Consider the following 58,057-nt stretch of genomic DNA (forward strand, 5'->3'; position numbering starts at 1 on the left):
TCACAGAGACGTGGTAGGACGGCTCCTATGACTGTAGTGTTGGAATGGAAGGATACAGGCTCTTTAGGAAGGACAGGCAGGGGAGACGAGGAGGGGGTGTCACTCTCTATGTCAGTGACCAGCTGGAGTGCAGGGAGCTCTGCCTGGAGATGGGTGAGGAGCCGACCGAGAGTTGATGGGTCAGGATTAAAGGGAGGGAAGGGACGGGTGACATATAGTGAATAGAACAAGGAGTAACGGTTTTAAAATGAAAGAGGATAAATTTAGATTAGATATAAAGAAGAAGTTCTTCACTGTGAGTGTGGTGACGGACTGGAACAGGTTGCCCAGAGAAGCTGTGGATGCCCCCTCCCTGGAAGTGTTCAAGGCCAGGTTGGACGGGCCTTTGGGCAACCTGGTCTAGGTGGGCTGGAACTAGGTGATCTTTAAGGTCTCTTCCAACCCAAACCATTCTATGATTCTATGATTTGGGGGAGTTTTTCTCATGCCAAGTTTTTCAATGCTGTTTCTGTCAGGGTTACTGGCTCTCTCCTAGTGCTGCTGCATGTCTGAGCATGCAGAAATGTACTCAGCTGCTGGTTCACTCTGGAGTCAGTAAGGCATTTGTCTAATGAGACCCCCTTCCCCATTCCAGGATCCCTAGAAAAAAGCTATATAACCTTTCCAGCTATACTGTGTATTTCTGCTGATGTTTTAGCTCTTTTTGGCTTCAACAGTGAAGCCCCAAATCCCAACTTCTTCCTCAAGCTAGTTTTCAGGGAGGAAAAAAACACTAGAAGGCAGAAACATGAGCATGCTATAGATGTACAGGGCTGATTGTAAAATTATTGCTTTATCATGGGTTCTTACAGTTCCTGACTACTAGTCAGGTTTCTGCTCTGTTTGAATCCACTGTGATTGCTACAGATACTAGTATTAAAAAACTGGAGACATGCTAGAATCACAGCCCTCTGTGTCTCATGGTTAGATATTGTACATCATCTTTACTTAGTCATGTGCAGGTAGTCTTGTGTCTGGTGCTACATGAGTACATAGCAGGAGTTCTTACATATTTGTAGATCATTAATGAACTCTTAAATGCAATTAGTACTTACGAAAATGTATTTATTCAGCTGGAGGGCAACAAGTTTTTAAATAATTGGCTAACCTCAGAGACAATGTTGTGTTTTAATGTTCAAATGCTCATCAATCTATATTATATAGGTAGTGTCCTAAATGGCCTTTGTCCCAATCACTCAAATTATTACTTTAATTTGAACTAAGAATGTGGTCTGCAGTGTAGTTTTATATAAACAATTCCTTGCATATCCCCTATGAAGAAATTTCTGTTTGAATAACAGCTCTTTTGCATCAAATGTATTAATAAATGTTTGTATGGATCGTAAAGTGTTAGCTAGTGAAATCTCTTCAAAAGCCATCACATAGAAATGATGTAGTGATAATATCATTTTACAATAACAAAGATAGATGTTGTCACACAGATATAATCTAGAACAGAATTAACCCCCCAAAAAACAATCCATGTTTAGCTTGTTTTAACTGTATGGGAAAATGTTCACAGGACAATATTCTTAAGCTTTCTGTCTTGCAGTCAATGGAGGCACCTGGAATACAAGTCAAAAGAGAAAAATGTCCATGCCGGTGAAGTGCTGTGCTGCTGAAGCAGTCTTGTTTCTGAACTTCTCCCCCAGTTAAGAGCAAGTGCATCCCCTCCTCCAAAAAAGGTCTTCTGGAATTTTCTCCCTCTGTCATAATCAAATACCTATTTGGTGTTTAGCAGGTTGTGATGGCAACAACTGTGAAAAGAAGTTCATAGAAAGATAGTGAGACATAGAATCACAGAATGGTTTGGGTTGGAAGGGACCTTAAAGATCATCCAGTTCCAACCCCCCTGCCATGGACAGGGACACGTTCCACTAGCCCAGGTTGCTCAAAGCCCCATCCAACCTGGCCTTGAACACTGCCAGGGAGGGGGCAGCCACAGCTTCTCTGGGCAACCTGTGCCAGTGTCTCACCACCCTCACACAGTAAAGAATTTCTTATATCTAATGTAAACCTACCCTCTTTCAGTTTAAAACTGTTACCCCTTGTCCTATCCCTACACTCCCTGATAAAGAGTCCCTCCCCATCTTTCCTGTAGCCCCTTTAAGTACTGGAAGGTCGCTATAAGGTCTCCCCGGAGCCTTCTCTTCTCCAGGCTGAACAGCCCCAACTCTCTCAGCCTGTCCTCATAGGGGAGGTGCTCCAGCCCCCTGATCATCTTTGTGGCCTCCCCTGGATCCACTCAAGCAGGTTTCATGTCCTTCATGTTGGGAGCACCAGAGTACTCCAGATGGGGTCTCATGAGAGCAGAGTGGAGGGGGAGAATCCCTTCCCTCGACCTGCTGGCCACGCTTCTCTTGATGCAGCCCAGGACACAGTTGTCTTTCTGCACTGTGAGCACACATAGCTGGGTCATAGTCAGTTTTTCATCCACCAACACCCCCAAGTCCCTCTCCGCAGGGCTGCTCTCAATCCACTCATTGCCCAGCCTGTATTTGTGCTTGGGATTGCCCTGACCCATGTGCAGGACCTTGCACTTGGCCTCGTTGAACTTCATGAGGTTTGCACGGTCCCACCTCTCCAGCCTCTCCAGGTCCCTCTGGATGGCCCATCCCTTCCTTCCAGCGAGTCAACTGCACCACACAGCTTGGTGTGGTCAGCAAACTTGCTGAGGGTGCGCTTGATCCCACTGTGCATGTTGGTGACAAAGGTGTTAAACAGTACCAGTCCCAACTCCGACCCCTGAGGAACACCACTCGTCACTGCTCTCCACTCGGACGTTGAGCTGTTGACTGCAACTCTTTGAGTGTGACCATCCAGCCAATTTCTTACCCACTGAGTGGTCCATCCATCAAATCCACGTCTCTCCAATTTAGAGACAAGAATGTTGTGTGGGACAGTGTCATATGCTTTGCACAAGTCCAGGTAGATGACATCAGTTGCTCTTTCCTTATCCATCAGCACTGTAATCCCATAGTAGAAGGCCACCAAATTCATCAGGCACGATTTGCCCTTAGTGAAGCCATGTTGGCTGTCACCAATCACCTCCTTATTTTCCATGGGCACTAGCAGAGTTTCCAGGAGAATCTGATCCATGATCTTGCCAGGCACAGAGATGAGACTGACTGGCCTGTTGTTCCCCAGCTCTTCCTTTTTTTCCCTTTTTAAAAATGGGGGTTATGTTTCCTTTAGCAGTCAGTGGGAACTTCACCAGGCTGCCACAACTTCTCAAATATGATGGATAGTGGCTTAGACACTTCATCTGCCAGTTCCCTCAGGACCCACGGATGCCTCTCATTAGGTCCCATGGATTTGTGCACCTTCAGGTCCCTTAGATGGTCTCAGACCTGATCTTCTCCTACAGTGGGCGGTTCTTTATTCTCTGTCTCCATTTTTACCTTCTGCAATCTGGGCAGTGTGGATGGAGCACTTGCCACTGAAGACTAAGGGAAAAAAAAGTTGTTGAGTACCTCAGCCTTCTCTATATTCGAGGTGACCATGTCTCCCTTTTCCCTCCAGAGAGGGCTTGTATTTTCCCTAGTCTTCCTTTTATCACCAATGTGCCCGTAAAAGCTTTTTTTGTTGCCCTTCACATCCCTGGCCAGATTTAATTCTGTCAGGGCTTGGGCCTTCCTAACCTGATCCCTGGCTACCCAGACACTTTCTCTGTATTCCTCCCAGGCTACCTGTCCTTGCTTCCACTCTCTGTAGGCTTCCTTTTTGTGTTTGAGCCTGTCCAGGAGGTCCTTGTCCATCCATGCAGACCTCCTGGCTGTCTTACCTGACTTTCTCTTTGTTAGCATGCATCACTCCTGAGCTTGGAGGAGGTGATCCTTGAATATAGTGCTCTCTAAGACTTGACTTGCACAAGATTTTATTCTTCCATATTTTCAAAGCCATCTTTAAATGTAACAAACTAATTAGACATGCTTCCATCCTGGTTTGACTCTTGAATGAAACAGGGAGAAGCATAACCCAGAGATGTCTGCATGTTTAAGCTACAAATGTTTGTCAGTTTTTCGCTGCCTGGATAGAAGGTATTATCATCTGTGACAAACTTTAAAACCTTCTGGTGTTCACCGTGATCACAACCTCCTGGCTACCATCAGAAGTACAAACCATCCAGCACAACCGGGGTAGGCATCCTCTGCCAAGAGCAGGACAGACACTGCAATGCACTTGGCTGATTTCTCAGGAACAAGGTAACTCATAATTGTAGCTTTATCTTCTTTACAACCGTTGTTACAGAGGCTTAGAGATGGCTGTTGCCAAATATTTCTAGATTTTTCTTCCATATCCCCTGTCCCAGCTGCTCACACAGCTTTGCTGAGTTGATAGAACCTTCCAGTTCCTGGAATCCTTATTCTTCTCCCTGACTGACCCCATGGCTCTGTTTAGTTCACATTTACTGTTCTGAAATTACCACTCATTATTTGATTCTCTTTGCATGGGTCTTCAGTCATAACGAGAGGGTGCAAACCTACCAAAAGTAATTGACATTTATTCTACACGCACTTCTGGATGAACACAAGTACTCTCTAAATAGACAACAAGAATACTGTTCTAATCACTATTTATCTTGTAAATTACAACTCCATGGAAACATTTTCTTTGCACCATCTGGCTTTACGTATTTTTTTAATGAGCTGATGAGTATTTATATACTTTACAAGGAACAGATAGTAAAGCATTTGTTACATTAGGAAGTGAAATAAAGATTTTTTTGAAACTGAGTTTGTATAAAATTCACTGCGTTAAATGTTTTAAATTTTGCCAGAATACCAATGACAGTTTTGGTGGAGGCTTTAGGAGACTCATTTTACTCCATGAACATCTGTTAAGAAAGCTGCGCATTTTTCCTAGTGATGCTGGTTGAACTGGACCCCTGTGTAGAAATGAAAGCACATCTTCATTACAAACAGCACCTTGACTGGTATTTCTGTCCTTCCGATTTCACTACTATAATTGTAACACTAAAATAACCAGTACAGATTCTTGCTACTGAACAATATGACTCAGATACGAGGAGGAAAACGCTATTACAATACAAAGATTTCAGGAACTAGCAATCTTTTGAACACTGCAGGAGATGAGAAAATGAGAGGATCGGGAAATACCTGAAATAAAGAAAACTGTTTTGAAATGAGCAAATGTGAATAACACATTTGCATGTCTGCTTTTGGTCTTCCTAAAATGCTTGTCACTCTGTCTTTAAAAAACCCCAAAATTTATTGGTTTTGTATATATAAAAATTAAAAGGAGCGTCAAATTTTTAACCCAAAGCCCCCTGAAGTTAAAGCTTATTACTAACTTAGTGGCTGCATCTGATTTTATATGAGCTAGGTGTTATCAGCTTGTGCTATGCCACTGAAAGTAGTAATTCTTTGTATTTTCGAGAAGCTTAAAACATCATACTTAAAACATCCTAAGGGAGAAGTTTAAAAAGAGGCTTATTGGAAAAGATATATTGGCAAATTTTGTTTTTTGTAAACTGATAATTTAAACAATGTTTAACTATTGGGCATTAAAAGCTGTCAAAGCAAGAGTTTGTTGTGTGGACAGAAAGACCCATATCAGTTTACTTAGAAAAATTTGCTGCTAGTGTTGGAAAGTTCATTCCTAAAATGAACAAGAAAATCCCAGCTGGGCTGCACTGGCTAGTGAAGGATTTATTTAGTAACCAGAACAACAGTGTGAGTAAAACAGGTGCAGCTGAAACTGAGAGTATTACGCAACCACTGTGTACTAGACACGATTTCTACAGTTGGTTGATCATTGACTCTAGTTTCTTCTCAGTTGCAGTATCACACATTAGTACACTCAGTTCTCTTGTCTCCTATCTCTGAGCTCCTCCCTCTCTCATCACTCTGTACCTTTGAGCATCTGGATTCTCACTGGAAGTGAAAATCCTGTTCTTAGAGATCATGCTGATAATACTGGATAGAACAAATCTCAACATAGTTTGTTCCTTTCAGTTGCTTTCTGGCATTAATGTATACTCTACACTCAAGCAACGTGTTTGTGATCAGCATGGTTTTAAAGATGATTTGGCGTGATGAAATTCCTGTCTCCCTTTGCTCCTGGCCATTGGGTTTCCATATTTTGTACTCTAGCTTAGTGCTCCTTCAGTAATGATACGGTGCCTATTTGTGAGGCTGCCCTGTCAATCGATCCCTGAAATGATAAACATGATAATGATAAACATGTAAACATGACCTTTTTTTTGACTGTTGTTTTTAAGTCAGATCCTTACAGGGATTCAGGCCACAGCTTCACCTGACACTTGTTTTTAGTGGCATCACTGGGAGTGGCAAACTTTCACTGGGAGGGAATGGAAGACACAGGCAGGAATGTAAACAAGCTTGACTGGTGAAATCACGGGATGGTGAAGACGTACCAGAGTCAGCAGCCTTCTTCCAGAAAACAACTCCTGTATTCTTGCTGTCAACCTCAAAACATGCTCATGCTATTGTGGTGGTTTGACCTTGGCTAAATGCCAGGTACCCACCAAGTCGCTCTATCACTTCCCCCCCTTTCCCCCTTTTTTTCTCAATAGGGCAAAGAAGGAAAAGAAAGTAAGATAGGAAAACAAAACAACCCTTGTGGGTAAAACAACAGCAGTTTTAATATAAGCAAAGCGAAGCAAAGGTCCGCGCGCGGAAGCAAAGAAAAAGAAAAGAGATTCATTCTCTACTTCCCATGAACAGGCGATGTCGGGCCTTCTCAGGAAGCAGGGCTCCAATACGCGTAGTGGTTGCCTCGGAGGACCAAGGGTGACCCCACCCCCTTCTTCCTTTCTCCCAGCTTTATACTGAGCAGACGTCATATGGTCTGGAATATCCCTTTGGTCAGTTCGGGTCAGCTGTCCTGGTTGTGACCCCTCCCAAGATCTTGCCCACCCCGTCCCACTGTGGGGGGGAAATGTCAGAAAGAGCCTTGGTGCTGTGTAAGCACCACTCAGCAGTAGCCACAACACCAGTGTGCTATCAACACCCTGCCAGCTCCCAACATAAAACACAGCACCATGAGGGCTGCTACAGGGGCAAACCAATTCTGGCTCAGCCAGACCCGGTACAGCTATTAATCTAATCATCCTTCAAGAGAAAAATCTCCCCAGCAGTTATGGTTATGGTTCTGTGACAGTAGCGCTAGGATTTGCCCACTACGTCTTAGGTTTCAGACCCTGGTTGAGACTTCTACAACTTCTTGCTTTAACCAGCTGTATGTCATGCTCGTGACATTCGTTACAATACATTTGTTGACAGTTAACAGCATGTGACCTCCTGCTTCAGGTGTTAAATAAAGTTACTCTTTGCTTGACCTGCTCTCCCAACAGACATTTGCACTTGGTTTGTCAATCACTTTTTCTGCTGACATTACTGAGGTAAGCCCTGCTCCCATGGTGAAGTAAATCATGTCAACTGCCAGTCAGAGAGGGACCTGGGGGTGTTGATCGATAGCCGTCTGAACATGAGCCAGGAGTGTGCCCAGGTGGCCAAGAAGGCCAATGCCATCCTGGCTTGTATCAGAAATAGTGTGGCCAGCAGGGACAGGGAAGTGATCTTACCCTTGTACTCGGCACTGGTGAGGCCGCACCTCAATTCCTGTGTTCAGTTTTGGGCCCCTCACTACAAAAAGGCCATTGAATTACTCGAGCGTGTCCAGAGAAGGGCAACGAAGCTGGTGCAGGGTCTGGAGGACAGGTCTTATGAGGAGCAGCTGAGGGAACTGGGGGGGTTTAGTCTGGAGGAGGCTGAGGGGAGACCTCATCGCCCTCTACAACTACCTGAAAGGAGGCTGCAGAGAGCTGGGGATGAGTCTCTTTAACCAAGTAATAAGCGACAGGACAAGAGGTAATGGCCTCAAGTTGTGCCAGGGAAGGTTTAGACTAGATATTAGGAAGCATTTCTTTACAGAACGGGTTGTTAGGCGTTGGAATGGGCTGCCCAGGGAGGTGGTGGAGTCCCCATCCCTGGAGGTGTTTAAGAGTTGGGTCAACATAGCGCTGAGGGATATGGTGGAGTTGGAAACTGTTAATGTTGGGTTGATGGTTGGACTAGGTAATCTTCAAGGTCTTTTCCAACCTTGATGATTCTGTGATTCTGTGAACTGCAATCAGCACAAAAGAAGAGTCTAACATTCATGCCTTTGCTCTTTTCCCTTTTACTTCAACTTTCCAGTGGGGTACCAGCTGTTCAAAAAATCTAGCTACTTTTGAAGTCTACAGCATTTAGTAAAGATAACTTAGACTCATCAGCAACTGTTAATAGAAATTCTGCCAGATATGGGCTTAATAATAAACAAGGATGCATTACAAGGTCAATTTACTGCAAGTCAGATGAGATTATTTATAGACTACAGCCTGTGCTTTTGTATTATTACTTCTTAGCAGAAGGTTTCAAAGATGTAGGGCCTCAGCTCTCAGGCTGGATGCCACTGGTATTGGGATGGGGGGAGGAAGGGGAGTCTGTATGTGATGCCCAGTGACAACCCAAATGACACAAAGCACATGTTGCACCAGCCAGTGCCAAACACAGTGTCGGGGGTTACAGTCTTCTGAACTCCTGATAAAGTCACGTATGACTCAGAAATCTTTTTCAAATACAGCTTGGTACCATAAAATAAATTGCAGGTAAGAAAGTCGTGAAATTAGGATCTCCTAGGTGGAAATCCAACAAGCTGAGCGGTCCCTGCTAACACACCAGCTCTCAGTCATGTCGAAAGGATCAACATCAACGAAATCACATGCTGAAATATGTCTTGTTTGCTATCCTTTTCATTCAAATTTTTGTTTTGTCTATCAGCATTGCACTGGTGTAAGAAAAAAAGTTAATTGGCTCAAAATTCAATTACATGCATTCTTAATTTGATTCACACTGAGCTTATTAGTTTAGGTTCATTAGACAAAGAATCAGAAATGAAATTAGTAATGAAAAAATATATTTGTTTGAGATTACACCATTCATGTTGTACAAATGAGTTTCTAAGTCAGAAAAGTGACTGTCACATATAAGGAACTTCATAGTACACCTCATCCTAATAAAATTGAAATCAGTCAACAAAATTAAAGTTCTTATTAACCTACAAGTGATCCTAATTTGATCACTTTTGTAATAGAAACAGAAAAGTGGGCAAATCAATAATATAATTAGCTACTACTTTTAAAAAGTCATTTTCACAAAAATGAAAAAGATGATGAGTCCTCTGAGGCCATTGAAGAAAGGACCCAAACAAACAAACAAAAAATTAGGAGTTGCTAACAAACATTCAGTTAACCCTTAAAAGACAGTCAGGACAAAACCCAAACATAGTTAAAATGCCACACTAGTGTAGTGGGAAAGTGATTTAATAACTGTAACAGCCCAAATAGTGCTTTCTATTGGCAAGAAACAAGAAGATAGTATTGCTCTGCTACTTAAATCTAGGAATTAAAGAAAATGTAAGTGATGTTGAGAAATTTCTGCCAACAGAAACAGGGAATTGAATGTAGGTGCAAGCTGATTTCTAACAATGATATTACTAAAGAGAAGTGTAAGAATTGTTAACAGTTCTTTAAAAAAATGGGTTCAATAAATAGCTTTGTATTCTGGGGAAATAGGTAAATTATCATATTGGACAAAGATGAAATACTTTCCACTAACAGTGTACTTTAAGAAAAATTAAACAACATTAGTAAAGCTAGGTAATTTGTATCACTAAATCAGGAGAATTTGCATACAGGTTTTTAAAAGAGCTTATTGGAACCTCTTTTTGATCTCTATTTATGATTCTCAATAAGTCTTGGAAGTTCCAAATAACAGGAAGAAAGCTTAATATAGTGACTATGTTAAAAGAAGGTGAAAGGGATGACCAGGTTAATCTTGCCTGTCATCTTGATTGTAATCCTCAGTGTAAAATCCAAGTGGCTCATATAGGACTGAATTAAAAAATATTTGAGTATAATTACTACTCAGAAAAGACATTTCCAGGAAACAGATCTTGTAATGCTATTGTGGTATCTCTTATTTATGTGAATGTTTATTTGATAAACAGTGATGTTATATCCTTAAGCTTTGGTTTGGCATTTGACCTGGTACAGCAAAACATTTTCATTAAAGAAAACAGAAAGATAAAAAAATCAGAATGTCACACAGTACGTGGACTGTGAATAACTAGCAGGCCTCAAAACATAGAAGAGGAATGATCAGCAAACACTTGCGTGAGTGATACAGATCCTCTGGGGATCAGTTTTGTCCATCTGCTATTCTTTCTCATCAGTGATCTGGAAGAAGTCACACTGAATTATCACCAAGTCACAACAGCATATGATGCAAGAACTGGGGGTGTGGGAAAGAATGGAGGCTAAAGTGTCTCACAAAGTGACTCGGAGCTCTTGGTGAACAGGGTGCACCCAAAAAACCCACTAAAACATATTCTATATATACATATATGTATTTTGTTTATATCTTAGATATATATTCTATGTATGTTTATATATCTCAATAGGGCGAAATGCACTATCCTCATTGTGGACTAAAAAGCATAGGCCATCCTTGCATCATAAGCACCTTTATTCTGCAATAAAATATGCTACCTAAAAAAACATATATGGGATTTAGCCTTGACAAGTATTTTTTTGAGTTTTTGGTGTGTCACGTTCACAAGGGCTAAAGGTTTGTAAAGATGCTCAATCGACAGCAGAGCCGAGGGATTGCCACCTCCTCAGTTTGAAGCCAAGACTGATGACAGCTCACCTGAGCTTAGCTGACGGGCGCATACATACATATGTATATATACACACGGAGATATATTCCCGGGGGACTGCGCTAGCAACGGGACACGGTCTTGTGGCTAAAAATGAAATCCAGCGGACTCAAGGTTGTCAACAAGGCTCTTTTTAAGGAAAAAGACACCATTTATCTAAGAGAGCGCAGTACCCCGCCCCTGGGTTACGGCACGGCGGGCACCGGCCGGCCCCCTCCCGGCGCTCCTCACCGCCCCGGGTAACGGTCACTCGCCGCCACCAGCTGCCGCCGCGCCCCCGCCCCCCGGCGGGCGCCTCCCGCCCGCCTCCCGCCGGCCGCCCGCGGCCCTTTCCGGCGCCCCCCCCGCCCGGCGCTGCCACATCCTCCGCTGACATCAGCCCGCGCCGCCATATTGGAGGAGAACTGCCTCCGCCAGCGCGGCCGCCGCAGGGGGGGACGCCGGCCCCCGCTACCCCCGCCTCCCCCGCCACAGCCGAGCCCCGCTCCCCATGACGCCTCTCGGCCGGCCGCTGCCCTGGTGCGGATAGGGCGGAAGCGGCTCCCGTCCCTTCTCCTCCCCCCGCCGCTGCCCGAGCTGTCGCCGAGCCCCTGTCCCCGCGGCGGGCCTCTGCCCTCCCGCCGCCTCCAGCCATGACTTCCCTGACCCAGCGCAGCTCCGGCCTGGTGCAGCGCCGGACCGAGGCCTCCCGCAGCGCCGCCGCCGACAAGGAGCGGGGAGCGGGGGGCGGCCCGGAGGATGAAGGCCGCCGGGACGAGTCCGGCGACGACGAGAAGGGCGACTCCAAGGAAACGCGGCTCACCCTCATGGAGGAGGTGCTGCTCCTGGGCCTCAAGGACCGTGAGGTGCGGCCGGGGCCGGGGCGGTGGGGCTGGGGCGGGCCGAGGTGAGGGGGCGCTGGGCGGGGGGTGGCTGAGGAGGCCCGGTGGTGCTGGGGGAGGGCCGCGGGAGCGGGGTGCCGGAGGGGACAGCGGCTGTTCGGGGGCTCGTGGAGGGCGTCGATGGGAAAGGGGGACTTAAGTGGTGCGAGGTTGTGGGTGGGATGGGGGCAAGGGCGCTGCTGGGTGGGTGGTGCTGGGGCTTCGGGGCAGAGGCGTTGCTGGGGTCGGGGGACTGTGATGTTGCTGGGGGTAGGGGCGCATGCTGGAACAGGCTCGGTGTTTCGGGGGAGGTGGGGAAGGTGCTTGGACTTTGGCGGGGGGGAAACGCGAGCCTGGCAGGGAGTGGGGATCGTCCTTTGGATGCGGAGTTCGCAGAGGGGCTGTCGTGTTTCTAGTAAGGAAGGCAGTGTAGGGCTTGGGGCAGGATGGGGACCTGGAGATGAGGGCCAGGGCCTCTAGTCAGCGTTGGTGGTTGACTTGGAGGCCTGGGTAAGTCTGTGATATTTATAGTCCCATGGCTCTAATGTGGGAGACTCATCTACTCCTATGTATTTTGCCAGACACAACTCTGTAGTACTTACGGGGTTCTCAGGTGCTTTAGAATGCTCAGCATGCCTTTCTACTAAGACTTTGTGGACTATTGCATGTGAAAAATGTCTTAAAACTGGGGGTGATACATATGACAAAAATGGGTCTGGATGAATAAGTGTTTCAAAATGAGGAAATGGCATTATTATGTAATTCCTTGTGTTTACTGAATTTATACCTTAAGTCTGTTTGTCATGATACTGTGAATAACAGTCATTGAGGAAGGTGTCCTTCTACCAGTGTGTTAGATTTTTTTTCATTTGAAAGAGGCAATCAGTGTAAAAAGCATGCATACTGCAGAAGGCCAGTCCTACCGGGAAGACTGTTTGATGTGGTGTATGGTGACACGTAATACACCTTTGTTTTAGATATGAGTTATAATATGAATTAGATTAAGCAACCTGCTTTTTTTTCTAGTGGCAAGTAAATTAATGAAGTCAGTTCACTGATTTGGGTGGAAGTCTCTTAAAACTGTGTGTGTTCATGAGCACAGAATAATGGGGGAGAGAGGCTGATAAGTTATATGTTCTTTAACAGTGCATTGCATCTGAAAAATTTGCTGGTTGATAATGAATAGATTAAAGAGTAGTTTTCCTGGTTAACATAATTTTTTTAATGCATGTGGGTATATCTGTGTATATACCTGCTACAATAACATGTTTTATTTCTCTCTAGGATTGTGTATTTTAGGCCATATTCTTCTACTCCCATTTTTTCAGATGGACCTTGCCATGGTATCCTGATAAGCTCAATAAATATTCACGGTGATGTGCGCGTCCACCTGTTGAATTGAAGACTCACACATATGCGCGTTTCTCTTTCTATACACCTGAATAGTTGCTGGAAAGTAAGTTAGGTGTGTCAAGGCAGATACCTGACAGGATTGCCTAGAAGGTCTTCTCTTGAAGGAGGTGGGATAAACTGGGTGATCTTTAAGCTCTTTTTTCCCCAATATTGTGTGCAAAATCCTTAGGCTGTAAAGATTTCAAGGTAGGAAGCGTTCTGTCTTCCTAGAAAGAATATATGGTGCAAATCTTCCTGGTATATCAAAAGTTAATAGTTGACATTGGGTCTGAAAATCCAGCTTTGCACTGGTGTGCATCAGAATTATAAATCATCCAACTTTGCTGGGTGCAGCAGTGGCTTACACTGCAGACAGTCTAATATTCCTTTGTATGGAAAAAGGAACTGAGTGATTACAGTGGCACGGATATCCATAACTCCCTTGGGATTTTGCAGTTGAGACATCAGACAAAAAGAGTGATAATGTCATCTCTAGGGTAGGGGGCAGAAATTGTAGCATACACTGTGAGCTTTGATAGATGTGTTTTTGGGTCTGTTTTTACCCTCTGTACAAGCTACACTATGTAAAATGCTTTGTCACAATTTTTTCCTTTTAAAACTGGAAATAAAACTATAGACTTATTTTTGAAGATGATTTTTTTGTTGTTGTTCTAATGATAAGTAAGCAAAACTTACCTACTTCATGCGTCTGGAAATGCTTTTTTACAAAGTTTTAACTTCCAGTAGAATTGATTTACCATTACATTTGTGTGAGACCTTCTCATGACAGCAGGCAGAGAAAAGCAATATAGGGGCTTAAAGTGTAATTGTGAAACTACACTAAATCTAAGGGAAAGGCAGAGGCAGGTGAGTGAGCTATAAGCGCAACTGAAAGCCAGTGAACTTAAAGCTGATAACATCCTTCCTGTTTATTCCAACAGGATAAAATAATTTAATGTTGAGTTTAAAATAAATAAAAAAACATATTAAAAAAGGAGTCTGAATTGGCTGAAGAACATGTTTCCCTAAAAACAGCTTCTCTCTCAGAAAAGTATATGATACGATATATGAATTGATAACTTAGCTGTCAGCTTTCCGGATAATTATTTTTCTAAAGTTAAACACTGTTGAATATGGCTTAACACCATGTAAATTATATATAAAATGCCCCACATGTATGGACCTACCATTTATATTTTGTAAGTGTAGGTGACAGAGTCTTTACTCTTAGGAGAAGATTCTTCAGGATGATCCAGGCAGTGATGGATTGATGAATTCAATATTTCTAGGAGTCTGTTAGATATTTATGTGAATCCTGCTTTCAGGATAGTGTGATGATTGTTAATAACCACAGCAAAACTTCTGAGTTGTTGCCTGGTTGTTGCTGCAGTTTGATTTCAGTGAGGGGAATGTCTGGCTGCCCTAAAACAAACACAGCATGCCTCAATCCCTTTCTTGATGCTTGAACAATTAACTGCATTCCCACGTGCTTCTAGGACATGGCCTTTTTTTTTTTTTTCCCGTTGAATTGTACTTGATGTATGTGTACTGGTTGCTCTTTTCCACCAATGGTTTGTCTTCCATTTGTCTCTTCTGTGTATACATAACTATTTCTGTATTTCAAGGTCAAGATAGGTTATAAGGGATATGTGCTGAAATATGTGCATACTTGCATAACATGACAGATGCGGTGTCCCTAGAGGTGCAGATAATATACTGGAACAGAATATGTTACTAGAACTCTTCAGGGAGTATCACAAGAACACCCACACTTATTTGGAAACCCTTCAGAAACATGGCTGGGAAAGGGACTTGTGTTCATCCATTTAGACTGGAGCAATAGGCCATTGCTGCAGGAATTAAAAAATACTCACTGAAATAACATACTTTGCTGTATTAGGTTAAAAATAGTATTGCAGTAGAATGGGTCAGAGCCACAGCAATAGTCAGGTTATTCTGTAGAACTACTGAAGCATCTGAGGATATCACTCCCCAAAGAAGGGAGTGGTAAATATTAAAAGTTAGTTTATTTAAAAACGGCAGCTAAAAGATGAGTACAGGCCAGTTTGTTCATTACAGCTCTTCCAGACATTTCGTAACTCAGTCCCATAGAAAACTGAGAGGTTGCTAGATGGCTGTGCTCTATAACTTTATTTTATTTAAGTTCAAGTTTTTTGTGCATGTAGGGGTGCTTTTATTTTTGGGGTTTTTTAGAGTTCTCTCTGAGTACACGTTGGGAACCTATTCAAGTACAGAAATACACACAGCTGCCCCTAACTATACATTGTGCCACAACTAAACAGATTGAAGCAGCTATAGAGACATGGCACCTACTAAGATTAAAATATTTATTTGATCTGTAACCAATTCCTTGTTTGCTGAAAGAAAACATAAAGCAAGCTGAAATAATTGTCATGTGCTGTGGTGTACTGCAAAGTAAATACTTCTGGTTTTATTTACTCTTTCTTTGGTGAAGACTAAAATGTCATTTGTGCTAGTGAAGTAATGTTAAATCACTTTCTTAGTTACAGAAATTATCTTGGATCTTTCCTACTCATGTTTGGCCCTCAGAAACTTCATTTATGGCTGAAGACTTAGTGTTGCAGCATAGCTTTTGTCCAAATAGTTCTTGCGAAGGTCTCCAACTTATGATACTTTTTGTGGTATTGAAATAAGTTGTTAGGGAGCCAGTTTGCCTGCTTCAGATATGCTGTTTTGTGTTGATCAGATTAGTGCTAAAATGTAGTTCCTTTATTCTTCTTACAAATACGAGTGTCGGGATTTGTTACTGACTTTTATATTTTAATCCTAAAGAGATTTTTCTGAAAAGTGAAATAGGAATTTTGTAAACATTCAATATGTGAGTGGCATTTTCCCTGATGTTAAGATTTGGTTTTGTGAAATTCATATTATGATGCCAAAGTCATGGTTTTTTTGCCTGTGTAACAAATGAAAAGTCTTCTTCATATCTTTTTAGTCTTTTTTTTTTTTTTTTTTTTTCCCCCACTCATAAAAAAAGTTTCAACAACAGCCTGAATGTCAACTCAAAAGCTCCCAAGTTTTGCTGGAAAATTTCTGAGACAAATGAGTGAAACATGAAGAGGCGTCTACTGGGAATTCGCATTTCAGTTGAAGAATGATGTATGAATGTGTTGAAACCTTGACAAAGACGTGCTTCTTCTCAAATGTTCTGGGCCTAATAACAACAAAGTGTGTAATGTCTGTGGTGAAAAATCCTTTCTTTCATAGTTGCATACCTTTTTAGTTCTTTTTTTACTTCATGTCCATACATAACTTACAGGCTAGGAGAAGACAGGAGGTGTGGGAGGAGGAGTACCCCAATTCTGTGTGCTACAAGATGCAGTGAAGTGCCTCTTTGCTGTGCTGCTGTGAGTAAATCCTGCTTCTGACCTCTTCAGAGGACACACTGATTTGGAAGTAGCATTTTGGACACAAGTTGACTTTATGTGTTGAAATGGTGTCTATATTTCATGGTTCTGCATGCAGATAGTGTGGTTGTCCCTGCTCTTACAGCATAGCTAATCTGTAATCTACATTATTTATTCATGGATAACTTCAAGTGTAGTGTAGTCCTTTCTTTTATGTCAAGCTGCTAGTGTACGGGAAAGACAAAAACATTGTCAAAGCTTTTCTAGTGATACTTCTCAGTTTTTCCAAGTGCTCTTAAACAAATCTGTAATTCTAAAGTGCTCTTAAAAAACCAAAGATTTAACTCTTCTTCCTCTCCCTATAGCAGGCTGTTTTTATTTAAAAATTTGCATACATTATACATAAGAAAGTATTGCTGTTAATTGCTAGAAGGGAGATAATCATGGAACTGAAAACTTATATTTGATATTAAAGAAAAAGTGGTATTGTTTCAGGTGTTTATTGATCCTAAAGTAGTTCAAGTACTGCAGCATTTATCTTAATTAGTTAATTAATTTATCTCAATTAAACTTCATGTAACGGGCCTTCTCTGCAAGGGTAAATTGACCAGGCTAAGTGTTGCAGACACTTCACATTCAGGAATTACTTTCTTACTCACAGAGCAAATAATTACTATAGCACATAGTCACTTCTGTGTTGCATTACTGGGGGAACGGGGAAGCTAGTCTGGAGTAAATGTGTGGCTTGGTTTCCTCTGCATAGACAGCACTCTCAATCTGTTTTCTCATAACTTTTAGTAAAGAAAGAAAAAATACTGCTAAATGTATAGTGTGCCACTTTTAACTGGGTTTTTTTTGCCAGCTTGCAAACAGGTCTTAGATCAATTTCAATAATTTCTTTTCTTTCAGAAATATTAATAAAATGTTACTGCAGAATGAATTCACATACACTTTTCAGGCATAAAAATTACAAGCTTACATGTAAAAAATAGTGCATGACTGTTCTTTTCCTCTAAGTGCGCTGTAGGTAAGCCTGGATGAGTGGGAGCACAAAGGTGTGTGGTACTATGACTAAGCTGTTAGTCTGAGTGCAAACCAGTATTATGCATGCCAAATCTTCCCCACCTCACCCAGTTATCTTACACTAGACTATTGCATTTCAAGCCGGTTTTTAGTATTTTTGTTGGACCGTTAATAAAATTGTATGCCTTGTAGGCTAGATCTTTATAATTGGAGAGGTGTTACACTTTTGGCTCTTTATTATTTATGTATGTTACAGAATTTATTCATCACACTGGGAAATCAGTCTGTTGGGCTTGTCTTTCAGTTGCAGATATTCTTTTAAGCACTTGTAAACTGCTTATCGCTGTACGCTTTCTAGTCATCTGTCTTTATGGTCTTAATAGATAGCATTATGTGGCTGTATTATTTACAGAGTCCTTAACTGCCAGGCTAGGTGTCTTTTGTACATGGGCTGTACCATGAGGTTTCTATTTAGGCAGTCATTCTTGTAGAGCACAGCGTATTGCACTTCCATATTTTACTTCAGTAGAAACTTGATTTTACTTTGGCATTTCCACTTTCGTCAGCCTCTACCACAAGAGAAGCATTCCGTACATATTAGGTTGCCATTTCAGTATGTCTTCTGCATTGCACAGTGGAGGAGGCAGATATAATATTTATTGGCTAGATTGAGGTAAATGCTAGATAGATGTTCAATCCATACTAATCATTTAGGAAGCGCTAATTTCAACTACTTTGCCGGTGCTGGATATTTAAACGTGACTTCTGCTTTAGCAGTATCTGCAGCCTGTGGCTGAGATTCAGTTTACAGTTAGTACATGTTAAGTACTAATGGAAGAACTTGTTCCTTCTGATGCAAGAACAGTGCAATGAGTGGAATTCTTTTATGTCATAATGAAAATGTTGACATGGCATTATTATGTTTCTTGAAAATTGTTTGCACCTGGATAAGTGAAACAAGTGAGAGACCTGTTCTGAAAAGAACAAACTGATAAGAAAACTAGGGGAAGTTTAGTAAAAGAAGAGAGGAATATCTATCCCTTATGTACATTTGTTTTAAACACACAAGACATGACTGGAAATCCATCCACATTAATGATTGGATGCAAATCCCTCCAAATGAAACATAGTACAGCTCCCCAGTTTGAAATAACACAGTGCTTTACATAGTGATTTAAATTGTGACCACTGTAGGAGAAAAGGTAAAAGAGAGGGATAGCTGTTGTATTTGGGGGCAGATACAGTATATTTATAAACCTCGAGGAGGGAATTGTAGTTTTAATGTAGCCTAGTTTGTCAGAGTTAGTGAAACTTCCACCTGTTACTTAGCCAGTATTAGTCCTGTTTTGTCTGTATTAGAAGGACATACCAGATTTAGGTTTTTCTTACTGTTTTTAAGAGAAGTGTACTGGACCTGACTGGGGTAGAGTTAATTTTCTTCGTAGCAGCCAGTATGGTGCTATGTTTTCAATTTTTGACCAAAACAGTGTTGATGACACAAAAGAGTGTTGGTAACACACTCATGTTTTATCTGTTGCTGAACAGTGTGTGCACACCATCAAGGCCACCTCCATTTCTCACACTGCTCACCCCACAGTGAGTAGGTTGGGGTGTGCAAGAGGCAGGAAGAGGGGGACGGCCGGGACAGCTGACCCTAGCTGACCAGAGGGATATCCCATGCTGTATAGTGTCATGGTCAGCAATAAAAAAGAAGGGGAGGGAGGGGGTGTGTGGGTGGTCATTGCTTGGGACTGGCTGGGCATCAATCTGATTATGGGAGGTGATGAGTGAGTGTTTTGTATCACTTTGTTTTTTCACTTTTGCTTATTTTCTCCCCCCATCCTGCTTGGGGGGATTTGGGGAGTGGTTATGTGGGATTTAGCTGCCAGTCATGGTCAGCCCACAACTAGCAGACACTAAATGTGTGCAAGGTTTATGTTGTAAGCTTCTGGTTGTTAGATCTAGGCAGGATACGAGCTGTTTTTCTGATCCTGCTGTATTTACTGTGGGAAGACTTGTTTTTTTGAGTGAAATATCTGATGTAGAGGATTTCAGCACCAGTTCTTACTAAACATTTCTTTCAAATAAATGTCAGATTTTATGCTCAGTGACAATAGCTGGTAATGTAGAAATCAATTTGCAGGTTATGGAATAAATTAATTACATCTTTATTTTGCACCAAGTATGGAGAATAGAGATTGGACCCCGATGAAAGGTGGCTTTGCAAGAGCCGTGCAAATATTTGCAGTCATTATCTTCATGTGGCTACACTTAATGATGCTGAAAGTTAGGCTTTTAAGTTTGCCTTTTCATTCCTAAATGAACAGTCAGACTCCTAAGTGTTGATTTGTTCAGGGGTCTTGTAGGGTTCGACAGTGTGCTTGTGTTAGTTGCTTCCTCTTCAGCAAAATTGTTTTTTTATTACCTTGATTTTAATGAAGAGATGTGTCTACGTAATGTATAGCTGTGTACTTGCTTGAAAAGCCGGGCAATAGCATTTGGCTTTAGCGCTTTCAGTAGTCAACAGCGGTTGCTCTTTGTTATTTATTCTTAAATACAGCAGCAGGTTAATCAAATACCTGATAAGTTTCTTGTCAGTGATACTATGCTTTGTAGAATATGTGTGCGTGCTTTTCTAAAGTGTTTCTAGTGTTTGGCTGTCAGAACACGTCAGAGATTTTCCTCACTAACTTATCTTCTGTTTATAACTAGACTACAATTTACGTTCAAGTAAAATGGCTAATGATTTCAGTTGAATCAAAAGAAGAAATAATCAAGAGGGACTGCAGTCAGACATCAAAGTCCTCACATGGTAGTATTCCAATAATAAACACTTCCGTGCTTTTGAAAAGTTCCGTAGGTCAGGATGTAGCATTAGACGTTCCTGCAACCTTCTGGATTGAGAAGGTTATGGCTTGCTTGAAAGGTAAGATTGGCAGCAAAGAGCTAGCTAGGTATAGGTTGGCATAGACCCTTAGTCTAGTGTGAAGAGGAGGAAGAGGAATCCAGTTTATTTTAATTGCAAATGATTTGAAGTTTGACTATTTTCCCTTTGACACATGAGAAAATCCAGAGTATTCCTCTAGCAGGTATTTTACTTGAGTATCTTGAATATTCACAAGTTCTGGGCATGTTGTTTCATCTTTTTATTACTATTTTTGAGGGATGACTAGTAAAAGGGATGAATGTCTCATAACATTATTTTGTCTTTAGAAGTGCTTTTTTTTTCCCCAGTTATGTAGATAGAAAGAACTATAGTTCTTTTACTGGATCTGAAATTCCTTTGTACCCGTTTAAGAGCTACCTGAAAAATTATCTCAGTTTTGGTTATTACATATACTGTATAATATATAAAGCAGCCTTCTCTGAATGCATTCCTGTCAGGTGAAGCTGGGTCATGTCTTTAACCAAATATGTCTTAAACCAGATTGTACCAAATCTGTAGAAGCAGTGAAAATCAAAATCTGACAGACAGTAGATGTGAAAACAATTTTATAAGTAAAATGGAGGGTTTGTCTTTTTATAATTTTTTAGATAATCATAAATTTTATTGAATCTTGCTGCTGTCAGAACCAAAAATCAGTTTTGCATTTCAGAGTTGCTTGTTCTCTTAAAACCTAAACATGAGAAAAAAATTTTGAGCATATTCTCAGCTTACCATCATTCTTGTATTCCAGAACTGTTTGTCTTACAGGTCTATAAAGGAAGGAAGAGCTTGAAACTATTATTCAAGAGTTATTTAAGCAAGACCCTAACCCTGAACATTGTATTTTCAGCTCAGTGTGAATAAGTTGGGGTAAAAGCACGTAGTTCCTTGCCAAAGGAAATTGATTTGGGTCTTGCCAGAGAACGCTGACACACAAGCTGAATTTGGTTTTGTGTTTTAATCTGGCATTGTGCAGTACTGTAGTGTCATGGAGTATAAGATTTTCTTAGAGGTAATAAATTGATAGCTGTTAGACTTAATAAATTGATACATCTGTATTGAATGTATATGAGAAAGTAACAGAGAATATCTAGGTCATTAAAGCACATGCTTGATCTGACCATGTCAACTTTTCTTGTTTGGGACTTACTCACTGTCAGCCAGAGTTTATGTGCTGTGGTTACGCTCATCTTTGGGTAGATTAAATTGCAATAACCTGCAATGGAAGGAAAAGAATAGATATTTTTGATCCCCTGAAAGTGAAAATGGATGAATTAATAAGATACTTGTGGTGAGAGCAGCCTGATTTTTACCTTGAGGATTCAAATAATTTTGGACATTCCAGCCTTTGATGCATGTTGCAATGAAGCTTTTCCTTTTTTCTCCTTTTCCATCATTGTTTCCTACTGTTTGCATTTTCCCCCAGCTTCTTACAAGTATGTTTAGTTAGGCTGGTAAAAAGACTTTTAATTGGCTCTTGATGGAGTTTAAGGTGCTTTACATGTTTACAGTCTGTCTAAGGTTACTGAAGCTGAATCAGAGCTTTACAGAAATCTGTATAAGGACCTAGTTGAGGAGGAACAAATGCTGGCTGGCTGCACAAGAGGATCTAGAGCTTCAAATTATCAGAATAAAAATACAGTTCTAGTATTGACGAGCTTTTCTATTTGTTATTGAGAACTTGGAAGAGTTTGTGGATTTTTTTTTTTTTTAATTTTGTGTTTGTTTTTACAGGACATTTGCTTATTTTTATGTTGCGAAGCTTCTTGGAACAGTATGCTGGAAGAAAAAACTTAATAAATGTTTTATATTAGAAATAAGGTACACTTTTAAAGAGTTTCCTGCTCTGAAAAAGGATGTTGAAGTTTTAGGTTTGACTCAAGAAGTCAGGTATCAGATTTGTTGGAAAAATATTTTATAAAATAGGCTCAATATTAAATTAGCATATATAGCATCAATCTTGCTGACTTCTACGCCCTTCAAGAGATTCAGAAATTGTATTAGTTGTTCCTTATAGAGTGATGATATTCCTAGACAAAATACTAACTTTTAAGGGTTTTTCATATTACTGACTTTCCTCTGCCTGAGACTTCTGCTTATAGTTACATTATTACAAAGAAGAGATTTAGTTTCCTGCAACAATAGCAGGCAATTTTTCTTTTTTTCTAATCAGCAATTTTACTTTCAGCTAAAAGGATAAGAACCACAGAATCATGTGCAGGTGTCAGAAGCTGATGTTCACTTATTCTTCTTTGTCCTCTCCTGCTGCTGTCTGCTGGTATCTCCATTTAATTATATGACTTTACGTGAATATCCAAGAGGAAGTAGTGTTTCTGTTGTAAAAGAATACTGATCATAGATGCATTTGAAATTCATAAAAAGAAGCTTTTGGGTCAACAGAAAGGATTGAAATTCTATGTGAAAACATAATTTATAATAAACCAGGTACTTTCATTATCCTTTCTATACACATACTGCTTATATTTTGTGTTTTACTTATTTGGATTGGGAGCAGCTTTAAGGAGATGTGTTGCAGAATTTCTTCAGGTGATTCCAACTGCTTTCAAAAATTCAATGTAATATTAGTAATTGTAGAGAGACTACGTAAAGGAAACAGTTTATTAAGATGGTTCTTGTCTTCTGGGGGAATATGATAGCCCTATGCTTCTCAAGCTGATACTACTCTTCATTAAAGTCAAAGTACTTAAAAACAGTGTTTGTCATCAACAGTCATAGCTGTGAGGCAGATTAAAGTTGTAAAGTTACTTGCAACAGATTGTTATGTTGGAGATAGGATGCAAGAGGAAGGAAGCAGCCATCTTTGCGTGAGAACTGTGGCAGATCAAAGTTCCTACTAACTTTTAACCTGCTGCAGTGCACCTGGACAGTGTATGCTGTTATTCCTTTCTGCTCTGCCCTCCCCTGCTGTCTTTCTGTAGATCCCAAAATTACTACTTCAGAGAGGAACTCCTTGACTAAAAAAGTGAAAGTTCTGTCACAATTGTGATTAAGTCCATTATTAAATACAACTCACCAAAGCCCATATTTCGACATAAATTGTCTCTGCCTGTCTTTTGCAGTAGGTTTCAAATGGGTGATAGATGATGATGTTGGATTATTATGTTCTGTCTGTGCTTTGTGCTGGCTAATAATAGGCTAGTAGGCACCTCTGAAAGAACTTGCTATTGCTTCAGAGAATAGGAAAGAGATGCTATTGCTGTCCTGTCAGGTTTAAATAATATAATTTCAAATTTATGATGATCGGGTAATCATTGCTGAGGTGCAAAACGGGGACCTGAAGGTAGTGATGAATATACTGCATGATACCTTAAGCTTTAAGCATTTTAGATTTTTCTGAGCAGATTGTGCTCATGAATGGCTTCAGTACAGGTAGCCCAATAATGTATGGCTTTTCATTTTTTCTTTTTTCTTTTTTTTTCCCCCAGCTCTTTATCCTAAAGACTAACTGAGTAGTTCTAGCCGTTACTATTCAGGTTGTGAAAACTATTCAGGTTTTGAAAGCAGTTTGTCCACTGAAGTGTGGGTTGTCCCTGAAGGGGATGCTCTTGCCTTTTGCTGTCTGTCCCAGCCGTGTTCCTTCCCTTTCCCGTGCTGTCTCTGAAATTTGTTCACCTGCTTGGTGAATCAGTATAGAGACCGACCATTAGCTTTCAGACAGATCAGTTTCACATCTAACTCATTACACAATGCTACTTTAGGCTCCAGGGAGAGAACAGCTCAAGGGAGAGAACAGCAACATGCTTCAATGGGGTGAAAAAACAGATACTTCGTCTTTAGCAGCAGTTCAGGCTTCGGACTGCATTCTTGGGTTTAGTCCTCAAATGGCTAAAAATGGAGACGTGGGGGAGGATGTACCTTCTCCAGTTACATGGTTTTGTGTTAGGTTAAAATAAGATGCTGTGACATTGATTTGAAAGGTCAGTAAAACCGAAATTAATTTCTTGAAGGAAAAATAATTGAAATGGTGTGCAGAAAGTAGTGGTTCAAAAGAGATGCTTGTGCTGGGAAAGTAATTAAACACTGGGATGTCATTTTTTCCTTGGTTTCTTTTCCTGCTTTTTTCCCCCCGGTGTTTCGCTCTGCCACTTTCAGGTATCTTAAAGTTATGTACATACAAAACATGATTCTCGTTCTCAGTATTGAGATAACTACTCAAAGTGAGCATGCAGGTGTATCCTCCTTTCATGACAACGCTGTGTAAATGTTAGAAGTAGGCTTTTTTCAAATTGTGCAATGCAGCATGAAAAGCAGCCCCACACATACAACTCGTACTAGCAGACTACTCAGTTTGCTTTGCCCAATCCTATAAATGACCTAAAGTGACTTTCAAAGTGTTCTTTTTTCCAAGCTCCACACTTGCTTTATTTAGTCCATCTCAGGCTATACATCTTTTGACAACTGTTTCTTCTTAGTCTCATGTTAATAGTAGAACTGAACCTTGTATGTTTTACAGGTCTCCAAGCTGTATTTTTATTGTGTTGGCACATAATTTGGTGAGGGTGACTAATTGGACCTGCATATAATCATCCTCAGTAACTTCCTATGATGCCAGCAAGCACCGAATATTTTCCAGTATGTTTGTCATCTGTGATTTCTGAGAACATACCATAAAAATAGTCTGCTGCGTATTGGAAAGAATAGATGGCAAGGAAAAAACCCTTGTTTGGGAAAGTTAGACACTTGTTTGTATATAAACAAAACAATAGTTTTATGTCTCAGAGCTTTTATATTTCTACCACCAGTATTTGAATGCCATCCATGTAGAAGTAATAAAAGTAATGGCAAACTCTAGCAGAGTTTAGGAAGTCTTAATTTTTCTATCTTTCAGCATCAGCGTTGAGCTGGTAGAAATATTTCCTCTGAAATATCTTCTAATGGAAAGCCGGCTACCTGTAAATTCAGAATTTACTGTTTGCTGAAATGAGAGATTTCTTTAACCTAGATTGTGTCTGCTAGCTGAGAAACTCTTAAGTTACATGTTTCATGTCTTCTGGATATGCTGTCATATATTTCCTCAGAGGCTAGGACTTCCAAACTCCTCAGGAGCTGAAATTGTTGTTTATCTTGGCTTTCTGTTACTTTCCAAGTTGGCCAGCTGCTGTTCTGATGGGGCTAATGGCTGGAAAGGATTAAAACAATTTTATTCCTGATGTGTCTTCATGAATTTTCAGAAATTGCATTCTTTACTAAATTTTGAAGTCTCTTTGTGTCTTTCATAAAAGAAGAATTTGGAATTTCCTGAGAACAGGAATTCAGGGCTTTGGGTAGCTCTAGTGAGAACGTCTCTCTTTCAGAAAGTTCCCCTTTAATTGTTTGGTTACCATAGATCTGTTTTGCTTTTAAGTAGAGGGTGCTAGGTGAGGGTTTAAGGAGTACTGTTACATCTGAATGTAAAATTAAAAGGCTTTTAGTAAGAGAAGTATAGACAGGGCAGAGTTACATGCATTATTCCAGGGAAGCTCTGCTGTTGTGGTTCTTCATAAATGTGAATTGAGTCTGAGTCAGGGCCAAAACTTTGACCTAACACTGACCTCTAATACTGAATATGAGTCTTTGTGGATCTGAGGATGGGATTGAGGGGCCTGTTGTTGCTAAAATTAAGAAAGATCTTATTTTTTTGGTGAACAAGCTGTTGTAACCCTCAGTTATCTTCACAGACTATTGCATGGCTTTATGATGCTTTTTTAAAAGATTTATAAAGCTGATTTCCATTTGCCGTGGCTATGTGGTCTGCAGTAGCTGCAATATGTGGTCTGTAATCAGTAATAGCTTGAGACTCACTGCGTTAGACCAGGAAATGCATTGGCAGCTACAGTCTATGTTGTGCTGTACAACATTCTGTAAACAGGTGACCTTAACCGAGTACGTTAAACACATAATTCTTTTTTTCTTGCCATGTGTGTATCTTGAAGCTGCAGGCTTGGAACTCTGCAAACACTTTTATATTTTCCTTTCTTTTGAATCTGAGAGATTTTCATGGACTTTTCACTTTTCCTCACTCTTTTCTGGTCAGTGCTAGGTATAATGGAATTGCTGCTCTCCATGTTCTGAGTTAACTGAAGAGTTGGAGAGAGAATGTGTATTTCTGTAGTAGGAAGAGATTTTTAATAGCTCTTACGCATTAAACAAAGTATTCTAAGTAAAGGATTACCTGGTCTTGCGTGAGTCTTTTGTACTCAATTTTATGATGGAAGTATTTTTTTTTTAAACTTCACTCTCTAATCCATTAAAGATTACTTTCTGTCAATATTTTGAGGTAATGTCTATAAGTGTAAAATGTTATCTGCAATTTAATTGCAGTTTTTGCACTGTTACTGCTGGGTGGCTTTAATTTGCACTTGGGAAACAGAAGATATTGAAGTATGTTTGGGTGGGGTCTTTGGTGGCTTTGTTGTTGTTTGGGGGGGCTTTTTTTGTTTTAAATAGAGATAGTTTTAACAGTTGCCTGGAAGCCAAGTAGAGCAGTGTAATAGGTAACTGAATGACTGCTCCATGAAGGTTGGCCATTTTGTGTTTAACTGAAATGTTTTTGAAGTTCCATGCAAGTTCTTAAAGCAGGATCAATTATGTAGAGATTACTAATGTACTTGGCACAGATCTGTGCCAGATACCTTCAGACACATTTGGTGACATTAGTCTTCTCATTCTGATTTTTCACATACTTAGTAAATCATAGTGGTCATTACTGCAGTGCCTTTTTGGATCAGAGATGGAGAAAGCGTTGTCTTATCTGTCATTTGTAAAAATGTTTTTTAAAATATAATCTTTGAATTACAAAATCTCTCGAGTAATTTATGGATTTTAAATATCCAGAAATTTAAATTTTGAGTGTCTTAAAAAATTGGAAATCAATGTGTTTTGTAGAATTGTACTTTAATACTTCTGCAACAGCTCCTATTCTGTAATACTTAGTACTGAGTGCTTCAACAAAATATTTGGGTAGCCACCAAATTCAGAATGCTATAGTATTGTCAGAGCTAATGTGTACATGTTTTGTGTATAGTTTGTCCATCAAGCCATGCTTTATCATAGCATAAACAGATGATTCTGTTAGGTTTTTCACAGTTGGGGTGATAATTTTTGAGCTGCTGAATGGCATTATTTCTTTGTCTGTGCAGGTGTTCTCATAATTTCTAGCAATCCTTAGAAACACTTTTTTGCAAGTCGTAGGACCCTGTTCCATTTTAAGCATAGCTTTATGAAGTTTGAGAGTCGAGGATCTTGGAGGCAAACTAGGAAAGGATGTAGGAAATGATGTAAGTTAAAGTTTTAAGGGATATTGGTAGAATGTTTCCTCCCAGGGTCTCTTCCCTGATCCTTCTTTCCCTGTGGCATACGCTATGAACCGTGCCTTCTGTTGCACTCTGCGTGTCAGCATCTGTAGGAGACTGGGTACTGGTGTATGTTTACACTTTGTATGTGGATCTGAGCTGGCGTATTCCTACAGTAAGTGGGCAGAACCTGCAAGAGCTTGTGCTTTGCTCTTTGCTCAGCAGAGCTAGACCCGGCATATCAGTAGGGATTACTTGTTTGTATGTCTGCTAATTATCATGTGACTTTGTCCCTCTCTTGGAGCAGAGACAAGAATAAGATGGCTGCTCACCATATATAGTGTAAGTACTTTGCTGTCTTGTCTGCACCGTCTGTGTGAACATATGTAAGGAAATCCGTGAGGTCACAGAAATTCAGATCTTTATAAACCTGGAATTCATAAGTTAATGTATTACATGTCACAGTAAGATGAGATGGGGAGGGAGCCCAGTGTAAGTGAGAGGGTGTCACAGTTCAGTGATGGGGAAGTGCAGCTAAAGAGGCAGGTAAGAGCACAGACTGGAAGATAAGGTAGGTTGGGTAACAGCAAGGCACAGGGCCGTCGTTAGGAGGTGGACTGTTTAATAAGTGAGAGTTTCAAGTGGATAATGGCTAACTGAACAGGAGGACCTGTGTGAGCTGGAAATTGTGTAAGGGGGATGAGAAGAGGAGAAAGCAAATAAACATAAACACTGCAGGAGGTGGTGGGAGAGAAATGGCCTAATGAACATGGATTTTGGATAACTTACTCTTTAAGCAGAAGGAATAGCTCTGTGCTTTACCATACCTGGGTGGAAAGTCTGAGCTTCAAAGTTAATATGGTAACAAGTTTCTGTTATAAACTTTATTCTAATTTCCCTTTATGCTTGTCTAGCAAAACGAATTTTTTACCTGAAAATTTCTAGGTCAGCTCTGACAAAAAATGCTTTTGCACTGTGTTGTGTAAATAAACATGACCATTGTAAGCATTCTTTTGATCTTTGAATCGACATAGATTTAAAATTGTCTTGCAAGCTATTCATAGCTTAAAGTGCTATTCTATTGTGATTGCTGTCAGATAAAAATAATTCCCTGTCTTGTAAGACATTTTTTTTTTTTCTTCCCCCTGCTGCTTAGCAACTTTAATGAAATAAGTATTTCATTGAGTTAGGATGTTTATAAAACTATGAAAGACTTGTAGGAAGACAGATAGAGTAAAAATACTTGATGTTGTATTTGTGAGAATACTAGTGCTGTTTAAGAGCATTAAATAGTGGAATGACTTACATCTATAAATAGTGGTCTTTGATCTTCAATCCAAGGACTTTGAGACTGTTAGGTATTTGGAATAACAGTGAGAACAGTGCTAAAAGGTCAAACCAAATCCCTATCTTGTTCCATAACCTGTAATGAGCAATGGCCAGGCAACATTCAGGGAATGGGTGTGCACAGAATGATGAAGACTCCTCCAGCATACACCAACTTCAACTGGATGCGAGCTTGGTTTATAGATCCCTTGCTGTCTGTCAAACTTCATTATCAATCTCCTATGAATTTAACTCATTTTTTAAAGAAATTTTTAAAAACTTTTGCCTTCCTGTAAAAACAGCTGAATAGAAACATAAAAAAGAAGTTGGCCTTTGACTCTTCCAACCTGTGAGCTAGCTTCATTTACCACCTTTTAGTCATTTTCTCTGGAAAATGAAAAAACAATTGTTTCCTGTGCAAGTCGTACGTCACTCTATATTGCTATTTTCCCTCTCCGTATATTATTATTCTCTCTACCCCTTTCACTTCTCTTTTCTTCACTGTCCATCTATAGCCTCTTTAAAATAGGCAGTAGTTCTGTAATGCTGAGCATTATTGTTTCTCTTTTGTGCACCTGTTTCTAGTTATGCTGTATGCCATTTAAAGTAGGTGTCAAGAAGCTGTTTGCAATGTCAGAGACAAAATGTCTGCTTCTACTCATTTTCAGTTACACCAGGAAGTTTGAGTTAATTTAAAGGATGATTAAGTTAAACTGTTGTGTGCTAAACTGACCTTCAGTGAAGGTTCCTCCAGTTGTCTGAGGTCTTTGCAGTAAGTGCCAAAAACAATCAGTCTGTCTGCCTGAACTGTCTGGAAGGATCAGTTTAATGGATTGAAAAATGTACAGGATGACACTGACTCTTTTAAAATATCTCCTTCCTCACTTTGTTAATAGCAGTATAATCTCTGTATTGAAATATGATGTTCCTTCTCTAGTGGATCACCTGCAAACTCTGAACCTTGGGGGGGGTTGGGGGGGGGAAGGTGGTGATGCAGTATACATTCTCGTGACTTTGATGGCATCTAAGAGCAAGCAGTTCCATTTATGAAGAATATACTCTTTTTGAGCTGCCTTTCAGGATCACTTGATTAAAAAATGTTGGATGGTTGTGCAGTCTCCATCCTTGGCAGTTTTCAAGACTTGCCTGAATAGAACTCTGACCAACTTAATCTGACTTCATAGCTGAACCTGCTTTCAGCAGGAGGTTGGACTTAAAGAACTGCTGTGGTCCCTTCCAACCTGAATTATTCTACAATTCTGTATTTCTCTGCAACCCACAGCCTGTGATCATATATGTTGAAGAACTGCTGGAGCAGAGGAGTTTACATCTGGTAATTGTTGCCAGGAGCAGTGTAGTTAACATCACTTCACTGAAAAATAGTAATTTTAAAAAATAAATGCAATTTTCATTACTAAACAAAAGGGGGAAGAAAAATTAGTGCTTTAATTGTTTGCATGATAATATGAAACTTCTTGTGAGTAGAAAGAAGTGTGCATTTATTGTGCCACAGCTGTAAGTTTGTGCAGTAGATTTTTACTTTGCATATGTGTTGTCTGATTTCGAAAATTACTATGTAAAGAGACTATTTGATTGAAAATGGTAGAATGTCGGAGTCATCTCTTTTATGGATTTTTCTTTTTCTGTCAAGCAAATACGGCACCTTATCTTGCATGTTTTTTTGGCAAAGAAATGTCTGGTGTCAACCAGAATCTTAATTTACAGAATGGCTGACTTATGAGAGGAGCTCATACTTTGTGAGTAGAAGGCTGATTAGATAACTTCTCAAATGCCTTTCCAAGCTTGTATTCACGGCCTTTTAAATAAATATCTGTGACATATTTCAGTAATTACTTTCTAGAGATTCAGAGCTTTTGTCAGCTTTTCAAAAGTATTGGTCATCTATAAACTACATAATACAGCTCTTGAAAATAGCTGAGAGGTAAATGGAAACAAATATTATCACGTTACTGGAAATCTGTGTTTAATGGCATACATTAGTTAGGGACCGGTTTGTAAGTTTAGTGGACTTCAGATATGTGCATCTTGTATCTCTATACATTGTCAGCTTTCATCTGTGAATAGAATAAAATTGAATTGCTCTTGATTTAAGCTAGTCTTTGTTGTTGGTTAAGATAAATTTTATGAAAGGGAATGCTATCCTTTTTTTTTCTTGTTTGCAGCACTTTTCTCTGAAGTATCCCAAAGTGGATATTTTCAGAGGTGCATCACTAGAGGAGTTTTGGAAGATCCTTCTGGATCATACCAAGTGTTTCTGCAGTCATTTCTCAAAATAGAAGACATTTCTCAGGATGACTTTGGTTTGTCTTAGATAATTAAATATTAAAAAATATGGAAGAATTGTGTTGGCTACTCGTAGGTAGAATAGAATCCTTTTCATAAGATATTTTTGGTCATAATTTTTGAGCAGTGAAGTACAAAAGTGTAGATATCTAGTAAATGTATTGGGTCAAATGCTCTGTTCTGCCCTTTAAGCAGACAGCTATCAATGCAGAAATACAGATGAAAAAGTGTGGTAGATGTAGTGTGGTTCATAGAATAAATGTGGTGTGCAGTTTTGCAGTCTGTGTAAGAACAATATGCATTAAACTTTAAAAATACATGTTTTCAAAGGACTTAAATGACAAAATAGTAGCTGTTCCAAATATTTGCTTGAAAACTTTTGGTTTACTGTACTCAAGCTAAAAAAAAAAATCTGTCTTGTGGTTTGTGCTGATTGTCACGTTTGTGTTTCCAATATACCCCATATTTTACTTAATATCGATTTTCAGGTTGTTACCTCTTTATCAGTGCCATATTGTTTCAGGATGTAAAATCATGTTACTATTTCTCAGGAAACTGATAAACCTGTGTGGTGTCAATAATGCCAAACGCTTGATGTCTTAAAAATGTATTAAGTTTATTTTGACTATATAAAGTACACTTTTATATCTCACAGTTCTTGATAATTCGCTGTTTCTTTTTGTATCACTTTCCTGAGGTTTCCCAGTTCTTCAAAGAGCAGGGACTAAGTGTCAAAACTAATAGGGGATGAGTCTGCCTTTCATGTTTTCAGTACAGGAATGATAGTTGACTAGTGATGCTACTTCAAAAGTATATGAAGGCAGGAGAATGGCTTAGAGAACGCAGTAAACCTCTTTTTGCTTTCAGGTGAAGATGGAGATATCTTACTGTCTTTCATTTTTCCCAGGGTTACACATCATTCTGGAATGATTGCATCTCGTCAGGATTGCGTGGCTGTATGTTAATTGAATTGGCATTGCGAGGTCGACTTCAGCTAGAGGCTTGCGGAATGAGGCGCAAAAGTCTATTAACAAGAAAGGTAAGTGGAGGAAAATGATCACATTTACTTTTGTGTCATGCTTCAGGCAATAGAGTAGCTATAAATTACAACTGGTTGTAAGGAAAAGACTTTTTTTTCTTTATGTGGTGTTGTGGTTTAAACCCAGCCAGCAGCTAAGCACCACGCAGCTGCTTGCTCCCCCCTTCCTCCCACCCTAAGTGGGACAGAGAGGAGAATGGAAAAAAAAGTAAAACTAATGGGTTGAATAAGACCAGTTTAACAACTAAACTAAAATATAATAACAATAATAATTAAATATAATAGTAATGAAAAGAAATATAACAAAAAGAAATAAAAACGCAAGAAAAAACAAGTGATGCCTGATACAGTTGCTCAGCACCCACTGGCTGATGCCTCAGCAGTGATCTGCCCCTCCTGGCCAACCCCCCCAGTTTATGTACTGAGCATGACACTCTATGGTACGGAATATCTCTTTGGCTAGTTCGGGTCAGCTGTCCTGGCCATGCTCCCTCCCAGCTTCTTGTATACCTCCTTGCTGGCAGAGCATGGGAGACTGAAAAATCCTTAACTTGTTGCTAAGTAGCACTTAACCTAACTAAACGATCAGCGTGTTACCAACATTATTCTCACATTGAATCCAAAACACAGCACTGTACCAGCTACTAGGAAGAAAACTAACTCTATGCCAGCTGAAACCAGGACACGTGGGGATAGGTATTCTGAGTACTGACCTAAGTTAAATGCATGGAGTCAAGGTGCTTAAATGAGGGGGCCGAAGTGCCTTGGAAAATCTTCTGTACTTGTTCTCTGCTCCTGTTTGTTCTTCTGACGTGTTCCTGCTGCTGTTGGGAACCTTGCACAAACAGTTGGCAGTGGCTCTGGGCAGGGTGCGGTGGCAGCAGTAGCTGCTGAGAGCCAGTAATCTGCTGAAGGAACGGGCTTTTGCAATGTTGGTGAGATGTGAGCTGAGGCCACAGGAACGGCTGACAGCCCGCCAGATGTATCCTGCAAGCCACAAGTTTAATTCTGGTGTACACAGTGTTGCATTTTGTGCTTGAGGTGCACGGGAAGGAAGGAAACTTTGTCCCTTGGTTGGGCCTCTGAGAACACAAAACTGTATCTAGTTTAAGCATGTGACACTGAGCTCTTCAAGACGGGTAAGTTTTTAAGGTACTTTATTGAATTAGGCTGAAGATTTGAGGACTTAATTTACTCCTTTTGCCCTGGATTTTTCCTTTGTACAAAATGTGCAGAGTCACACTGTTTGAAGAATTTTTACTTCATCAGCATTAGAGGATACTTGTAAAATAAACTTATTTGAAAACATGGTCAAATGTTGTCTATCCACCACAGATAAATTCTCTTTTATGGCACAGTTCCCTGTCAATATTATCTTTCACTAAATTTTTTAAAGGAAAGCTTACAACTTTCCCAACCTTCTCCCAGCATCCTCCTCTTCTGAAGAATCAAACCTCTGTTCAGACAAACAGCTACTACTTCTTTTAGCTTCATTTAAGCATACTCAGCATTGATTAATTTGCACAGGTTTGTTTTTTTTTTTTTCCTCTGAAGCTTTTGGCTCCTTAGGCATTCAGGAATGTTCTTTAGCAATTATTTTCATTCTGTGCAAACTTTGTCAGCTTGCCCTACCTGAAATTTTAACTGTGGGTTGGGTTTTTTTTCGGAAAATGGAAGAATAACCTGTGCATATCTTCAGTAAAGAATACAGACAAAATTATTGTCCTCTTTTGTGGTGGTATGTTTTCAGGTGTTGGATGGTTGGTGTTTTTTTGTTAAATTTTATCATGTGGTTTTGAGGGTGGGTAGGTGTGTTTGTTTCTTCTGTCCCCCTCCTCCCCCTTTGTTTAAGGAGATCTAAAAGCTACCCAGTATTAAAGGTTTTATTCTTTCTGCTGTTGTAAGGCAATCAAGAGATTCCTTTTTGCAGGCAGGAGGGTTCTATGAAAAAGGCTTTCATTTAAAATTCAAATGATAATTGGTTTCTGCTTAAGTAATTTCTGGCAAATAAAATCCCTAACTGCTGATACATATGAGGTCTCTTTTCCCCCTGCACCACCTCTCTCAGTTTAGAAATCATTCTCATGAATTACTTGTGTTACTTTGTACCTTGTATGAAGTTTTGCATTAACACCAGATTTCAGTTCTGTTTCTGTCCTGGCTGGATTTAAGTGTCTCAACTCTACCAAGTGTCCTCCTTGTCCCCCTTTTTCAGGCTTTGCTCCCCTCACCCTCAGCTTTCACAGTGAATTAAATACTGTGCTTAGTGAGTGGAATGAGCTGTCTAGCTGCATCCAAGATTGTGATTCAGCAGCAATACCATTTTCTATAGCTTCTGCCTCTCAGGCTAGTGCTTCTTCCTCCTTGCCCAGGTCCATCCTCAGATTTTGTGGGAAGGTAAAACCTTAAAACTCAAAGCTTTGATTTGTGATTCAAACCCCTGTATCTTCAAGCCATGCTTTGAAGGGAGGAGTTCAGACTTCAGTCATTTTAGACTGTGTTGCAGCTGGGAAGGGTGGTCCTGTCTTTGCGAAGAGACTTATTGGCATCTCTCTTGGGTTGTTACTAGCACTTATGCAGCCTTGTCAGGTAACCCCTCTGGCTGAAAACTAATTTCCTTCTTTGATCAGTTTAGTTTTTACTTGAATCACTTGATCTTGTCATCAGGTGGGACATAAGTGAGACTGCTAGCACAAGCAATAAGGTGAGAACAAGAGGGTAGAACTGTTCTTTGGGCACTTAAAGCCTTAAATCAGGTGGATCTTTGCTGATAATTTTTTGCAGTTTCTAAGACAGAACTTCAGAATGGATCAAGATGCATTTAATCCATGCTTGAATGCTGCAGAAAGACAAATGAGACCGAGAAACTGGGAAACAAAGACTTGATGTATGTTAGTGGAACTTTGAAAGTCACTATGACATGTTATGTTGCAATATTCTCGTAAATTTGGCTTAAGAGTATGTAATCATTGCATGTGACATCCCAGTTTCTCAGGGCAACAACTCAGATCCCAGGTCAGGATTAAGGTGAAACAACACCAGGGATTCTTTAATTCACAAAACTCGACTTGATTTGTTCACAACAGATACTGGCATGAAACTTCATCAGTAAGCATTGCAACCTCTGCAACAAGCAGTAAACCTTGTAACATACACTGACAAGCTGTAAATCTTAACATACACTGACAAGCGATACATTGCATAACATACACTGACAAGCTGCAAGTCCTACAACATGGACCAACAAGCTGTAAACGTGCCCCAACAAGCCTTGCCTTATATGCGGGGATACAGGAGTAGAGAATGAGAAAGAAAAGAAGAGAAAGAGAGAAAAAGAGAGTGAGAGAAGCAGGGAGGGAGAGGGAAAGACGAAAAAGAAAGATTTCACCAGTTCTCGTTCCAGTGTTGGTCCAGCCAGCCTAGAGGTCCAGTTCCGGGAGGGTGCAGCCACCTGGGGCTTTGACTTGTGTACTTTTATAATTCCTTGCCCCTCTTCCGGTGGGCACTTGGACTCGTTAGGCTAATCAGGCATCATGCACAGTCTATGCTTCTAGAATTCTCCTTGCGTTAGTGCATGTGTAGTTTGTACCTTGAGATTCTTCTGGAAATGGGTCAGTGGGCTTGGGGATCATTGGGGAGTTACTCCCCCCTCCCTGCAGGTGTGACCGTTGTCTGACTGACCTTCTTGGCACATGCATCGTGAAAATGGCTTCTCTATTGGCTCTTTACGGAGTCACTCAAGGCAGGGAAGTTCAGTCCCAGAAAAGTGCGATCTCACCTCCATGGGACCTCCTCCTCTTGCGCGTCTTCCTGCCATTACCTGCACAGCCCAGGCATTTCCGTAGAAATAATTTCCTTTACCATAGTCCTCTATCGGATGTTTGAGACATTAACTGTGATTTCATCGGATCGTCACACTGGATCATTTTAGAGTTCTGTATATTGGTATCAATTTTAGAAACAAATAAATGAATGTTGAGGTTTATATATAATTTCTCAGACTAGTTGTTACTGAAGATAGAAAATGGTACTTTGTGCTGCCTTACAGCCTCAGAAAGCAAACCAAATCATTAGTTCTTAAAAACAAAAGAAATCCCAACAGATCTGTGAAGGATTAACTTCAGTATTTTGTAGCTGACAATTCTGAGTGGTTTGTGCATGACCGAATTTTTGTATTAAAACTAAATAATGAAGTTTACTTAAAAATCAACGCAGGAAGTGCTTAATCTTTAGCATTGCTTAATTGCAAAACTGCATTGTGGAAAATGCAAATTAAATATTCTATGTAATTGAAATTTCATCAGCAGTTGGATACAAGGCAAGTCTAGTACCTGATAAATCACTGAAAAATTGGAATAAATACTTTTTGCAATAAGGCTAAGGATCATAATCTCTGAAGAACCAGGATCTTAGCTTCTTCCTTTACCTTAGCTCCTCTGTCAAAGAGAGAAAAAAAATTCCCCCTTGTAGATGCTTAATCTTCTGTGGTGATTCAATTCACAAGATCCTCAACCCACTTGATTTCCCACTCTTTTCTGCTGTTATGACTGAAGAGAGTTAGTCAAGAAGCATTCATCAATAAATCCTTCAAGAAGGAGCAGATCCACGAAGATACGAGAGAGGTGGCTGGGCTTCCACTGCTGCCTGTCTCCACGTGCTGGGAAGGGAAGAGAAATACCACAGAACTGTGTTCCAAAATACTTTTGTTCGAGGGGTAGGATAATCAGAAGAATCTGTGCAGTGAATATTCAGCGTAGCAAAGAAGTGAGAAGAAATGGTGCTGTTTGCCTGGCAACAGAGAATGGTAAACTTGTAAACAAAATCACTGTGATTGTTGCTTCGCAAGAGCTTAGGGAGTCCTGAGTTGAACAGGGGAGTCTGTGCTCCTTACAGCTCTTTCCTCTAAATGCCTGTATGTTTAGGCTTGTACTGTCGTGGTGCATTATATTCATGCTAGCTTCTTAAACTTCTCTGCAGTGGTAGAAAATAGTATCTTAACCCCAAATAAGCAAGGAAAGCTGTTTTCTAAATTAAAAAAAAAAAAAAAGCCTTATGTATATCCTAGACTTTAAAAGCATTTTCTGTCCCTTCAGTGAGGCTTGTTTTGCTTGATAGTTTTTTTAATAATAAAACAGGTCAAAAAGATGACTTCACATCTTACCTGTTAAAATGAGATGATGAGTGGTAGGTTACCAACTGCAGCTGGCTGGAGCAATCCAGCGTAACTAAGGTTACTGTGAAACTAGTCATATGGGACACTTCAAAGAAACTAAAATACTGCTGGAATGTCAGTTTTGAAAAGAAGTAAAGATAAATAAATTGGGTGGGTTTTGGTTAATTATTAAAGGAATATCTGAAAGGTGTCTATTAATAGCTACAATCTAGCAGCTTAAAAACCTAACTTGAAGTATGCTCCTGTATAATAAAGAACAGAAACTTCCAAAAATTCAGAATCTTGATATAAAGCTGGAAGATATGTTATATCATTATACGTGGTTAATAGAGGTTTTGTGTGATGCTGTGGTGCAAGCTTGTAAATCAGAAAGATAAATAAGCATTGTTGTGTGTTTAGTTTCAAGTAGGGTTTGTCTGGATTAAAATGTAGTTGTAGACTACATGTAAACCCAAATATCCAGGGTTTATGGTTGGAGTGATCTCCAGCTCCCCAAAATGGATACCTGGACTGTATCTCAAGAGACCATTTAATCTTTATGCAGTGACAGATAATGAGGTTTCTCTGATTCCTCCCTGGCAGATGTTTAGTCTTAAAATTCTTCACTGAATGCAAATCAGCAGCTCCCTATGTGTTTAATTTGCCTGTTGAAGTTTTTGACAGTACATCCTGCATCTTCGGTATTTCCAGAATAAGCTGGTATTTTATTTTTCCCAAAGTAGTCACCCTAAACTACTGTTTTGATACCGTCTTTGTAAAAATACCTTACATGCTTTCTTTTTGGATCTAAACAAACTTTGTTCTTTTCAGCCTGGCATTGTGGACTGGTTCATTCGTGCTGATTTTTATTAAAGTTTCTGTTCTTTATACATACGATATAAATTGGAAATAGTATTCCAGCTTTTGCCTGTTAGGTATTCACAAAGATCTCTCCAGCAGTTTTCATTTCATCTCATTGACTTTGTACACATCTCCGGTTGTATCATCTTGCTGGAAATTGTATTGTACTCTTCTGTTGTTTATAGTAAGGATTATTAGAACTACAGAACAGAACTAAACTTGGGATGTATTTCAGTAGGACACTTAAAGCTTTTCCAGGACACCTTTCTGACTACTGTGAAGCATACAAAAAAATAAGAGCTTTCACTTGCTGCTTCTCTTGTATATGTGGAATTGTGTTGATGTGTTAGTTTTGCTGTCAATTGCGTGTTATCTTTTTTACCTGATACTTGCACAGTGCTAACTTGAAAAGCTATTTAAATTGCCAGATTACTCATTATTTTCATAAATAGTTTTGAGACTGTAGTAATTCTTTACCTAAAGAAAGATAGATTTTATTGTTGTTATTTTGTTTTTATTCAAACATACTGACTTGGACTAGTTTAATCTGTCTGTTTTTGTTTGGTGCTCTTGTTTTTCTAACCAGAAAAAACTGTATTTGTATGTGGTTTATGTTACTACTTATACTGGTAAACAAGCAGTTACTTAAATCTTAAATTTTACTATGTTACTGTGAATGATTTTTTTTTTATTGTTCTCCTGTGTTCTTTTGAGGGAAGAGCTCAACTAATTTTAGAAGTTATTAAATAACAAATTATATTGCATTTATTATTGCATATTAAGGGGTTTATTAGTAGATACATATTTTGGCTAATACACGTGTTTTAACTGTTAGTAAATGGAACATAGTGTTGCTGGTCCATGTGTTCTTCAGAGCTGTAAAACTTCCAGATGTTGTCTTGAACCTATTTTTATCCATGAATACATGGAAGAAGAAAACCAATTTTCCTGCTTTTTCAGTTTGTAATTGATTTCTCAATTTCACATGGCTGAATTGTTTAACTGCAGTGTTTTGAATAAGTTGACTTGAAGCAGTAAAATAGGCTGCAATCAGAGAGTAGTTTAACACTGTAGTATACTTTGTTTTGGGGAGGAAGCAAAGGACCTGGTCGGGTTAGTGGATTATCTTCCTTGAAAAAACTAAGTATTAAACATGTTATTAACACTATAGTTTTAGTTAATTAAGGTTAGTTTAAGTTATCTGTAACCTGAGACTTAATGTAGCTTTGTAATTAAAACCCAGGTAGGTTTTTTAACAACTAGGTGGATTTTTTTAAAGTTGCTTATTCTTAGAGCTGGTTCCTTTTTTTTTTTTTTTTAATTAATTTCTCTGGTTTTGATAACAGGTAGATTTTTCCAGTTCTTATTGGTGGATGTTTATGGTATATTAATTAAGTCAAAATACTGACTGTGTTTTATTGTATCCTAGGTGATTTGCAAGTCAGATGCTCCTACAGGGGATGTTCTGCTTGATGAAGCTCTGAAACACATAAAAGAGACCCAGCCTCCTGAAACAGTACAAAATTGGATTGAACTGCTTAGTGGTAAGCCTTGGACATAATGTATTTGCTTCCCGCCCCACCCCCCCCCCCCCCCCCCCCAGCTAATTATCTGTCATCACTAGAGATTATACTGTAAGGTTTTTGGGGAGAAAGTATGCAAAAAAGTTAATTAGTCTGTCCTCTAGGTTAGTCTCTTGTTGATTGTAGCCTTTAATCAAATATAAGTAACTGTTGCTTTTGACTTGACTTGGTACAGAAAGGATCTGTGGAAGTGTCAGAGGACATCTCAACTCTGTGGAAGAGGCGCCTTCCACTGACTCTGAAGTAAATCAGGACTTCACCCTGGAGATATAACTGCCTTTCTCTGTAATTGGAAATGAGGGTTAGTGGAAGTTTGGAGTATAGGTATATGGATGCGGTATTCAGATCTTCTGATGAAGAAAGGACATAAGGAGCTCACCACTCAGATGTAAAAATTGAGTATGATTTGGCCGTTGATCATAAAGAAACAGAGTCAGGAGTTCTATTTTTCCATTAACTGGAGAAATGTAATAAATATTTTCAAATGTTAGATACTTCTTTAGATTTCACCTTTACAGTTGCAGTTAACATTTTTTGTATACCTTGCCAACAGCTGTATCCTCAGGATGCATAAATTAAACTGAAATTAACAATGACCATCTTTTAACATGTAGTGCTTTTATTTTGTTGGCTGGGGTTTTTTTTCTGTAGCCAGAATTCAGCACCAGGGTTTGTCTGTTTTTACAAAAAAACATGTAAAATGCAGCTTCCTTGGAGTAAATCAGAGCTGTACTTCAGTTGCGCAAACAGCGCAGGAAAAAAACCCGCTGTTTTGTCAACAACATGCCTCTGGGAGGTAGGGGGTAATGAGATTTCAAGTTGTCTGTCTCAATCTGTTACTTGAAACAACTGATAAATGAGTTTTGAAAACGAGCAAAATCTCTGCACCTTTCTCTGCCTTCTTGTTTTCATTATGTTGTTCTTATTCGTCCTATACCACCTTAAACAGCCTTCCTTGCACATCAGTTCATACTCCTGTCCTTGCCATCCCTCCCCTCTTGCTCCCTGACTGTGGGCAGAGGGGGGAAACAGGAGAACAAAGCAGCCCTTATCAGTAGGGGGCACGGCTGCTGTGTAGCCTTGCAGTTTGGTTCTTGCTCAGCTCTCCTTCACTTTTACAGCCTGCAAAAACAATTCATTTTTCTTGTCCCAAATACATAATTTGTGCTGACATTTCACCTTCTCTCCCAGTGCGGAGCACATCAAGTTAGTACTGATCCAGAAAAGGTCAGCTAATGAATGAACAATGTTGTGGGTTTTCTTTGAGCTAAGTGAAGTGTTTCGTGACCCTGCTGAGCTTCGGCTCTGGGAAGATAGTTACCATTAGTGCTGTGGCTGACGCTTGGACCAATCATTTTTACTTACATATGGTTGTTAATTACTAGTTCTTGGATGGTATTAGGTTCTTTGCATTTTCCATGGTTTAGAGGACTGCCCTTTGAATAAAAATATTTTGTTGTTTTGTTTGGGGTGTTTTCTGATAAACGCTTCTAGAATTTTGCTTTAGGGCCTGATCCTGGAAAATAGCTTCTCTATCTGTTATTATCAGTGATGTGAAGAATGCTGCTTGAAGTTACAGTATGTATGAGTTCAAAGCCATCATCGAAGTATTCATATGGATGTGTAAGGTGATATTTGCTAGGCTGATGTTGTTTATAAGATAGCCTCTAAGGGAAGCAAGTGTAAGGAATACAGAAGTTTGGATCAAAATGTCAGGTCTTCCTGTAGATGTAACAAACATCTGTCTGTGTTTGGACAAGGAAGTGTCTGTGTAATTGAGGAGATTGGTCACAAGGTGTCACCACAGTACTGATTTTTATTACCACATAGCCACATCCACCTAACAAATGTAGAAAAATCTAGGAAATAGCCTTTGCCCTGTGAAAGGCTGTAAGGAAGCTACTCTTGCATGTGGAGGATAATTTCATTCATGGTCAAGCTGAGGAATTGCATTCAATGAGGGGTGGGACCTATAGAGGCTTGTGTAGTTCAGGCCTGGGGGTTCTCTGCTTTTCACTATGCAGTTGGTGTCCCCTCATTTGTTTACTTAACTTGGATGTTACTTGGATACAGTGTATGTCACCCTCCATCACAGTGGGAAAAACCTTGAAGTCACTTGTGGTGGTGGTTGTTACCATTATTATTTTATTGTATGTTAACCAACAAATTTTTAAAAAGCTTTCTGATACATAAACAAATTGATACAGAAATTACTGTATCATTTACAGGAAAACCCCTATCTCTGTAAGAAATAGGCAATGCGGTTTCTTCTCTCGCATCTTAAAATGCATAGACTCTTTTATACTAGGAAGGGATCTTGATACTTATGATAAATACTTAGGTAGGCTAGACCTAAAATTTTTAGCTAATTAAGTGAACTCTTAAGCAAAGGTGGATTTCTCGGTGCTTAACAATTTTAGCTTTATCAGTAGCTGTTGATGCTGATTTTGTGCTTTTTAAATTTCCTCCTTTATGCACACGCAGTCACGCACTCTGAAGGGTCCAGTTCTTCTGCCTTAACAAAGAGCATTAGAAATAATTTTTACAGAAATACTAAAGCCCCTGCCCGACATGTGTTCATGTGTATACACACCCCCCCACACCCGTGTGCGTGGTCGCTGTTTCACCTGGTGGGGGCAGGAAGGGAGAGAAGATGAAAACCTGAAGAAATAGAGAAATGCACAGGGTGGGTGTGCATTAGCTTGTCTCTGTGGCAGAAGGAAAGGCAATGACACTTCTTCCAGTCTCTGAAATGGTAAAAGGCTGGAAGCAGACAAATGCACAGGATTAGAAGAGATGCTTATTTTTGTTACGACAGGTAAACTCTTTCTTCATGACTGGTTTGGGTTTTGTATTTTTTTCTTCAGTACAAAACTGCTTATTTGTCATATCCTTAATCAAGACATGGCTTAGCTAGCATTTCATACAAACTTGAAACGTGCACTGAAGTTCCTGCAAGGAGGCTCTCATGGTCTCTGTCTATGCCTGTATCCGGGCAGGTCAGAGATCAGAGAAATGCTGACATTAGCACAGTATCTTAGTGTAATAGTCAGCTATATGAATTTGACAGCTCATTCTGCACCAGAGGGGAGAGGGAGGGGGGCGGGGGGGGGAGGGGAATCACTCTAATAGTACATCTTAAACTTTTCCTGACTGTTGGGGTTTTTGCTTGCTTTTTTAGGTGAAACATGGAACCCACTGAAGTTGCACTACCAGCTACGAAATGTCCGTGAACGGTTAGCTAAAAATCTAGTGGAAAAAGGTGTACTGACAACGGAGAAACAGAACTTCCTTCTTTTTGACATGACTACACACCCTCTCACCAACAACAATATCAAACAGCGCCTCATCAGGAAGGTTCAAGAAGCAGTTCTTGACAAATGGGTGAATGACCCTCACCGCATGGACAAGCGCTTGCTGGCACTTGTTTATTTAGCTCATGCTTCAGATGTTCTGGAGAACGCTTTTGCCCCCCTTTTGGATGAGCAGTATGATTTAGCCACAAAGAGAGTGCGGCAGCTTCTGGATTTAGACCCTGAGGTTGAATGTATGAAAGCCAACACGAATGAGGTTCTGTGGGCTGTTGTAGCAGCTTTCACAAAATAACTGCATTCAGACTGAAGTGTTCTCTTCTTTCATGTAAACCAGTTGTTTCTCTTCTATTGACTATTCATGTTTTCTGTAATTTGTACCTTCTCACATGATGAATCGGCTCTTGTTTAATGGGAATTATAAGTGGTGTATTCCCTCCTTCTCTGTGTATCTGTGTACAGGTTTCTGCTGGTACAAGAGACTTTCCTGTTTAACAACAACAGAAAAAGGTTTTACTGCCATATTGGCATTCCATTTCCTATTCAGTTTGAGTTATCTGAAATACTTTTGTTTGATCTATTTTTCATTTTACTGTTACTGAAGTGGTTTAACATGGAAAGCACCTCAAGGAGGAAATGTGCATGCAGTTGGATCACTAGTCTCAGCTGACACAGATGTGTGCATGCATCGATACCTCTGCAGTACAATTCGTAACAGATTAAAAAGGGCCTTTTTAAAGCACCAAAGCTCCACGTTGAAGTGTCTGTCAGGACATTTTATACACAGATGTTGTTTCAATTATATCTAACAAAATGACTTTAAAAGCAGAATGCCATTAAGCAGCTTTGTCAATAGTTCCTGTAAAATGCCCCATAAATTTTAATTCTCATACAAGTCTCTTGTGTACTTATATTTTCATTAGAAGGATAGCTGAGTCATAAGGCTAGTATAGAAAGGTCCAATTGTTTCATAAACCAGTTTTGGGATGGGATACATTCCATTATATTGTATATATAGTTCAAATTGTATATTAACAACTGCCCCATCGTAGTATTTTGCAAGATCTACTTAGTTGTACACCTGGTGCCCCTTATTTGCTGTCAGTCATTGCCATTCAGTGGAAAAAAGGCCTCACGTAAAGAGCATGTATGTGAAAGCTGTTTGTTTCCAGTGTCTACAGAGTCTGCCATCCAGGTATTCTCAGCCTATGCATTGCCTTTGATAATTAGTGTACGGAAAGAGACCACTTTTTATCATTGTTTGTACTGTTTTTTTTCCCTTCCTCCTGTGTGGAAGAGGCTTGTGTCTAGTACAATTCTTGAGTGCAGTTTTTAATTCTGTACACAAATTAATGTTTGTCTCAACCTCATAATTGATTTTACACCTTAAAAACAAAAAGTCAGTCCTAGCAGGTGTTGCATGTAAGCAGTTAGCAAGTAATGACTGCAGTTCAGATGATTAAGATTTCTGTAATGGGATGCTCTGCTATATTTTTATCTTTTATATACAACTATGCTGATTAGCACACTATTGTAAAAAAAAATATAAAACTTGGGCTTTTTAAAATTTATTGCCTCTTTGCCACTGCTTGTTATCTCCCATTGGTTTCACAGTGTAAATATTATGTACTGAAAAAATTAAGCATTGATTTATATTTCTTTTTCCTCATAACAATGCAGATTTATAGTGGGGCTTACAGGTGTTTAGAAACTTTTTTGGTTAATATTCAGAGCAAGAATACTAGATGGTGTATACCTGTAGAGTTGAAATTTAAGGGATCCCTTAATCTGTATACTAGCTTTTTACCTACAGTAAATAAAATATGATCTTGAAAGTGCCTGAAACAGAGCAAGCATGTCATTTTTATTTTTTGTTGCTAATTAGAAAGGTTTTATTGCTTAACTGAAAGCTTTAGTTAATATCCTTCTTATTAGAAAGGGAAAGTTTATATTAAGTAGATCAAACTCACTTCATCGGTGGTGTCGCTCAGATCTGCAGGATTCATGGCTGAGACAGACTGAGTTAGCCTGTGAGTGTGCAGCTGTGCCTGCCGTGGGTAAGACCTCTTCTATCTTGAGCACAACTCTACAGCCTCATTTGTGACTGGACTTTCAATTTTGCACTTCATTTCCAATCATTTAGATGCTTAAGTAGTTGACTTTAAAATGCAACTTAAATTCATCATACCTGTATAACCTTTTTTTAATAAAGGTTTATAACAATATGGTCCTTAACATTTAATGGCACACTGTTCTTTCAGTTCTTAAATGCTGTTTCTTTAGAAAAGTGAAATTAAAAGTATCTTGTAAGATATTTCAAACTCTGGTTTACAAATAAAAAGACAAACAGTGTTCTCTCAGTTGTAAGATGTTGTGTTTAAAACTTTGAGGAGCTTGGGCATGAACTTTGGACATTTTCATTTAAACATTTCAAAACATGATTGCTTTAAGTGGAGGAAAACTGAAAGTTGCTGTGTTGCTCTTACATTTGGCGTCTTACAGAATATTTTCTGTACTTGACAGTATATGCTAACTCACTGCTTTCATTCTCTCTCCTGTGATCTGTTTTCTCATTTTCTGTTGCTCTTTGAGAGGAGAGAAAAGTAATTAGGTGGAAAGGTCAGAAAAATAGTGGAGTATTCAGGAGCAAGTTAAGTGCACAGAACTTTTAAAATTAGTTTGAAAATCTAAGCTACTTGAAACATGCTTCAGGCTAAAAGTGTACCTTTCATTGTCCCTTTTCAGCCCTCTCATCTTCATTCTGTATTTTCCATGTGCCTGCTAGTTTCATGTTAGGTTGTGGAGGATATCGGGGGTTTGTTACACTCTACAGCCAACATGGTTTAAAAGAAGTCACCCTTTAATCTCCCCTAGAAAGAAGATTTGGTGGTTTGGGTTTTTTTAATTTATTTTTTCACATAGAAGATAACTGCCTACAGTATCAGCTTTATTTTGCTTAAAGATAGAACCTTTGACTGTGATGGGGAGAATTTGTACAGGGTGTATCAAAGAACTTTGATGTAAGTAATGAAGGTTTTGTGAAGACTGACAATGTCTTTTGCTAGACCACCTGGTGCAAGCTTGGAGTCTTGAGGCCTATGTTGTGCTTTAAAAAACCCAAAGCCTCACAAGTGCTACCAGGCCTTATGTCTAACAAGGAAGGTAAGTTTGGTAGGTTAACAGGAACTGATTTAGCTAACATCATTGCCTTTGTTGCTATTTCAGGTTCTAATAAAATGGTTAAACATGGGACACTGCTTTGTTCTGCTGAGATTCAGGTACCCTTCTTCCTGTTAGCTGCTACTGCAGCTCATGAAGACCTGGAGACCTGGTTTTAAGACAGTTTTGGCTGCTCTGAGTCCTCAGCCCTCAATGGCTGCTTAAAATGGAGACTGATATCCATAGCCTGAACTTGAACGTGTGCCTCAAGGAAGAACATATATTATTCAGGGACACATTCTTTTAAAACAAACTTCCAAGTAAATGTCAAAAACAGGCTTTTGAAAGCTAAATCCCCAAGCAGTGTGTGTGTGTGTGTATATATATAGTTTTGCAGTCATTGAGATTTACATCCTCCTCTCCTGTGTTTCTAGAGATGATGCTACAGTGCTCCTATATGGGATGCTAGGGAAACCTGTGTGCCATACACAATGCTTTTGAGGCAAAAGTTGCATAAATAGGCTATAAAAGGCTGGTGACTGAGTGCTCATGTGTTCATGCCTATTTCTCCTACAAAGTGAAGATATGTATTAACTAATGTGTTCTCTGTGAACTGGACTGAATCTGTACTGAAACAAAATAAAGCACCCTTTCAAGCTATGTGCTGCAAATGGTTACTGTGTATCATATACATGCAATACCTAAAGGAATTTTTTTTTCATTTGCTAAGTAATTTCCAGTTTTTCCTGAAGCTCTGGTGTTCACCAGTTTGGGAAACAGAACCTTAAGATTTTTCATCAAAGCCTCAGTTCTGCCTGAACTGGGCTTCAGGCACTTCAGGTAGTCAAAGTGTGTTATGTCCTAGTTCTCCCTGCTGTCCATCTATCCTGCCGCATGGAAAGGGGTTTCCAGCTTCCCAGAAGTACAGATTTCTTGAAAAAGGAACTAATTTATTCTAGGTAATGTTTAAAGTATACAACAGTTTAATTACTCAGGAAATGAGATGCTGTCAAGTGCTTTGTAAGTGTCAAATATAAGGGGGATTTCAGGTGTGTGTAGGAGGGGATCTTTGGATGGGGAAGAACATGGCCAGAGCTGCTCCCATGTTAGTCTCTGAATAAGATCTGGGATTTCCTCCCTTTGGGTCTTGTTTTCTCCTGCCTACAAAGCAGCAGCACGGAAGCCTGTGAAAACCTGATGGTAAGGAATGCCTTCTAACTCAAGAGAAAGAGCTTCTGTAGAAACTAAGAAGAAGAGCTGATACCTAAGCAGAAAAGAATAGGGAAAGAAATGGTGATGAGTAGTAGCCTTTGGCTTCGCCCCTTCCCCTCCCCACCTTTCTGTACTACCAGACAATTTGCTGTTTCAGCTTTTTTGTCTTGTGACTTTTGTCTTGTCTGTTTCTTCTCTTTCCTTCTTGCTTGGTGATTTCCTCTTTTGTGCTCATGAATGAGTTGTGCTGACTTCCAACCTTAGATGTTTCCACTCTTGCCATTTTATTACTAACCTTTTTTTTGCTCTCAGTTCTACTGTCAGTTTGAGCTTGACTCTCCATTACCCTGTCCTTGGAGTCACTTTCTCCTCTTGTTTTCATTCCCTGCCAGTGCCTCAAGGAACCTCCCCTTCTTCAACAAATACGCTTGTCGATACTAGCTGCCACTGTGGCTGAACTGAAGCAGTTGGCTGCCTGCTACAGCTTATAACATGGGGTTTGTTAAGGTGAACAAAACCTGATGCTAATTTACCTTGAAACTGCTCATTGCCTCCTTCAAAAGCAAGCTGTTGTCCATGCAGCAGGGAGGACTTGCAGCTGAGAATCATGATTTTGCCAGTTCTCTAAGTAGATCTTGTTCCTAAGCCAGTGCTCTAAGGACTTGCTATCTCTTACTCAAGCTTTTCCTACAATGAGAACATTATATACAAAAGTAATTTTCCCTTTTGGCCTCTCTGTTAACAAAGAGGTGACTTTCTGTTGCAGCTCAAAAAAAGCATCTTCTCTATTTGGCTATTTATTAAATTATTTGGAAGGTTTCTTCTATTTAATTTGATTAAAAGGGATAAGTGGGAGAAGAAAGAGGCACAGATACATTTAAGATGTGATCACATAAGCTGTTTTTCTGGCAAAATAGACTAAAATATTTTAGTTTTTAATTTTTGCTTTCTTGACTCCCAATACATCATTCAGTTACTTCCCATCTAGTGCATCTGATGTCTACTCAGACAGGATTTGCCATCATCTAATGTACTAGTCCTTCAGGATTTATTATCTGTTTCCCCTTCCCTTTGTACATTTATTCAAATCTTGGATTTTTTTCTCCCTTTGCCCTGGGATTGATCTTGAGGGTAAGTGTTAGGAGAAGACTTTGGTGATTGTAAAGCAAAATGACAGGCAGTTCATAAGCTTTCTTTGCCACTGCCAGGGCATCTTTATAGGTCCTTCTTTGTTTCCTGCCTGTTCAAATGAAACCAAATCATGTCTCAACCAGCTTTTAAAATCCTTCTCTGACTCCTTAAGCTCCTGAGGACCTCAGTCACTTCTGAAAATACGATTTAGCTAGGTCATGTATAAGTTTTGCAATGCTAAACAGAACAACGCCTACACACCATAAAAAATCTCGGACCTTGTGTTTAGGGGACTTGCAGAAGGAATTTAGCAAAACCAGATTGTTTCTCCAAGCAGCAATCTCACAGTAAGCCACCTCAGCTGTGACAGTAAGCAGAGCCCTTGATGGAGAAGTCACACTGGTGCCTGAACAAAAATTGGTCCAAGGGAGCTTCCTCTCCTGGAAAGGTCTGAGATTCCTGAGGCCATTAATCTTATGCAATGTTCTTAATGACATTTAGAAAAGAACTTGTACGGATACATGATTCATTACTCTTTTTTTCCCCTGGTGAAATTGGGAGTTGGCCATGGGCCAGAGGCTAGGAGGATTTGCTGCCTCTTGGGTGGTGTGGGAGCTGCTCTCCATCCAGGCACACCATGAACTGTCATAGCCATGATAGACCTGAGCACCTTCCCATGGAGGTTGTGCTCCCGGTGGTCCCACTCCGTGTGTGCCAAGGAGACCTTCAGGGTCGAAGAGTTTCTCTGAGCATGGCAGAGAAGACTGGAGGGCTGTGCATTGAGGGGTCTGGCTGGTGCCCACCAGTCAATACACTGCAGATGTGTCTGGGGCTGTGCTTGTGCCTGCGTGGGAGAGGAACAACCGGCTGTTCACAAAGTTTTCGGTCATCTGGGAAAACACCGCATCATGCGGGTGAGCGGTTGTACTTGAAACAAGGGAGTGCGTGTGACCTTCCTTAAACTGGAATACATACAAATAAAACAGGCCTGAAATAAAATGCAATTATAAACACATTTGGAATAACAACTGGGGTCTGTTGGATACGTTGCAAACAGGAAATGGAGCTAAATTCACTGCATTAATAAATGCCTTGCTGCAAATATGTTCCCTGGTGTTAGGCCCTAGTTATTGAGAGCTTCCTTCTGAGATCCAGCTGAGGATTTACATGCATTTTAATATACCCAAGTCTGAGACACTCAGCCAAAGACATAGAGAATCCCTTCTGTATGAGCAGCACTGTCGTGCAGGTGAATATGTACACAACATTTACAGACATTTAAATTAACTTCTTACATTTTCTTTGAAGAGGAAGCAAAGAAATCTTTTGACCATACTAAAGTATCCTCTTATTTATTATTCTGTAGAGAATGGACAGGACCTGCTGCCAAGATCACATATGGCTGACAGTGAGCACAAAGTTTAAGAAGGTTAAGCAGAAATGTCTGACACATCTTCGTTTACTCTGCACAACGATGGAGAGAAGTAACCATTACTGCAGCCTTAATTGAAGTGTATCTTCAGAAGGCAATTGCTTAGAAGATAACTAGAGGTACAAGCAGCTTGGTGACTATTCTGTTCTTAGCATGTCTTGCAGGTTATGTTCATCAGTGGCACAGAAAGAAGTTCAGAAAGCTGAGAGTTTACCCTGTGGGGTTACAGTAATGCATGGGATTCAAATCTGCTTGGTCCTCAGCTCTGGTTGTAGAGTCAAATGAGTCCCAGCTCTCCCACATCAGTGCCTCTGAGCTGCTCAGGGCTTGCAGATTTGCCTCTTGCTGGTTTCAGATGTGCAGCCAGCTGTCAAGGCTGCCCTGGAATCTCCTCTCCTCCCAGGCTTGTCTCCTCTCCAGAGGCTAGGAGCCCCATGCCTCTAAGTTTCCCACACTCACCAGTGGAGATCTAGAGCATTTGCAAGGGAGATGCACATAGAGAACAATGTGGGTCCATTGATGAGTGAGGGAAATAATCAAGTGACATGAAATATGGAAAAATGATGATGTACTCTTCTTAGTCTGCACCAGAACTCGGTCCTTGAGGACTGGGCCAGTGTTGTTGCTGTCTTTAAGACAGAGAACATGATACAGTCAGCCTTGTCTCAAGTCCCAGGCGAGTTCAGGAAGCACAACCTCTTGAGTCTGCTTCCAAACACGTAACAGGGCAGGAAGGCACTAGAGAATGGTCAAAGATTTGTGAAGCGCAAACTGGCCTGATCAAACACACAAGGCACAAACTGCCTTCTGTGATGAAATGCCTTTCTGTGAGGATGGTGGGAGAGCAGTGGACATAAGACTACTTGGCTGCAGGAAGGCTTTCACCACTGTCTCTGCAGCACTCTCGGAAAGAAGCTGTGGAAGTATGGACTGGAAGACTGGAATGTTAGGTGAGGTGAAAATTGGCTGGACCACTGGACTCCAGTAGCAGACAAGGACTAATAATGTTCAGTAGCATCATCAGCTACCTGCATGAAGAAACAAGGTGCATTCTCATTGTGGATGATAATAAGTTAGGGGAGAATGGCTGACATGCCAAATGGAGGAGCTTCAATTGAGAGGGATACAAAGAAGCTTGACACGGGGACAAGAGACACCTGAGGAAGGTCAGCAAGGAGAAGTGCAAAGTCCTGCACCTGGGATAGGAAAAAACCCAATATACTGGTGCAGGCTGGGAGCCAAGTGGGAGTTGCACTGCTGGAAAGGACATAGACCATGTTGAATACAAGCCACCAGAACACTCTCATCACAACAAGAAGAAGCTGGGCAGCAGTTTGAGGGAAGTTGTTAGCCCTCTCTTCTCCACACTGGAGATTTCATCCACATCAGCAATACCATGTCCAGCTTCAGGTCCCCTGTTTCAAAAAGGATGTGAGGAAATAGGGCCCAGTGAAGGGCTATCAGGATGGTGATGAGTCTGAGGGACATGGCCTACAGGAAGAGGTGGAGGGAGCTGGGATTGTTTAATGTAGGGAAGAGAAGGACTAGGGGATCACAACTACTTGGGGGGGAGTTACAAAAAATAACAGGGACCAAGTAATCTCAGTAACAGCAGATAATATACCAGTGGATGATAGCATCAGACTGCACCTTTTGAGTTTCAAATTGGACTTTAGGAATAATTTTTCACTAGGAGGGTAGTGCAGCCCTGAGACAGACTAACCAGAGACGTTGTGATATCTCCATCCTTGGAGGTCTTACACACTTGTCTAGACAAAGCCACAGCTGACCGGATTCAGTGTTGGCAAAAACCCTGCTCCAAGTGGGAGGTTGAGCTGGATGACCTCCAAAGGTCCTTCTCAGCTAATATTTCTGTAATTCTCTGATCAGCTTCATCACTTTGACTGTGACTGCTATAGTTGTATACTCCAACACTTCCTGCTCAGCAGGCTGGTCATACAACAGAGGGAGAGACTGGGAAATAGAGGGTGGTCTGCTTTTATTTTGTTCGAGCAGGAGAAAAGCAGTCCTCACAATGTTATTCAGCTTTGTCTTGAATGCCCCAAAATTTTACACATGCTAGAAATATTTTTCAGTTCTTTCATGGGACTGGATTTAGATGCAGATTTTTAATGTCTGATTTGACTGATAGGCTGGAGATACTGCTAGCCAAACTGCCAGAAACAACATTCCTTTTGCAGGATGATGTTGACATCAGGCAGATAATGTACCAAGGTGGCCTCATGCAGGCAGCAAACCCCAAGCAAGGCACCAGACCTGCCTGTAGCATGACATGGGGGATGTGGGGAGGGGGAGAAGCTCTGCACCCCTGTCCACTGCTGTCAGATAGCTTGGGCTGAGAAGTTTTTTGAGCTTTTGCAAAGTCATGCAAGTCCATGGGTGTTATTCATAAAGTTGTTTCACTACTTCAAGTGGTAAGGGAAAGATTCTTATTGTGGATATTTCTGTCAAACAAAGAGGGATGAGAAAAGTATTTTGCAAAAGCATGAATTTCTGGGATATTTTCAGCAAATACATACACCTGTCACTTTCTTCAAAGACAGGATTACATATTTGCGCTGGTGAAATACTTGCCTTTCCTAATTAATACCCATCCATATTTATGAATGAATATCAAGGAACTTAGTGGTGCAGCACAAACTTGTATTCCCTGCAGAGATCTCTCCTATTATAGCAGTCCACACATTAAGAGACTCTCTCATTTACACCATAGTGTTCAGTGTAGGTTCTTGTCATCTCTTATTTTTCAATTCAACCTCATTTAAGCCCAATAAACAAATTGCCACCTCCATCCAACCTCCCTCAGGAGGAGAAAAAGACTAATGTCACTCCAGGAATGCACAGTCAGAACACCTACTGATAACTGCCTTTTGTTATTTCAGCATAACTAAAAACATCAGCCAGGATCATTTACAGAGAATCAATAAAAAGAGTCAAAAAGCAAACTCAGCTGCAATCCCAGTTTGCTAAAGAGTTGGATTCATGTCATAAATTGTGGTAATTGTTTTTTAATTTAATTAAGTGCTATGTAATTAATTTAATTACATAGCTGTGTAATTAAAAAGCATGTAGGTGTTCTAGATTTCTTTAGAAACTACCCACCACTTTCAGTCTTGCTATCTGTCTGCACTGAGTCACAAGGGATGTGAAGAAACCTTTCTGAAGAACATTAAAATCTTTGGAAAAAGAAAGGGGACATTTTAAAACAGGTGTCCCTTGTTAACATAAGGAACGGTTTACAGCTGCTACTAGAAACTGGGTCTCTGAGCACATGGTGGAATGCACCAGAGACAGGATGGAGTGGAAAGGAAGGGATGGAGCTGTGAGCTGAGCCCACTGAAAGCACAGATGGACCCCAGTGCCCAGGGAAATCAATGGCTCTGCAAGCGCTTGTTGCCTTTGCAAGTCAGTTTGTTCTTTTACTGCCTTTGTTTATGTGGATGTGAGGTCTTTAATAATCGACCAGCTCTTATCACAGGACAGACCATGTGTGTGTTTCAATAAGCACCTAACATTTAGGTTGTTGAGTTCTCTAATGCATGAGAGGGACTTCTTAAGTTTTTACATAAAATATTTCTTACTTTGGTGCCTCTTACTTCTAGGGACAGTTCTTGGTCTCCTGCCTGTGTTACCTCTAAATAAGTGACTTTGCTTTCTTGTTAGCTTTCCTTCAGGACTTGTTATACTGCACAGTTCTTAAAAAAAAAAAAAAAAGAAAAAGAAAACCAAACCAAAACTACAATGCATATTATACCATGCAAGTCAAATATTTCAAGTTGTGGAAAGTCATTGGGATATTTCTACATATCTATGTCTTCACTTGCCTTGCTCTGAAATGGCTAAGTTTCTCCTTGAAGCTGCAGGAGCTTGTGAAGCAGCTGTTAATGAAGGTGACTTTGAAGGTGAGGAGAGACTGCTAGTAAATCCAGTCCAGTCTCCTGACCAAAAGCTGTATCTGTTTCTCACTGTGCATCATGGGTTTTGGCTAAATCAGATTTTCTGGTAAGACATCCTGCCTTGATGTGAGGATATCAAGAGACTGGGAGCCTTGTGCTTCTTTTTCATGCTTCTCTAGCTTTATTTGAATAAGGTTAACCTGGTGCTGAAACAATGCAAGTGTCCTACATTTCTAAGGCTGGTATCCTGACTGTAACTCCTAGCTGTTATATTGTGATATTTTCCCTCTGAAGATGTATTTACATTGTAATTAAGTCACCTCACAGCATCTTCAAAGACAGACTGAACTGCTTAATCTCCTTAAGGGCATATCCATACAGGAGAGCACACACATTCTCCTGGCACAGTTATACCAGTGAAATAAAGTGCCAGGCACCAACAGACCTCCCCACAAGGGCACTGTTGTTTTGGGGTAGAAGTTGGTTTTCTTTTCCTTTTAAACTCCTTCCAAAGGGATCTTGGAAGGTCTCCCAGTGCTCTCTCCTGCCTGGGGGAGGATTTGGAGGTGGGTGAGGAGCACCTGAGCCTTTGCAGCAGCTTCACCTCAACTGCCATGTGTAAACCAGGAGATGCCCTGGGTCCATGACCCTCTTGGATATGGGACACAAGATTTCATGAGGGCTAACAAAAGCCCACAACAATCCCTGGCACTTCTTATCCTTCTAGGCAAGCCCAGCACCCTGAGCCCTGCTGAGACCACACTTGGCCCTCATAGCCCATGAGACTTATAAATTGAACTGATATAACATTTCTACAGTCACTTATACAGAATAGCTGTTTTTGATTTAAAACTCAAGGATAGAGTTGCCTCAGAGGGATTTTTTTGTAAGTTAAGAGCAACCTGAAAATAAAGGCATGAAAGTTCACCGAAGCCTGTTTCAGCCTGTAAGTGGGTCACAAGACACCGAAGTGCTGAGTGAAATAACACCCACACAAATCAAATAAAAGAGTACCTAACCTGTATTTAAAAAGAATAATCTTTCTGGATGCCTTAGTCATAGATGTCTTAGCCATGAAAAATTCAAGACACCAAGCACTTAATGGAGAAACAGCCGCAGAGGATGCCTCCAAACCTAGGCACAAAATTATCACACTGTCATTAGTAGTTAAATCACCCCCCCTCGATGCTCCAGGGACCTGGGATGCATGCAATTTCCATTGGAAATAATGAAATACATGAGTATGAACCTTGGAAGCGGTGTCTAGTGAGGGCTTTAGGGGGGAAAATCCTACCAAAGTATCTTATACAGAAGGCTGCCTTAAAAAAAACCCCAAAAGCCAAACAAACCCTCAAACAAATAAAAAACTTGAACTGGGGAGCAGGTAAAACTGTGTGAAACGCTGCACGGTGCCCAGCTGATGTTGCTGTAAAATGGGTGCTACTACGAAGAGCACTGCTAAACTGAATAGAGTTGTAATCTAAGTAACTTGAGAGCCTGCTCAGAGGTTTTATCTTTGCTGCTGGTAATGACAGCACAGCCAGCCCCAACCAGCACTGCAGTTTGTCTGTAATTACCATGGGCCTACAGGGTTCCTATAAGAAGTTTTACATATTCTGGTGACTGGGTCTGACTGCTAAGAGGCTGCAGGCAGACAGATAGCAGTGGGTGTGCAAAGCTGAGTGGCATGGAAGGATGGGGATTCATCTCCAGAGCGTGTCTGGTTGCAGGAGTAAGGCACAAATGAGGAGGCTGGCTGGGAAGGAAGCGATGGGAAGTGGCAAGCCCCATCCCAAATGCCTGGAGGGATTAGGTAATACACTAACAGAGCCTTCAGCCTTCTCCTTGCTGGGTACGGCAGCTGGTAAAACCTTGGCATGCCTGGCCCAGCCTTGCAGCTTTGCTTATGCTGCCCTTCTTATGGGTGTGCCCTGCAGATGCTTGTGGTCTCCCTGTTGGTATTTTCCCCAGCCACAGTTCCCAGGTTGAGGGGGACCAGCTGCCTCCAGCTGTTATGTTGCAGTACAGCTGTTGGGCTGGGACTTTCCTGTGTTACTGCTCTTAGTTTTGACCAACAGAGATGGGATTGTGTTGTAGTGGGCTTTGCCTGCCATATCAGCCTCTGGAGTGAGTTCCCCTGCTTTAGCAGAGTTTGGCTTCCTCTTAGCAGGCCTGCTGAGCCCCTGTTTATGGTGCAGCAGTGGGATGAAGGATAACAGCAATGGGATGTGAATCAGAGCTGTGAGTTTCTTGGTTTTAACTTACCTCTATTTCTCTGCTGGGAAATGGAGATAACTGGAGGTAATGCAGCTACTCTTCGGCTCTGGTCTTGCCCTCTCATCATCCTGTGTCTTCCTGGTGAAAGAGAAGAGAGAAAGGTATCTCTCCTCCTGTACAAATGCATTGTACCTAGGCACATATATGGGGTTTTGAGTGTTTGACAGAAAGGAATAATGTCCTCCCGTCAGGATCACCTCTGATTTTTAACTTTTTTTTTTTTTTTAAACTGATGGTAAAAACCAGAATGGAATAATTTCACAGCAAAAATGGTAACAACTCACATATAGGACAGCAGGGAAGTAAGGTTATTTGCACCTTGTAATGTTGTAATGTTCTGCATGCTATGTCCTGGCAACAGAAGTGGACCTTCCTTGGTCCCACCATCTGTCTGAGCCTGAGCTTCAGTGTGCCCTGATGGAGCAGTCCATGAGCAAATGGAGGATGAGGGCCCCCCATCTACACCATCTAATCCAAACCCCCTCACACTGGTGTTATAAATGGCTAAAGAGGAGGATGCTGTGTATCCAAAATTTGGGACACCAAAAGGAAAATCAACAACACATTATAGAAATGTTTTCTGCATTTGTCAAAATAGCCTCATGTTTGGCATCAGCTTAGGTCAATGCTTTCATGGTCCCACAATGCACAAAAGATGGGTGGCTGTGGAAGGGCAATTAGTGGGGCATCAAGCTGTGCTTCAGCTCTGTTTTTGGATGCAGATAGGAGCACAAAATACCTTTATTGCCTATAAATACAGACCCTGAAATCTGTAGGAAGCCCTTTACCAGCTGAAAAAACACTTTAGGAAGAAAATTAAAACTCTTGACCTTGAGATAACTTCCAAATTCTACAAGCAGCACATCTAGCTAGCTAGCTGCCTTAGTTACAGACATTAATCACTGCTGTATTTTACACAGCATGTAAAATTTAAGTAATAGAATCACTGTCCCCCTTGCCATATTTGCAACTAAAAGCTGATAAATAGAAGCACTGACCTCAGCTGGTCGATTTAACCTGATGAGTCATGGTCTTGGGGCCACATATGCTTCCTCTGCTAATATTCTTGTTCCTATTTATTTTTTAAAGTGAGCTGCCATGCTGTGTACCACAGAATAGCTTCTCTAATGGGCAATTCCAGAAATAGAAATATCCCATTAGTTCCCTCTCCTTTGTCAGGGTTTCACAGTCACCACTTATTCTATACAGAGCCGCAGCATCTCAAAGAGATGAGGGCAGGAGCGCTGCTGGCAGAGACGGAGGACGGGCAGAGTTAGGCTGTCAAGCAGTGAATTCCTCTTGAAGTTCTGTCTGAGAAGCACCCTGGTATCTTCTTGCTTTTTACATTACAGGGAGATAAGCTGTAGAGAAAGATGCAGCAGATGTGGGTTCCTCCACTTCAGCTGCTTTGGGTAGCTACGTACATGCCACAACAGAGGGATCTGCCCACAGCAATAGCTTTGGTATTGTTCTTAGTGAGATTTTCTCTGCAAAAGGCTGGCTTTTTCATCACAGCTGAACCCGAGGGAGAACAGAATCACAGTCAGTATGATGTTTCAGTCGGTGTGGTGATCCACAGCAGACCACCTGCCTTGGACTGGGATCCCCCAGGGCTGGGCACTGTGCAGAAATAGAGAGTGGAAAAGTCCTCTTACCCTCCCAGCCAGATGTTGTTTGCAACTCAAC

General features: G+C 40.5%; 1 protein-coding gene across 5 annotated transcripts; it reads left to right on the forward strand.

Moving 5' to 3' along the window:
* Window positions 1–11,164: 11,164 nt before the first annotated feature.
* GOLPH3 (golgi phosphoprotein 3) lies at window positions 11,165–47,062 on the forward strand. 5 transcript variants are annotated; one of them, XM_074856832.1, is made up of 7 exons: window positions 11,456–11,630; window positions 12,930–13,165; window positions 16,057–16,247; window positions 16,339–16,426; window positions 32,205–32,336; window positions 39,779–39,893; window positions 43,114–47,062. In XM_074856832.1, exons 3-7 carry the CDS (start codon window positions 16,174–16,176, stop codon window positions 43,536–43,538), a joined length of 834 nt encoding a protein of 277 aa, XP_074712933.1. In that variant the 5' UTR covers window positions 11,456–11,630; window positions 12,930–13,165; window positions 16,057–16,173; the 3' UTR covers window positions 43,539–47,062. The 5 variants fall into 5 exon arrangements, with proteins under 5 accessions (XP_074712931.1, XP_074712933.1, XP_074712932.1 ...); XM_074856831.1 differs by having other exon boundaries at window positions 11,500–11,630; window positions 12,974–13,165; XM_074856833.1 differs by having other exon boundaries at window positions 11,500–11,630; window positions 12,974–13,110.
* The last annotated feature ends 10,995 nt before the right edge of the window (window positions 47,063–58,057 follow it).

Source organism: Strix uralensis, chromosome Z, assembly GCF_047716275.1.
Source record: "Strix uralensis isolate ZFMK-TIS-50842 chromosome Z, bStrUra1, whole genome shotgun sequence".
Classification (NCBI taxonomy): Eukaryota; Metazoa; Chordata; class Aves; order Strigiformes; family Strigidae; genus Strix; species Strix uralensis.

What these genes read in the sequence shown, in the direction of transcription:
- GOLPH3 (XM_074856830.1), top strand. Translation starts at nt 11,418, where the DNA reads ATGACTTCCCTGACCCAGCGCAGCTCCGGCCTGGTGCAGCGCCGGACC. An exon ending in AAAGTCTATTAACAAGAAAG is followed by an intron (nt 32,337 to 39,778) that starts GTAAGTGGAGGA and finishes ATTGTATCCTAG; the next exon opens with GTGATTTGCAAGTCAGATGC. An exon ending in TTGGATTGAACTGCTTAGTG is followed by an intron (nt 39,894 to 43,113) that starts GTAAGCCTTGGA and finishes TTGCTTTTTTAG; the next exon opens with GTGAAACATGGAACCCACTG.